Here is a 72,089-nt window from a genome sequence, read left to right as displayed (position 1 = left end):
GTTGTCCATTCTTATCAAAAGCTGACCTGGTTGTAGAAAGTTCTTGAAAGCTATAATAGCATTTATTACTGCTAGCATTTCTTTTTGATTGATGTGAAGGTGCTTTTCTTTTTGGGACCATTTGCCCTGAATGCACCGTTCTGTCATGTGCGCCTCCGAGGCGTCTGTTGTGATGACTTGATTTGCTTGAGGCTTGCTGAAAGGAAGGCCTGTGTTTGTTTGGCATGCTTGAGCCCACCACAGAAATTCCTTTTGCAGACATGGAATTAGTGGTATTATTGTTTCCAAACTGTGGCTGTGTTGAGACCATATGTTTTTCAGGTACCATTGTAGTTTCCTCATATGCAGCTTTGCACATGGGATTAGTAAGATGCAAGATGCCATGAATCCTAGAGCCTGCAAGATTTTCCTTGCAGTAAGCCTGGTGCAATTTGCTAGTGTTCTGAAGTATTGGATTAGTTGCCCCTGCTTTTCTGGCGTGAGGTAGGCCATCTGGGTGTTTGTGTCCAAGTTGGCACCCAGGAAAATTATCTTCAGAGAGGGTATTAGTCTTGATTTCTTTTTGTTGACTGTGTATCCCAGAGAGTTCAATAACATTATTACATAAGCCAGATGTTTCTGAAAGATGTGTTTGCTGTCCGCTTGGATCAGGCAGTTGTCCAAATAGGGATATATTTGTATCCCTTGAAGTCTGCAGTACGCAATTACTGATGCCAGGCATTTCGTGAATACTCTGGGCGCAGTGGATAAGCCAAAGGGCAATGCAGAGAATTGATAATGAGTTGAACCTGCAAGAAATCTGAGGTATCTTCTGCAATTTTTTCTGATTGGGACATGCAGGTATGCCTCCTTGAGGTCCAATGTTACCAGCCAAGACTCCTTGCCCAGCATGGGAAGAAGCTGCTGTAGAGTGAGCATCTTGAATTTTGGTATGAGTAGGAATGTGTTTAGGATGGATAGATCCAGTATAGGTCTCCAATCTTTTCCCTTCCTTGGCACCAGAAATAGCCTGGAATAAAAACCTTGATCTTGTTCGTGCATAGGTACCTCTTGAATAGCTTTCATGTTTTTGAGATCTGTAATTAGCCTTTGTGCCTCTGCCCTTTGATTGTGTGGCAGGTTTGGCATGCCTCTCATTTTTGGAAGGTTGTGAAAATGGAATTTGTAGCCTCTGTTTATAATGTCCAGGATCCATTTGTCCTTTGTGACAGTATGCCAATTTTTTGAAAATAATGCCAGCTTTCCTCCCAAGGGGGCTGCCATTTGAGATCTGGTTGGCATGCAAAGTGGAAAGTCATTGGGTTTGCTTTCTGATTAATTGCGAGTTGTCCTCACCACCTCTTTGTGTAGGAGCTTGCCATTGTCTGCCTCTGTACGATCCTAGGGATTGTCCTCTGCCCCTCGGGCGCCTGTATCCGCCTCTTTGGGGTCTGTCTGTGGCAGGAAAGGACCAGTTTTTGGAAGGCCAATTTCTACTAAAACGTGGGGGTTGTACCTGTAGAAATTCTTTCACAGTTTGCATTGATTTAGCCTTTTCCTCCATTTTCCTTAATACCTCCTCCACATTAGCACCAAATAGTACATCCTTTTGAAGAGGAGCATCTAGTAATTTAGCTTTGACATGATCAGGTAAGGCTTGTTCCTTAAGCCAGGCATGCCTACGTATGACTGATCCTGTAACAGCAGCTCTGCATGAGGCCTCTAGAGCATCAAAACCACATTGTAAGGTATGCTCACCCACTTGTTCTGCACTATGCATCAAATCCTGCAACTCCTTCAAGTCTGGTTGTTCAGGTTGTGACATTTTACTTTTCAATTGCGATAACAAAAACTGTTGGTATTTTAGCATATGGAACTGACAGTTTAAGGCCCTCATGGTTAAGGTAGCTGAGGTATATACCTTTTTTCCCCACCTTTCTAAGGATCTGGAATCTCTCTCGGAAGGCAAAGGATTTTTAGCAATGGAGGCCTTAACTCCCTTGGGGCCCTGTGAGATGGTTTCTGGGTCAGCAGCATGGCTCTTGTATAGAAATTGGTGTGAGTCAGGGATCCTGTAGTACCTGTCAGGCTTAACTGGAGCTGGAAGTAGAGAGTCCGGGTTAAGGCAGGCCTCCAAGTAAACATCATCTAGAATGTCCAAGACAGGAGGTATAGCCAAAGGCCTGTGCTGAGGAAGCAAGAGAAATTCCCTGAGCCTTTTCTTGGAATCAGAATAATCCTGGCCTTCCCAGTGGAAGCGTTCCCTTAAGGTATGCAAAGTTTCCCCAAATGAGTAATCCTCAGGGGGGGATACAGAAGGGATGGACTCCTCCGCATCAGAGTCTTCAAAAGGGGAGTAAGAATGTTCCTGATCATCACAGTGCTCTGAAATAATGGAGCCCTGATCAGAGGAGGGGGAATCTTCCTCCACTCTAGGCCTTTTGTCCGGAGGGGGCTGAGAACCTCTGATAAGAGTAATTAAATCCTCAGCCATTTTAAGCATCTGTTTCTTAGACATGGGCCCTTGAGATGGGCCCTGTGCAGCTGGTCTCTTAGAGTGCATGGTTGCTTTAGACTTAGTGAAAGCCTTGATAGAAAAAGAAGAGGAAGGTCTGAAGACACCTTGAGTGGAGGTGGACCTGTCCACATTCTGAGTTTCAACTCCGACAGTGGCTTCGGTATCTGTAGTCGGGGTGTGAGCCGAGGAGCCTGTGACCTCGGGTACAGGAGGCACCGTCAAAGTCAGGTCGTCGGTAGGCAGGGGCTGCGTAGGCGCCTCACTGAGAACCGGACCACGTGTAGCTGGCTTTGGCGTGGTGTCCGTAGAGGCCGCGGACTTCGCGTGTCGGTCCTTATCTTTTCGTTTTTTAGACAAAACCGGAGTCGAAGTATCCGATGACATAGTATAGTTAAATGCTTTTCCAAAATAATGCTGGGCAAACTCCGCCTGACGCTTAATAGTGCGTTTGTTGAATGTAGCACAAAAGTGGCAGGCCGAGACCTCGTGGTCTGGGCCTAAACAAGGTATACAGAGGGAATGGAAATCTTTATGCGGTATTTGCTTCCCACAAGAAATACAATTATTAACTTTGTCTGACATCGGTCTGAGGCAAGAAAAGGTTCCCCAACGGGGTACTTTGCTTTTAAGAAGACTTCGGTTTCCAAATTTTCGTAATCTCAGGAGATGGCCGGCCAGCACTTGCGAACTGCTTCTGCTTCGGGCACCACGCGGCAAGAAAGACTGAAGAAAATGGCGTTGGCTGGTTCCTTTATACCCCTGTCGCACTGACATCAGGGAAGAAGCGACGACAACCGATGCCGGACCTAGACTTTGGAATTCGGCTGACCGAGGACCCGCCTGACGGCAGGATAACCCATCTGTGAGGAGTGCAGCTGTATGCACGATGAACATCATCTTGTAACCTTGGTTTACTATATCTAACACCCATTTGTCATCTGTAATGGTAGACCATACCTCTGCGAACCTGGCCAACCTTCCCCCCAAATGAAACCCAGGGTCCGCAGAGGCAGGCAGGGGAAGGCGGGAGTCAATGAGAATGCTTGCCTTGGGAACCTGGCTTAGAACTCCCCGATTTAGCAGAAGAAAAATGCCACTGTTTAGCCCTTTGAGGGGCAGAAGCATGCCCTCTGGAAGATCTGAAACCCCTAGGCCTAGAGCGACCCTGCTTGCCAGGACCAGGGAAAGACCAATTTTTTTGAAGGATAATGCCTACTGAACCGAGGTAGCCGAACATTAAGGAAATCTTTTACAGCTTGCATAGATTTCGCCTTATCCTCCAACTTCTTCAGTACCTCCTCAGCCTTATTACCGAAAAGATTCTCTTTATGCAAAGGAACATCCAGCAATTTTGATTTAACAGGATCAGAAAGAGGCTGCTCCCTGAGCCAAGCATGCCTTCTAATAATGGAACCAGTGGCTGATGTTCTGCAGGAAGCCGCCAAAGTGTCAGAACCATAATGAAGTGAATTCTTATTAACTAAAATGGCAGAATTCAGCAAGTCTTGTAAATCTTTGTTCTCAGACATGGAAGGAATATCCCCAAGTTTAGTCATAATAGCCTCCAAAGTATGCTGCTGATACTTAAGCATGTGAAAAAAGCAATTTACAGATCTAATGGCAAGAGTTGCAGAGGTATAGACTTTTTTTTACCCCACCTATCCAAGGCCCTAGACTCCTTATCAGAAGGCACAGGGTTTTTAGCAATAGTAGCTTTAATTTCAGGATCAGCAGTAGGGTTTCTAAAAAGGAACTGATGAGAATCAGGAACCCTATAATACCCATCAGGTTTTCTGGAGGCAGGAGGTACAGAATTAGGAGTTAAAGAATTTTCCAAGAAAACATCATCCACAACTTCCAATACTGGAGGTATAGCCAGAGGCTTATGCTGTGGCAAATCCAAAAATTCCCTGATTCTTTTCTTAGACTGAGGAAAATCCTGAAATTCCCATTTAAAGTGCTCCCTAAGAGTATTTAAAGTATCCCCGAAGGAAAAAAATCTTCTGGAGGGGAGGCAGAAGAGATAGAGTCCTCAGCATCAGAATCCTCAAAGCTAGAGAAAAGTTGAGACTTTCCCTCTTCACCCGCAAAAATACTGGAAACCTCAGAATCTGAGACAGACAAAATGTCAGGAGACAATTCCCTAACCCTCTTGGAAGGGGGTGGATGACAGCCCCTAATCAGGGAAAGAAGATCCCCAGCCATCTTATCCAACTGGGACTGAGGCACAGGAGGGGAGGCTGATGCCTGTCTGTGAGTAGATTTGTGGCTGGAAGGTTTGCTAGCAATCTGGAGGGACTCAGAAGGCCTAGCAACTGCAGAAGTCTAAACTAAGGTAGTCGGGCCTGGTTCTGGTCTCGTGTCGAAAAGAAGAGGTGACAGAAGCCGGTGCCTGCATAGCAGCGCTGGATCCATCTGAGGCGGCTACAGGCGGAGGGTCTGAATACAAAATAGCAGCCTGCGGCATGGGGGACTCCAAAAAGGTCTCGGTAGAGGCCTGTGGCTGAAAATCTGTGGACTGCAGGGGCTGCGAAAGCACCTCACTGACTACTGCTATGCCAACGACCAATTTCACTGGTGCATCATCAGCAGATTTAACCCTAGGCCTGTCACGGTCCTTGTCTTTGCGTTTCTTTGGTATATTCAAAGTTGGGAGACCAGAAGACGCAATACTGACGAATTTAGGCCAGACTCCGAAATGCTTATATAAAATCTTAGCTCTACGGCATATGGTACGCGGGTTGAAGGAAGCACAGAGATTGCAGCTAGGGACGTCGTGCTCAAGGCCCAAACAAGTTATACAATAGGAATGAAAATCATGGTGCGGAATCTGTTTTCCACAGGCAAGACAGTTATTAACTTTATCTGACATTCGTTAAAGCAAGAAAAGAGGATCTCCAATGGGGTACTTATCTGAAGAAGTCTTCAACTTGGTAGTGGGAAAGCAAAAAGAAGGTAAACGGCTGACCGGCACTAGTGCGAATTGCATCTGCTTCGGGCTCTGTGGCAAGAAAGACTGAGGAAATGGCATTGGCTGCCTCCCTTTATACCCGACGTTCTGACGTCAGTTTTACAACTGGCGCCAGCTGTCATATACCGAGGACTCTGGTATTCAGGCTGACTGACGGCTACCGGGAGCTGGATAACCCATATGTTGGGATTGCAACAGTGAAACACGAAGACTGCTCTGCACTGTTTAGGGAGTTTCTTCTTTTTGCAATTTTGTGTAGCTGTATAGTTGGCTTGTATACATTTGAGTGTATGAGAGGAATGCAGGGGCAAACCTATTTTTAGTCTGTACCACTGGAATATGTGGGACAAACAAGTTTTGATAAGTTATGACAGGGTATGTCATCCCATTCCAGTCTTATAAAATGGAAGCCATATAGCCATGCAATACAATAACGTATCACCAAAGGTATAAGGGTATGTATTCCCACCCACATCATACATACCATAAGTTATCATCTTATATTTGTCTAAGAGGAGTTTTATTTTTTCTTACATTTTTCCTTTTAATTTGTTCAGGAACTGAATGCCATAATCCAAGCACTTATACCAATGTAGTTTTCTCACTTCTGGTATTAGACTTTAATATCCTACTACATATAAAAAGCTTTCATAAAAGACTACATACAAGTTTAAAAAGTCTATCACGGAGGCATTACAGTATTTGGGCTAAATTCTCTTAATTACACAGTGCTGTAATAATTGCATCTGTAATACATGAAACACTGACTACAATCCCAAATGAGATAAAAATAACCATATTAAAGTGAGATTCATACATAATATCTTTGTCGTAATAAACTTGTTATACCAAGCTTCTAATGTATGAGCCCTGAAGATATAACTAGCTGAACCTCATGCTACAACATACTCCGAGTCGTTAGAGAACTACATCGGAAATTAACTTGTTGTAGCTTTAGAGCTGTAACACACCTCGTGCTGTCATACATACAGCAGTTAGAACTCAAGTGCACGTGGAATCAACCAACAACTTAAAAAAAGTGTTAAATACTACAGTCTACCTGTTTTTTTTTTTTTTTTAACTGACAGTACATCAAGGCACAAAATCTTCCTATGAATTACAAAAAATTATGCCTAGGTCTCCATAAAGTACAGTTGTGTACACTTAACCATAAATGTAGAGGTTCTTGTGTATTCACTGTTGCAGTCATTACATTTGGGTTATCCTGCTGGCAGATTGCCCTCAGTCAACCTGAATTCCAAAGTCTTGGGTCCTGCGTCAGTTGCTGTCACCTCTTCCCTGACATCAGGTCGTCAGGGGTACAAAAGATGCAGCAGACGCCATTTTATTCAGTTTTTCTTGCCCCAGATGTCAGGTGCCCCCAAAAGGGTAGGCTAAAATTATGTAAATAAAACATACATGCACCAAAATAAGCCATACCTTCATCTATAAGCAAATACACCACCTAGGTTGTATAGATTAGAGAAGTGAAGATAAGTTCCAGCAAAAATAAAGGGGATGGCGGGTGGGTAACATGGACTGCAACAGTGAATACACTCGAACATCTACATTTATGGTAAGTGTACACAACTGTACTATGTTCTTCGTGTTTCACTGTTGCAGTCATTACATTTGGGTTGAGTCCCAAAGCTATGGTTGGGGGGCTGGAGCTAAAATGCATTAGGAGCAGCTATGAGGCCCTGCAGAACTGCAGTGGCAAAGCCTGCCCTGGATTTAGAGTAAAGAGGTAGCTTGTAATGTTTTGTAAAGGTGTGCACTGAACTTCAAGTAGCAGCCTCTAAAATGTCTTTGGTTGATACTCCCCTGAGAAAGGCTGCAGAAGTGGCTGCAGCTCTGGTTGAATGTGGCCTAATGCCCTTAGGCACTGGTTTGCCATGCTGTGAGTAGCAGAAACGAATGCAGTGATCTATCCACTTTGAAATAGTCTGCTTGGAGATGGCCTTTCCTTGTGATGCTTTGGCATATGCCACTAGTAATTGCTCTGTCTTTCTGAAAACTTTTGTTTTGTCCAAATAGAATCTAAGTTGTCTGTGTACGTCCAAAGAATGCAGAATTTTCTCCCCCTTGTTCTGTGGATTTGGATAAAAAGTTGGCAAATGAATTGTTTGGTTAAGGGCTATACTGGGTACCACCTTAGGCATAAAGGAAGGGTTTGTTCTCAGAGAGACCCTGTCTGGATAAAAAATTATAAAAGGTTCCACAGCCATGAGAGCCTGTAGCTCTGAAACTCATCTTGCAGAAGTTATTGCTAGGAACAGAGCTGTTTTCCAAGATAAGAACTTTATATCTGCCACATCAGCTGGCTCAAAAGGAGGTAAGGTGAGTTTTTCCAAGACATAATTGAGGTCCCATGCAGGTATTGGAGTTCTCACGTTTTTGGCTCCTCTAAAGTACTGCCTTAATAAAGGATGAGAAAAAAGTGGTGGCTCTGTATTGTAATGAGCCGAAATGGCAGAGGCATGGATTTTAATTGATGAAAAGATAGGCCTTTGTCCAGCATCTCAGTTAAGTACTGTAAAACCTGAGGAATACTTGGGACAGCTGTATCAGTTCCTTGAGCTTGGTTCCAAGTGCAAAATCTCTTCCATTTCCCAGCATAGGATTTTCTAGTAATAGGCCTTCTGGCTTCTAAAATGACATCCATCACAGCTTTACTGAGAGGTGTGGTTTGTATGGCTACATTATCCGCCATGCTGCCAGGTTTAGGGTCCTGAGTTGGCTGTGTAGAACCTGAATGTTTTGCTGGGACAGTAGATGAGGCATTTGAGGTAAGGTCCAGGCTGGGCATTGGGACACGTTCCTTAAGATCGGATACCAGTACTGGTGTGGCCAGTCTGGGGCAATCAGAATCATTTTTGGCTTCTCCTGCCTGACCTTTAGGAGTACCTTGGGGAGGAGAGGCAGTGGAGGAAAGGCATATACTGATAGGTTTGTCCAGTTGAAAGATAAGGCGTCCACTTTCCAAGCTTGTCTGTGATAAGTCCATGTGCAGAATCTTTTACTTGATCGTTTTGAGGGGAGGCAAATAGATCTATGTCCAGGCGTCCCCATTTCTTTGTAATCATCCTGAAGACTTGTGGATCCAGGTGCCACTTGTGGGGATCCATGAGGTTTCTGCTGAGTTCGTCTGCCAGAGTATTTTCCTTTCCTGGCAGGAATTGTGCCTGCAGATGAACTTGGTAAGTCAATGCTGTGTCCCATAAAGCCATGGCTTGTCTGCACAGGGGATAGGAATGAATACCCCCCCCCCTTGCTGGTTTATGTACCACATGACCGTGGTGTTGTCTGTCTTTATCAGTAGTTGTCCTGGATGAAGTAGGTCCTTGAAGGCTGTCAGGGCATTTTGAACAGCTAGCATCTTTTTGATTGATATGTAAATGGTTTTGGTTTGTGGACCAGGTGCCCTGAATGCCTCTTCCTGCCATGTGTGCTCCCCAGTAATAATCTGAAGCATCCGTCATTAGGCTCTGCCTGGCTGGGGGTAGCGAGAATGGCTGTCCCTTGTTTTGATGACAAGCCTTTGTCCACCAGCGAAACTCCTGTTGTAGGCAGGGAATTAGAGTAATCATTGCTTCCAGACTGTGGCAATGCTGTGTCCAGACACTTTTTAGGTACCACTGAATTTTCCTCATATGCAGTCTTGCATATGGAATTAGTAAGATGCAGGATGCCATGAAGCCCAAAGCCTGCAGATTTTTTCTTGCAGATAACAGGGCCTTTGTTGCCATTTCCTTGAAATAGGTAGTCAGTTGCCTTTGTTTGTCTAGAGTGAGATAAGCCATCTGGGCAGCTGTATTTAAGCTTGCACCCAGGAATATTATCTCTTGAGAGGGTACTAGTTTTGATTTCTTTTTGTTGACTGCGTACCCTAGGCATGTTAAAAGTCCTATCACAAACTTCAGATGCAGTAGTAGAATGTCCTTGTTCTCTGCTTGTATGAGGCAGTCGTCCAAGCAAAGGATATATTTGTATTCCTCTTTGTCTGCAGTAAGCAATTACTGGTGCCAGGCACTTTGTGAAGACCATGGGCTCAGTAGATAAGCCAAAGGGCAGTGCAGAGAATTGGTAATGCTTTGAGCCAGCCTTGAATCTGAGGTATCTTCTGCATGACTGTCTGATTGGGACATGCAGGTATGCCTCTTTTAGGTCTAAAGTCACCAGCCAAGCTTTGCTGCCCAGCATAGGCAGAAGCTGCTGTAAGGTCAACATCTTGAATTTTGGTATATCCAGGAAAGTGTTTAGGACAGATAGGTCCAGTATTTGTCTCCATGCTTTGTCCTTTCTGGGTACCAAGAACAGTCTTGAGTAAAATCCTTGTCCCTGTTCTTGCTGTGGAACTTGTTGAATAGCCCTCATGTCCATGAGAGCTGTGACTTGTTTTTGAGCCTCTGCCCATTGATTTTTTGGCAGGTCTGGCCAACCGTTTGCCCTTGGCAGGGTATGGAAATGAAACTTGCAGCCTTGTGACACTATGTGTAGAACCCATTTGTCCTAGGTTATAATGTGCCAATTTTGAGAAAAAAGTGCTAGTTTTCCCCCTAAGGGTGCTGCCAGAAGATAAGTGCTTGGTGCAGGCAGGGGGGAAGTCACTGGGACCGTTTCCTGTATGATTGTGCTTTGTCTTCACCTTTGAAGGTAGATGCACTCCACTGTTTAGACCTAAAGGATCCTTGCAGCTGTGATCTGCCTGTAGGGCATCTGGATCTGCCCCTTTGAGGTCTGTCTGAGACTGGAAAGGACCAGTTCTTTGTAGGCCAGTGTCTGTTAAATCTAGGTGACTGTACCTGTAAGAAATCCTTGACCATTTGCATAGATTTAGCTTTGTCCTCCATTTTCTTTAACATCTCTTCCGCCTTAACACCAAACAAGGTATCATATTGTAAGGGAGCATCTAATAATTTTGCTTTAACATGGTCAGGCAGATTTTGTTCCTTTAACCAAGCATGCCTCCTAATGACAGATCCCGTAACAGCGGTCCTGCAGGAGGCCTCCAGAGAATCAAACCCACATTGCAAAGTATGCTTTCCAGCTTGTTCAGCTGCATGCAATAAATCCTGCATTTCTTTGTTTTCTGCACATTCAGAATTTGCCATCATTTTCTGTTTAAGCAGTGTCATGATATATTGCTGATATCTAAGCATATGAATCTGGCAATTTAAGGCCCTTATAGCCAAAGTAGCAGATGTGTAAATCTTTTTTCCCCATCTATCCAGTGCCCTGGAATCCCTGTCAGTGGGGGTAGGGATTTTTGCAGTAGAAGCCTTGACCCCTTTTGGACCCTGAGAAATAGTTTCTGGGTCTGCAGTAGGGTTTTTGAAAAGGAATTTATGAGAGTCAGGGACCCTGTAGTATCTGTCTGGCTTAACAGGAGCTGGAGGTAAACAGTCAAGGGTCAGACTAGACTCCGAGAACACATCATCTACAATGTCCAACACAGGTGGGATAGCTAGAGGCCTGTGTTGAGGTAGTAAAAGGAAGTCTCTGAGCCTTTTCTTAGATTCTGAAAAGTCTTGGCTCTCCCAGTGGAAGTGCTCCCTCATGGCATGCAAGGTTTCCCCAAAAGAGTAGTCCTCAGGAGGAGAAGCTGAAGGAATTGATTCTTCAGCATCAGAATCCTCATAGGGGGGAACAGAATATTCCTGATCAGAAGAGGAATCAGAAGAAATGGAAACCTGATCTGAAGATTCATTGTCTGTCTCTTGCCTAGACCTCTTATCAGGAGGGGGATGGGATCCCCTGATGAAGGTAATTAAGTTTTCGGCCATTTTGAGCATTTGTTTCTTGGGCATGGAGGCCTGTCCTTGTGGCTGTTGAACTTGTTTCTTTGCCTTTAAAGGTGTTTTAGTCTTTGTCTTTGAAGTCGGTTTAATATATAATTGTTTAGGTCTGAAAACACCCTCAGAAGCCGATGCCTGCTCAGCGGCTCCGGACCCATCTGAGAGAATAATCTCTGAGGCTACAATACCTTGAGTTTCCAGTGATCTGGCCAACTCCACGTGGGAGTCAGTAGCAGCCTGCGACTCTAAAGTAGCGGGCATCAGGGGCTGCGAAAGCGCCTCACTGAGAACCGGCGAACCGGCAACTTGCTTAGGAGAAGCTTTGTCGTCGGGTTTGGACCTCGGTTGCCTGTCTTTTTCTTTTTCTTTGCGTTTTTTGTGAACTCCAGTAGTCGGATGGCTGTCCGACAACATTGTATAATTAAATCTTCACCCAAAATAGCTTAATGCAAAATCGTACCGACGCTTAATAGTGCGTTGGTTAAATCTAGCACAAAACCGACAACTAGCAATGTCGTGGTCAGGGCCTAGGCAAGGAATACAGCAAGAATGAAAGTCCTTAAGAGGTATTTGCTTCCCACAAGAAATACAATTATTAACTTTTTCTGACATCAGTCTGGAGCAAGAAAAATGTTTCCCCAACGGGGTACTTAGCCTTTAATGAAGACTTCGGATCTGAAACTCGAATATGAAAATCTCAGGAGTTGGACGACCGGCACTTGCGAACTGCTTCTGCTTCGGGCACCTTGTGGCAAGAAAGACTGAATAAAATGGCGTCGGCTGCATCTTTTGTACCCCTGACGACCTGACGTCAGGGAAGAGGCGACAGCAACTGACGCAGGACCCAAGACTTTGGAATTCAGGCCGACTGAGGGCAACCTGCCAGCAGGATAACCCAAATGTAATGACTGCAACAGTGAAACACGAAGAACATCCATTTGTTACATGCCTCAGAATGGATTCATAAAATTTAATTCTGAAGCTTCACTCTCAAGTTGAATTTCTTAAATCCATTACACAAACAATCTGTTATGTTTGCAGACCCAATCAATCATAACCCTTACTATTATGGTTATATTGACTCATATGTTTACCCACCCACACTGATATTTATTTATTTTATCAGTTTCTTTTGCAAAGCAGGTAAGTGAACTGATCATCTTGAGATCATTTTTAACTAATAACCCAGGTGACAAGAGTAAGAATAAATACCATACTCGTAGACAAATTCAAATTCAGAGTATGCAGTCAGTCAGCGGGTTTAGGGCAATGGCAGAACATTGATGTACTTAGGGGAAATTCACTAAGGTATGAACAAATGTGTAAATTACACACAAACAATAATTAAAGGTTAGGAATGGACCTCACATTACAGAGCTGTGAGACAAAAAATCAGATAGGTCTCAAATTTACTCCATAGTTAAACAACCAAAAGGATGACCACAGAAAACAGGCATAAACACTGTTTCTGGACAAGTCACAAGATCATAAACAAAGCATGAAAAACGGCTCTATTCTGACAGCTTCACTTGTGCCCACAGCAACATTTTCTTCATAATTATTAAAATGCAACTATATGGATATTATGCCCCCCCAATTTTTTTTTTGTTAGAAAAACACAGCAAAGTAAAACAACACATCATTCACAACTGAAAAAAAAAAAACAACTTACTTCGTCTATCCCTTCCCAAACCCACTAACACTAACTCTCCCCTAGCTTAAGCTGAAAAACCTTCCACCCATAGACAAACTGGTTACTATTTCTTCTTTTTCTTTCATCTTTTATCTTCATCACATCTTCAACATTATCCCTACTAAACAAACTGAATGAGCATATTATCATATGTTACTACCAGCTATACTTTTTAATTTCATGTCAGACTCACTAGGCTTATGTGATTATCTAACGTATGATCATGCAATCATTTGTTACTATCTATTATATCTTGTAATTGCATGTCTAAACCACAATGCACATGTAAATATTTTATGTATAGTATTTTTAACAATTGTTCTGGAGATTTTCTCCCCAGGCCTCCACTGAAAAAGGACAGCTATGTCCAGTCGAACCTCCCCATTAAACAAATGTTAAATAAATAAATAAATAATTGCTAAAGTTACATCATGAACTGTTGACATCACTGATGCAGAAAGTGGAGGAAAATAAAATCATTCTGAAAAATATAACTGGAGAAAGGGGACAGTGAGAACAGAAATGGAAAACTCTATTCTGAAAGCTATTATAGCTTGCGAGGAGGGCAGAGATGAAGAGAAGGCACAGAAGGGAGATTGGCAGATGCTGACAGACAGACAAGTGAAGTGCACATTCTCTGAATGCTGCAGACAACTGAATATATCCTGAAAATAAATATCACCTACTCAGAGGTGCGATGGCACCTGAGTTGTTACACTTTACAGGTCTGTATAGGTGTGTGTGATACCTATCATCAGTTTACCTTGTTTCATATGATTTATGACACTCCCTTCATATTGTTGTAGCATGTCAAATTGGTGAAGGTCTTCCATTTAACAGTTGTGTAAATACAATGTGACAGTATATATTTTTTGAACTTTGCAGCATTCTCTGTTTTGCCTCTTACCAGGGGCCATGTATGAAAGTGGTCATCTACGGATGAGTATCCCAGCCTGGTCAGCAAATAAACCAGTAGGATGCACCTCTAGCAGGTACACTTTTCCAGTATTTATTTATTTTTTTGTAATAAAGAAATGGTTTCTTTAAAGTATGTTGAATGAATGCAGGAAAAACTTAAGAGTAAGACTGTGAGAAAACTGTGAGGAAAAAGGAAGAGAAAAGCCATCTAGATGGTATACGTAGACCAGGATGGGGGCACCAGATGGAGTGGGGGGGGGGGGCTGTGGAGCCCTTTTGCCTAGGGCACCAATTGACCAAAGACCACTCCTGCTCCGTACTGTCCTTGCTGAAAGTCCCTTCTAAATAAGACCCAATGTTCCTGCCTTTTTTGAAAACAATAGAAGGGCCAGGATCCAGAATCTTGCTCACCAGTCTATTACTAGATAAAAGACCAGTTATCTCAAATTATCCTTTTAATCATGAGTATCTTTACTGAAAGTTAAAGTCACCCTTCTTTTCAGTTTCTCTTTCCTTTGGCAAGTATAGGGACTTCTGAAATCACGTAAAAAACTTCTCTGTGGTTCATATATGCAAGAGTCCTCCCTTACTTTTGGGCAATTAATAGGATCAAAAATACATCTGATAGTCCCACTTTGATATCCACTCTCAAGAAAATCTCTATGGAGATCCAGCAGTTTCTTTAGAAAATGAGCTGTTTCTCTGGACACACAAGCAATCCACATACTTTGTGGCTTTATTACATTATGCTTAGTGATTTTTGTGTGTATGCCGCTGGCATGAAACAGCAAGTTTATATGTAAATGTCTTGTGACTGTGTGTGCTTATAAACAGCGAGATCCAGAAAACTAACCTTATGGTAATCGTGTTGAATAGTAAATTTCAAAAAGTCAGTTATTTGGGCTATGTGTACAAAGAAATTTTTAAGAGCTTCCACTGACACTTCCAATACAATAAAAATACAGTTAACAAATCTCAGGTAACATTTGATGAAGCACCAGAACTTTGAGTTATAGACTGTTTCTTTCTCTCACTTAGCTAACACTATATTAGCTAGGCTACCATAGCTTCTCCCATTCCAATTCCACATTTCCGTTTGTAAATACTGACATTAAATGAAAAAAAGTTGTTGCTTAGTGCAAGGGTAATTGCACCTGGGAGAGCTAAGGTTTCCTTCACCACGGAATCTCTCACAGCCTCTATATATTACGAGTGTATGGATCATGCTATCCCTAATAGAACCAAGATGTTATCCTCTAAAAAAAGGAAGCCAATCTGGTGGACCTCTGCCATAAACAAACTCTACAATAGAAGAAAGAAACTGTTGCAAAAAAGAGTAAAATCCCATGACTGGAGGAACTCCCTGGTCAACCTCAGTAAGAAGCTGAGATCCCTCATAAAATCCTCCAAAGCTAGTTACGAAAACAAAATTGCCACTGACTCTAAAGACAATCACAAAGCATTCTATAGCTATGTCAAGAATCTAAATGGGAACACTCAGATCTGCTCTGAGTTACAGCATAATGGCACTAAATATACAGAACCAACTGATATTGCCAACATCCTAGCAGATAGGTTCAGTGCTAACTTTACCCCCCTCTCACCCCCTAGAGGGCCCATCTTTATACCTGAAGAATGCAAAATTCCTATAATCATGGCTGCACAGGTAAAAGACACACTCTCCAAAGCCAAGAACACAGCATCCATGGGACCTGACAATATCCCAGGCTGCGTTCTACACGAACTACAGAATGAAATGGCACCCTACCTAAGTACCATGTTCAATCATAGCCTCACCTCAGGCTTTGTACCCACTGAATGGCGCACCGCGACAATTATCCCACTCCACAAAGGGGGAGCCATGACGGACCCCGGGAACTACCGCCCCATTAGCCTGACAAGCCTGGTCTGCAAGGCCATGGAACGTATCATCATGGAACTCATAAACAAAGACATTGGTAATCTCCAAACTCTGGACCCTACACAGTTTGGATTTGTAAAAGGCAAATCATGTCTCCTAAACCTGATTGACTTCTTTGAAGCAGTCACCAAAGCCATAGATCAGGGTAAAATGGTTCACACAGCTTATCTAGATCTCGCCAAGGCTTTCAACACCATCCCCCACTCTGGAATTATAGATAAGCTTACTAAACTAGGTATAAATCCCTATGTCACAAGATGGGTTGCCAACTGGCTCACGGACAGAACCCACACTGTGAAAGTAGCAGATTCCAAATCTGACATCAGACCAGTGACAAGTGGAGTACCACAGGGTTCAGTCCTGGGTCCTCTCCTGTTTGGTATCTACTTCTCTGAAGTGCAGGCCAACACAGATGGTCTTTGGCTAACAAAGTTTGCAGATGACTGCAAACTACGAGCCATAATCGAAACTCCTAACGATGTGGACAAACTACAAAAGGGCCTCAGTGAGACAGATACCTGGTGTCAAAGCCATGGCCTGAAGCTCAATGCCAAAAAGTGTATTGTCATCCCCTTTGGTAAAAACTCTGTACCCATGAACTATCACATAGCTGGTAGTCTACTTAATGCCGAAAATGTGATGAGACCTTGGGACACAGGTGGACAGTAGTCTCTCCTTTGATAATCACATCGCCACAGTGGTCAGGAAATCCTTCTACGTGGCTCATCTCATCACAAAAGGATTCTCATCCAGAAAAAGAGAGGTCATTGTTCCCCTCTACTCATCACTCATTAGACCCATTATAGAGTACAATGCCCCTTTTGGTATGTACCTCACAAGACATCTACAACAACTGGAAAGACCACAGAAATACCTCACAAAGAGGATTACTGGCCTCAAACATATGCCCTATGCAGACCGTCTCAAATAACTACAGCTTTACTCCATCGCATATCACCTACCCAGGGGCGATCTCTGCCTAACATACAAAGCTATGTCAAACCCAGAGCTGTTGGACATGCTCCACTTAAAGAAATCCCAATCCCTCCGAGCTACACACTCTAGGGACCTTAACCTTGTCACCACAATAAACAGAACATGCTGGAGGGATAGATTCCTGTCCCAGAGACTTCCCATACTCTGGAACAAACATCTATGTCAAACAGAGCTCCTCATTAGCACTCTTTAAGAAAAATCTTGATGATTGGATGGGAAATGGGAAATTCACCCTGGGGATCACTTCTGTGGCTCTGCTCGACAGGGGCACAGGAAAATAATTTTCTTGGGTGGCGAAAGCCAGGGTACATTTTTTGGCTAGGCTTGTATGGGCCCTAGCGCTGGAAGCCTAGTACCTACCTATGAACCTATGTGGGGCAGCAGAGTGTACAGTGCCTCTACAACAGTTGTCACAGAAATCAAATCCCCATTGCCAGGAACTGACTTAATTTTCTTCAGAAAATCAAGTGTGTCCAACACAAAGGAGTTAGCCTTGCTAGTCAAACGTTTAAGATATTAGAGAAAAATTGCTGCTGGTTCAGTAGTGCCACCTTCCCCTGCTACAACTGGCCTGTATGGGGGGTCCTGAAGATTCTTGTGAGGCTTGGGAATCCCAAAAAATCTAGTAGCTTTGGGTAGCCTACTGCTAGCCAATCATGGAATCTTCCATTGATAAGGTCGGCCTTATAAAGCTGTTGCAGGATATCATGTGTGTTCTTACATGTGGAACTAACAGACTCCATTTTGACTTGAGTCAGTGTTAGTAAGCATCACTTTGATCTTTTGAATGTATTTAAAAGTGTCAGTAACAAATATGCCCCCTTCCCTTGTCAGCTTTCATGAACCAACATAATTTATCCAAGCACATGACTCTGAGGGCTTTAATTTCACCTTTGCTCATACTGTAAAGCTTCTTGCAGCAAGGTCTGTTGGGGGGCCTTCTGATATCTGCCTCACAGTTACTCCCAAAAGCACTCAGCTTCTGATTAATGAAAGGGCAAAAATCACTTTTTTTTTCCCATTTTACATTGTTCTGGTTATTGATAGTGTCTTTCACTTCATCACCTGCACATACAGCTTTAAGTCAGTGATGGTGTTTACCACCTTAATCCGGTCATGGGGAATAAAGGTCATGCCTTTTTTCAGGACATTTCTTTCTATAACAGTGAGGGGTTTAGACGAGTGGTTCCAGACCTTAGTATGAGATCTCCTTGGTAGGCACAGTCTCTGTGAGGGTAAAGAGATTCTTGGTGTCCTTGCTGAGCAAACCATGTCTCTGATTCCTTGGAGTGGAATTTAGATGAGCATCCATTTGCAGCTCTCTCCTGTGAAGAATGTCTGGCTCCGAAGGAACAAAACTCCCCCCTAGAAAAACCTGTGAGGTATCCTGCATGAAGTTAACACTAGTGTTAGGTTCCCTAGTAGGAAAATCTTGGTTATGTCCCAGATAACTTTTGGCTGACCTAAGAGAAGAATCAAATTAGCGGCCCTAGGTCAACTGGTGCCCTAGGCAAAAGGGTTCCACAGCGCCCCACAACACATTACCTGGTGCCCCCATCCCGGTCTACCTACACCAAATAAATACTGGAAAAGTGCCCCTGCTAGACTGGCGCCCTAGGCGGCTGCCTAGTTGGCCTATGCCTAAGGCCGGCCATGTGTGGAAGCGTGTGGTGGTATGTATCCAAATATTTCTGGAGGAATGGGATGCTGTTTTGTAGGTTTCCTCTCAAAATGAAGTCACCATCTATGCATTCTTTTGGTAGTCCCTGTAATCCCTGATGTCATGTTCAAGTTTTCGCAGTTTAATTTCTTTGAATTTCATTTCATGGGGAACCAAACTATCTCAAATCTCATTGAATTTGCTAATAGGTGCACTAGACTCTATGGCTTTTTCTTCAGAAGTAATGCTATCTTTAGCAACCAGATCATGCATTTTCTATTGTGTTTAATAAGTATGCCCACCAGTTTCAGACTTGTTCCATTCAGTCCTTTTCAATATTATTCTACATAGGAGTTTTGCTAAGTCTCAGTCCTCTGGGTATTTTCTTATTCTCAAAGCTTATATTATGGAAACTTTCCCTTCATTGTAAGCTTTTCAGTTTTTTTCAGACTTTGTCAGTTGAAACATGGTAGTTTCCAGATTCTGGTGTTGCCATTTGTATCCATGGGTAAATTCCAGTTACTAATTTTCCTGTTCAGCAGTTGTATTTTGTGCCAGCTTGGAGCCTTCAGAAGACTTGAAAACTCATTATTTGTCAGAGGATGCCTTAGTCCTCTTGTAGTGTCGTTATTGGTCATTCTGTAAATAAACAGAAATTCATAGAAAATGGGTATGAGGATAACTTGTGTAGCCAGAGAAACAGCTAATTTTCTAAAGAACCTGCAGGACCTTCACAGAGATTTGCTTGAGAAGGGGTATATAGTGAGACTATAAGACATATTTTTGATCCTGTTAAGGAACTAAAAGCAAGGGAGGACTCTATCTTATATGAACTATGACCTTAACTTTCAGTAAAGATGACAGTTATACAGAATCCTTGAACCTCTCGATGCACAGTAGAAAATCCCACTAAACTCCACCCACCACCACTTGACAGATGATGTATATGAATACTTAATGAATATTAATGTGGAACTCTTTCTAAACTCATCATTACTCATTAAGTATTTGTTAACATTCACTACAGGGCAAGTCAAACCAAAGTATTAACTGAGATTTGTAAAAGTAATATTGTGCCTATACAATACCCTGAAGGAAAGCATCTTAAAAGGTGACAATGGAACTATCGACCTACCATTACGCATAAGGCTGAGCTACATAACAACAGCTTTACTCCCTACCAAAAAACAAAACAAAATGTATCCCCGTTCACATAATTGAAAAGTTACAAACAAATTTTATGGGAGCATGCACTGATTGTTGTACAGTCCTGAGCGATGTAAATCAGCATGCTGACTCTTGTTACTTGACTGGCTTAATGAGGAAGGCATTTTCATAAGTAAAAACAAATATGAAATATTTTATCATCTCACAAACTTTTAGGACCAGAAATCTAGACAAAGGTCCACAAATAGGAATTGATTTTAAATATTGCTCTTAGAAATTTAGTAAGATGCTAGAACAGGATTTATGTTAGCATGCATATTCTGAAGGATTTGACGTCTGAAACTCAAATATATGTCATTATTTACCGAGTGCAAACCTCAGTGAATGGCCAAAAAAAAAAACACTCATTTTATATGGAACAGACCAAAACTATTACGCAAAAATCTGTATATTCTGCAAAACTCTGGACAGTTGAGAGGTATGGAAACATTATTTTCTTTAAATCTGGGCCTTAAAACATGTCATTATGTTGTACTGTATTAGTGATGGCAAAAAGTACATCATGCCAACAGGTTTCATAATGGTCATGGCTGAGTAGCAGGTAATCAGGAATTATGGAGTTATATAATACTTCCAAAAGTCGGAATTGTAAGTAAACTATGTTTTGCACATTTTAGGTGACATTCTGATGTTTTGGTGAATTTCTTTATAATGTGTGCTGTCAAGTTCCAGATTGCTGCAGTGTTTTTGTGTCATTTGCTGAGCTTTGTTGAACCAGGTTATATTGTAAAAGTGGGTGCCTCAAGCTGTAAGGGAAGACCACTTGTGGAAAGTACTGAATCTGGGTATGTTTTGTGTGTGCATCTAAGCAGGCATTCACAGATCATGTTAGGGGGGTCATTTGCATAAGTGTCAATCAACACAATGTATGTGTAATATCATCTACAAATCTGCATGACTGTCAATCCTGCCATATTTGTGTGTGACATCACAGCCATTTCATGCGTCAATCATGCTAGTCATGCCAACATCTGCATAGTCTCACTCTGGGGAGTGTGTGTGTGTGTGTGTGTGTGTAAAGATTCACTATAACCAAGATGTCCGTGAGATTAAAAGGTAATTTGTGACAACTGGTCCATTTTTTCTAGTAATAGACTGATGAGCGAGGTTCTGGATCCTGGGCTTTCTTTTGTTTTCAAAAATTGATAGGAACATTAATTGTTATTTAGAAGGGACGTTCACCAAGGACATTATGGACAGCATTGGTACCTTTAATGAGGACCCCCTTAATGTACTTTTTGTGAGTTCAAGAGCTGCACAGAGTTTTTCATCTGCCCCAGTACAGGTTTTAAAAAAAAAATGACAGTAAGGCTCAGAACTTTAACAGTGAAAAGACTGTTTACAGAGCTTGGTGCTCCAAGTATCAAGTTTTTTTTATTTAGGGAAGACCATTTCTAAGTTTAAACGGAGGATAACCCAGCACACATCTTAAATTAGAAATACACTAAGCAAAAATCCTTTTGCAAAGCACAGCACTGAATTACCAGGTCATTCTTTTTTCCTTTTCACATTTTAGACATGATCAGGATGGGTCTACTGTAATGCCATTCTTGAAAACAAGAAGTTATACTGACAAATTTGCCTTCATGCCTAAACCCCCCCGGACTTAACTTGCTCAGTTAAGTGCTTTCTTCAGCTTAGGAAACTGGACCACAACTGATTTCATTAACGGCTTTGGCACAACATGCTTGCTCCTTTCTTCACTTTTCTTGGACACTTTTTATGGTTTCTGTTTGTTTACTTCTGCTACAACATGTACATAAGCACAGTCATTTACATTTTTTTGTACACATTTTATTCATTGTTTTTTTTCCTTTATTTTTTAGTATACGACTGATTTTATGGATGCTCAGTTTTAACCGTGATGTGATAAAATACAAAGGGTGAAAGCACATTTCTTTTTGTTAGTTTTTAATACTCTTATGTTTGCAGTTTTTATTTTGATTTTATTTTTATCTGTGATATTTTTTATATCACATCTTTTTCCTAGGTTATTATTGTGGGTGCTATTTTCTTGATTCCTATGCCTGTTGTCACACATACACACTTCTTCACTTTGGCGCTCTGATTTTTGTTTTGTTTCTTTTTAGTTTTTCAGTGTATTCATAGCTCTCAACCTCTTAGAGCCAGAAATCTGGATAAAGGCCCAAAAAATAGGTACAGATTTTAATATTGCTCTTATAAACTTACAAAGTTGACAGAATAATAGGTTTTATATTAGCATGAAGTTTGAAACTCAGATGTCATCCTTATATTCTGACTTCAATCTGCAATGACATGCCAATGATTTGACAGAAAACCAAACTTTTATCAGGAAAAGATGAAAAAATATAAGATAACAGTTGAGAGGTATGTATATCACTCCTTTTGGAAGGATGTTGTCAATTTGGTGCTAAAAAAAACTTTAGTGAAGGGAGTTTTCTGACGCCTTCTTCCTGTCTGGGGGACAGACTACGATGCTAGTTCTGCACTTCAGTTTATTTAGATTGTTTTATTAGTACTCTTTCGGTTTCTTGTTTTAGTTTGATCCGCTGTGGTGACCCCTAACTGGGAAAACCCGAAAGAAGAAGTTACATAAGGCTAGCTTTTAGTTGTTGGCTAGGCTCATTACTATGTATGAGGTTGTCAATCACGATTTATGATCCTTTGTGCTTTTTATGTATGCATTAGGCATTAGTTTTGCATGGGTTAAAGCTATTATTGACAGGATGATCTAATGAAGTCCAGTTTGTGGATGAAAGTGATCATCATAGATTAAAGCTGGGTTATTCTGGTGACTAAGCCTGTTTGAGTTTGTTTCTTTAGTGCCTTCATAGAAAAGGAATTAACATTTTAACTTTTGGACTGTTTAGTACTGTTGCGTAATATTGTAATGTTTAAGTGTTTTTATTTTTCATTTTTCACAAATAACAAGGAAATTAAGTCAGTCTTCCACCTTAATGCTGAGCCAGTTAAGAAATAAAATAAAAAAATAAATAAATCCCTAGCTCTAGCAGATACTAAAACACACACGCACATGTACTGAGAACTTCAAAAGGCAACTTTAGGTCAAGGAAGAAAAACTTACCTCCTATAACACTCTTAATATATTAACTTTTGTAAATCTTCTTAAAGCCCAAAGGATTAACTTACAACTGGCTCTGAACTAAATAACCAAAGTTCTTCTCCTACGTAGAATCCTTACACAAGCAGCTGAATTTATTATGGGTGAATGCCTTAGAAGGAGTCAAAAAGGATGATGACATCCTTTGGCAATTTCACTTTTCTGGAATTAGGCAATTTTCATGTAATGAAATTAATTCTGGTATGCTTGTCTCTTTAATGCAGTGTCCTATCATATTCCCACAGGTTTTAAGTAAAGTGAAAGCTGAAGCAGTAGCACAAGCTGGTATCACTTTTGCAGCTTACATCATGCACTTCAGTCGTTACAAAATAAGGAATTAAACCGTTTTGCTTTTTAGAAACAAAAAGCATGTTCTTTCTGGCCAAATGATCTTTTAAATGTTTTTGGCAACAGCACAGAAAAACTATCATGTGTATGAAGAGTGCAAACTACCAGTGTTACATAAGTCTTGCACACAGCAATGCACAAGAGTGAGACATGGATAAAAGCAGTCAAATTGCTAGCAGCCATAAGCCAGAGCAATTTTATTTTGGAAGTGTGCAATCCTTTCCATTGCAAATGCAACACATTATTACAATTCCAGTTACATAACTGACACCCCTGACAGTAGGTATAACACATTACTGTAACTTTCCATTGGCCAGGCTTCACTCAAAGAAAGCCCAAAGACTCATACTTTTAGGCCAAAAGGAAGTACAAACTGCACAAGTCTCACACCTGGCAAATTTAACGGTTATTGTACCATGCCAAATCATTAATGTTTCAAAGATTTGGCAGGTATTAATCTGTATTGTTTAATTATTTTTCCCAGCTGCATGGCTAAGAAACAGCAAATGATGTGGCTACCCCGTAAAGAAGCTGTTAGGGGGGCACGATCACTACTGTACACTAGGTGGTGACCATCTCCTGAAAGAAGTAGTTACTAATAATTACTTCAGAAGCTGTGATTCTGCTACTGCTTAAATGGCAGTCAGTGTAGGGAACTATACGAAAGAACTATTGTAGCCTTTTGCTACAGTAAGCTAAAAGTCAAATTATAGCAAACCGCTATAATGCATACATAGTAGCTATAATGGATACATAATACTAGGCTGGCAGGCTAAGAAAGAATCGTTTTATACATAGCCAGATAGCAGCTCATGCTCTTCAGCTCTGGTATGAAGGGCAATAAACTAAATGGGTGGAGGGGTAGTACAGCACAGGTTTCCAGACAACCTTAGTACAGCTTCAGCTGAACATTTGCAGTATCAAATTTTGTCATACTTGAATATCATACAAATTTAAGTGAGGGTTGTGCACATTGGAGCTGAACACTTCTTGTCAGAATGTTCATGAAGCAAGAAATGGAGTTTAGCAATGAATATCCAGTGATTCAACAATAAAAATAAAATTGAGGTAATGTTTACTTCTTCTTTTTTTTTAGTACATTTATAGAGAAAATAATTTTTTACTGAAACAAACCATGCAGCCTATATTCATAAAATAACACAGACACAGAGTCAGTAATACCTGTAATAGATGATTGTTATAACAATTGTTAAATGGATTATGCATCTGAGCAAAAGTGACAAAGTAATGTGATTCTGTCACACACATGACTCAAGAGTTCTGCAGTAATAACTTTTGATGCAACTCATTGTTTCTGATTGGTAGAATGGGATCACTTAACTTCTAGTATGGTAAACTTTATGACTACTGCACGGAACAGCAAACTGACTGAAAGCATAGTAATGTGGCTTGGAATGCCAGACATGGGGCAGTTCATATGGTACGTCAGCCTTTAATGCACACTGAAGAAACTAAAGGGTATTACGAAATGTCTGCCAGTGGTGTGATAAGTGAAAAAAATGGAAGTGAAAATGGAGAAACTAGAACCATCTGACATTTGGTGTAAAGGAAATCAGGATGTAAATGAACAGACTGTACTTGAGGAAATGACAGAAATGTATATTCATCATATTATTTTCCACATATTAATGAGACAACAGCACAGTGGCGAATTGACTGAGGTTTGCGACACACAGCTCCAGGAGTTGGGGATCATTTCTGATATCATGCTGCTGTCTCTGTGGAGTTTGCAGGCATTCTTTCTTTGTTGGTTCTTTAGGTTGCCATGGCTTTCCCCACCTCACAAAAACATGCAAAATGGATGGTTTACTCTAAACCCCTAAACTCTGTGGATGCACATGTACACAACACATACAGTCACATACTCAACCATAAACACACAAGTGTATGCGTTTGTATACGTGCGTGTGTGTGTGTGTGTGTATACAAATATATGTTTGTGTGTAGACATATCGATATATGCACATACAAATGTGTGTGTGTGTGCGTGTGTTCGCGTGTGTGTACATATATGTGTGTATTCCATTTAGCATTAGTCTTGTGGTACATTTCATGGCTGAAAAGGAGCCACAAAGATCAGCTCTCTTCTATAAATAACAAACAGGTGGATCAAATTAAATCAAATAAGAAGTGAATATTTAGTTAATAGGTTTATAGTTTCATAGGAGGTTACCAGGCTAATGACTCTAGGGTCTTTATAAGCCTAGCCCTGTAAAAACTCATGTACCCTAACTGACCACAGTTAGATTGTCATTGTTAGCAGATTGATTCTATGATCAGCATTGACTTCTCTGTCTATGAGGGACATAGGTGCCACCCCCGGGGTCAACTTACAGTTACCGATCCAATTGTCAAAGTTGCGCTTAAATAGGGTCATTGAGGAGCTGTGCTTCACGTGATGCAGGAGTTTATTCCAGAGGAGTGGCAGTCTCTGGGAGATATATCTGCCTGTCCAACATATTCTGTTAATGTCACTAGACTAGGTTAAGATCCCTGGAGCGAGTGACTCTTGTCCCATTTGATTTATGGATGTGCAGAATTTCCATTAGGGCAGGGTCAGAGACTGCTGTGTAGACCAGGTACAGGCTGCTTCTGAGCAGCCTGTATGATAGAGTACAGTGACAGGGCTTTGTCTTTTCATGTAAGTCACGTTTTGGAGGCCCTCGATTCTCTTGGTTAGAAACCTCTGTGATGTCTCCAGCTGCTCCAGGTGTCTGGTGAGACACATACAGAAGGAAGCACTGTACTCAATTAGTGGTCTGATAAGGACCAAGTACAGCGGAGTTGTAACCTCTTTAGTTTTGGATGCAATGTTCTTAACTATGAGATGTGCAATGTAGAAGGCTTCCTTACCACTATGGACACATGGTGATTGAAGTTTAGATTGCTATCAACCTGTGTTCCCAAGTCTCGCACCACTGGGTTTGACCTTACAGGGGTGCTATCTATATCATAATTAGCAGGGGCTACTTCTTTGCCAAAGGGGATAATGAAGCATATTATTCTGTTGAGTTTTAGTCTGTGACTTTGGCACTAATCATTTGTCTGCATCAGCCCCTTATGTAATATGTTTACATGGTTGGGGGACTCAATGACTGCACCCAGTTTGCAGCCATATGCAAACCTACTAAGCCACAGTCCATCTACTTTCACCTGGACCTCAGAGAAATAGATTCCAAACAGTAGAGGGCCCAGCACAGACCCATGTGGTACCCCCACTGGTAAATGGTCTACTGGTGGAGGTGGCCTCCCCAACTTTTATAGTGTGTGTTCTGTCGGTAAGCCAGTTAGCTACCCATCTAGTGCTGTATGGGTTAATCCTCAGCTGGGAGAGTTTCTCAATGATCCTTAAGTGGAGGATTGTGTCAAAAGCCTTGGCTAAATCAAGATAGGTGGTATGTACTGCTTTGCCCTCATCCAGGGCTTTGCTGACGCTCTCAAAGAAGCCCACCAGATTTAATAAGCAAGATCTACCCTTGATGAAACCAAAGTGGGTTGGGTCAAGAGTTTGAAGGTCACCTGTGTCCTTGCTGATTAGGTCCACGATGATTCTTTCCATGGCCTTGCAGATTAGGCTGGTTAGTCTTATAGTTTCCTGGGTCAGCTGATGGACCCTTTTGTGCAAGAGAATTACTGTTGCTGTTCTCCACTCTGCTGGAACAAAACCAGTGCTAAGACTATGGTTAGAGAGAGTGCCAAGTGGTTCTTCTAGGTTTTGTTTTTTATTGTTTAGTAAAGTGCGATAGCCTTTTCTGATCATTTGTAGTCATTTAAAGCTGTTTTAAGTGTATTTTTTACTGTTTTTGCCTTATCTTTTCAAAAAAAAACAAAAAATATTCCTTGTTTCCCACCTTTCTAAGCTAGTATAGTCCAGTTTTCAGGCTAGTGCTGAATTCAGGGCTGTGTTACAAGTTTCTGAGTTGCCCATACCTTACTTGGATAGAAGGAAGTTTCTCTGCTCACCTGTGAGAGAGGGGAGCTTTGAGCAACCTATCTGTCCCTGGAGGAGTGATTCCAGCTCAGAAGTTAGTAGTTTATTTGCCATTTTGGGCTAATTTCTATCTCTTTCATTTCCCTGCTATAAAAACCACGTTTGCACAGTTTTGTGTGCCAGGCAGCTATGGGTAAATTATTCCTGGCTCCACTAAGTCTCCTCTTCAGTTTTTCCCTTGAAACTAGTCTAACTCTCAGCCTAAGCACTCAAAAAGCATCCTACAGCCCAGCACTTGCTCAGATCTAATAGCAAGCACTAATATACCCTGACACTTGGTTGGTGAGGGGTGAATAAAGAACCTTGCCCTGCTGGGCAATCAAGCGATTAAGCAGCTCACCTTACTATTCAAGCATGACCAAAGGGCAATTTCAGGTGTACTCTCTAGTCCAGCTGGTGAATCTGGGTATCCTAAGGTAATGTTACAACTGCCTCATGTACACAGACAACCCTCTCCTCCTACCACAAAACACTAACATATGCAAGAGATGCAATTATACAGCCAAACTGGTGGCTAAGCTGTCTCCACCCAAGACTGGAACAGACAGTCAAGAGGAGAAGGTTAACACTTGCACCACACCTCAAGCCACACAAAGATGTACTAAACCAGCACTGGCAAAAAAACACACATAAATACACAAAACCATACTCGGAGGCTCTAAATAAAAACCTGCAAAAGCATCAGAGATTTCCAAAGCAGACACCCAAACAACCTGCACCTCCTGTCACAAACCAGACAGCACATAAAACACAAAATCAGTGTGCAGCACAATCACAGCCCTTAAGGCGAAATAACATACCTAACACACTAGTAATAGGTGACTCTATAGTCGGGCACACTGATATCCCACTCACTAGGCTGGACAAGCAGAAGGTTACTGTTAGCTGCCTGTCAGGAGCCAGAATCCACCACATAACACAAGCATTCAGGTCACTCCAGAACAAGCACAAATATGACTCTGTCATTGTTCATGCTGGTGTGAATGACCTAAGATGTTCCTCCCTGGACTACATGAAAAGATACATGGAAGAGCTCTCTGATCATGTAGCCCAGGCTGGTATGATCCTGACCCTGATTAGCATCCTGCCCTCACCAAGAATGATACCTCAGTATAAAGGAAAAATTATCAATTTCAACAATTGGCTAAGCTTCTGGTGTCATTCAAAGGGGATCCCGTGTCTGTCAGCCTGGGACAATATGCTCGACAAGCCGCGTTGCTTCACACGAGATGGCTTGCACCTGTCACCCCTAGGCTTTTGAATACTGGCCAAGACTCTTGCTGTCCCCATACTGCCTTTTTTCGGCAAGGCTCAAAAGTCAAACCCACTTCCATAAACAACACAATTAACAAAAAACTGAGGGTTATGCTACTCAACGCCAGGAGTTTAAATCTCAAAATGCACACACTCGAAGCACTCCTCAGTATGGAGAACGTCAACATCTGTGCAGTAACTGAAACATGGTTCAAGGCTCCAGAGAGCACCCCAGCACTACCAGGCTAGAACTCATACCACACGTTTCGGCTACATAACAAGGACCGAAACACAAAAGGAGGGGATGTATCCATATTCATCAATGATACCTACCGCCTCCGGGTTAGTGGCACAACATGGTACCTCTGAGATCATCCATGTGCAACTAACATCGGGCAAATATGCAATGCAAATTGTGGCCTGCTACAGATCACCCTCCATGACCCAGGACCTCCACTCCCACCTTTCTGGTGACACTGGAAAACATGAAGGTCCTACCAAACACCCTGATATTGAGAAATTTCAATTACCCTACCATTAACTGGGAAAACTACTCTAGTACAAACTCCCAGGTCCAGCGCTTCCTGGAATTCATCAACTCAAAAGCCCTGGATCAGCTGGTAAACTCCCCTACCAGAGGAGAAAACATATTGGACCTGGTCATCACTAACATGGACGACCGGTGTTCCACACAGGAGGTCAACCCGTCACTGGTTAGATCGGACCATAAACTAATCACTCTGGATGTCCACACCCCACCACCACCCCCAACTAAGGAAACCACAGTAAAAAACTTTTCTAAAGCAAACTTCACCTTACTTAAGACAGAGGCGGTAAGTTTCACAGCCCCCAGGCTAAAGGATAACGCTGCCCAAGATGCAGAAACCTTTACAAATGCACTCTATGAGCACCTACAAGGATGCATGGATCGTGCCATCCCTAGCATAACCAAGACTCACTCCTCTAAGAGAAGAAAACCAGTCTGGTGGGCCCCTGCCATAAACAAGCTATACAATAGAAGGAGGAAACTAGTTCAGAAAAAAAAAAACAAATGACATCCCTGATCAGTGTCAGTAAGAAACTAAGGTCCCTCATAAAATCATCCAATGCTAACTTCGAAAGAAAAATAGCCAAGGATTTAAAAGATAACCACAAAGCCTTCTTTAGCTATGTTAATAATCTAAGTGGCAACTCACAGATATGCACTGAACTAGTGCAAAATAGCACAAAATATACTGACCCTACTGATATTGCCAACATCCTGGCAGATAGATTCAGTGCAAACTTGCCCGCCCTCTCACCCGCAAAAAGGCCCACAACAATACCGAAAAAGTGTAGTGTCCCAGAAATCACAGATGCACAGGTAAAAACAGCCCTTTCAAAAGCCAAAAACACAGCGTCAATGGGGCCAGATAGTGTCCCAGGCTGCTTCTTGCACGAACTACAGAACGAACTAACCCCCCCACCTAAACACACTGTTCAACCTCAGCCGCTCCACAGGCTACGTGCCCATAGAATGGCGCACAGCAATGGTTATTCCTCTCCACAAAGGAGGGGCCACAACTGACCCTGGTAACTATCGCCCCATAAGCCTGACTAGCCTGATCTGCAAGGCTATGGAGCGCATCATCATGGAACTCATTAACAAAGACATTGGAAACCTCCAACACTTGACCTGACCCAGTTCGGCTTTGTCAAGGGCAGATCATGCCTACTAAACCTGGTTGACTTCTTCAAGACAGTCACCAAGGCCATAGACAAGGGAAAGGTGGTTCACACAGCCTACCTTGACCTCGCCAAGGCTTTTGACACCATTCCCCACTCGGGTATTACAGAACAATTCACCAGCCTGAACACAAACCCCTACATCACGAGATGGGTTGCCAACTGGCTTACAGACAAAACTCACATGGTGAGAATAGCAGGCTCCAGGTCCGACTCTAAACCAGTCACAAGTGGTGTCCCACAAGGCTTGGTCCTGGGACCCCTACTGTTTGGCATATACTTCTCAAAAGTACAGGCAAACACAGGAGGACTATGGCTAACCAAGTTTGCCGATGACTGCAAACCGAGAGCCATAATTGACACTCCGGCTGACACGGACATCCTCCAAAAGGGCCTTACTGAGACAGACACCTGGTGTCAAAGTCATGGCCTCAAGCTAAATGCCAAAAAATGCATAGTCATCCCATTTGGGAAAAACAAAACACCCATGAATTACCACATAGGTGGCAGCCCCCTTAATACAGAAGAGGTAATAAGAGATCTGGGGACCCAGGTAGATAGTAATCTCTCCTTTGATAATCATATTGCCAAGGTAGTTAGGACATCGTTCTATGTGGCCCATCTAATTACTAAAGGGTTCACATCTAGAAATAAAGAGGTTATAGTGCCCCTCTACTCATCACTCATCAGACCCATCATAGAGTACAATACCCCATTTGGGATGTAACTCACAAGACACTTCCGACAGCGACCACAAAAGTACCTCACCAAGAGGATTACTGGCCTCAAACATATGTCCTATGCAGCCCGACTGAAAAAAACTCCAGCTATACTCAATGGCATACCGCTTACTCAGAGGTGATCTCTGCCTGACTTACAAAGCCAACAAAGCCATGTCCAACTCAGAACTGATTGACATGCTCCACCTAATGAAATCCAACTCACTGCGAGCCACGCGCTCTAGTGAGCTAAACCTTGCCACAACAATAAATAGAACATGCTGGAGGGATAGATTCCTGTCACAGTGACCCCCCCCCCCTCCCCAAGCTTTGGAACAAAATTCCAAACTACATTAGGCAGAGCCCCTCACTAACACTCTTCAAGAGAAACCTTGACGAGTGGTTGGGTAACAGAAAATACACCCCTGGGATCACTTCATTGGCTCTGCTTGACAAAGGATCAGTTAATTAATCAATGGGGTGGCGAAAGCCGACACAACTCTGGCTAGGCTTATAAATCCCCTTGGGCAGACAGCCTAGTACCTACCTATGAACCTAAGTAACCTGGAATGTTATCTGGTCCCATAGAGGATGTGGTTATGGCCTTGGAGAGTGCTTGTATGACCTGTTCTTTGTAGATACTTGGTAGAGGACTGGTGTCAGGAATGCTTTAGGGTATGGCTGGTGAGGATGGGGGGGGGGGTGGAGTTACTGCCAAATCTGCCATCTAGCAAGTTGACAATTTCCTCAGGTTCAAGGTCAGTGGTACCATCAACTATAAGTTCGGCACAAAGCTGGGCATTCCCTTTTAGGTTTCAGACATAGCCTTATCATTGTTTTTAGCTAGGGATGCTACTTCAGTCTCATAACTAGCCTTAGAAGAAGACTTTACAAGATATATGATTTGCTTGTTCAAGCTGTGGAGGATATTTTCATAACTGGCCTTAGGCATAGGCCAACTAGGCAGCTGCCTAGGGTGCCACTCTAGCAGGGGCATTTGTTTCAGTGTTTATTTTGTGTAGGTAGACCAGGACGGGGCACCAGGTGCTGTGGTCGGGGGTGCCGTGGAGCCCTTATGCCTAGGGTGCCAGCTGACCTAAGGCCACTCCTGTATTTTTCCTCTGTTGAGTAAGTTCCCTCTTTTTCTTAGATATCAGTTTCTTTCTGTTGTTAAACAACTTATTTATACTCACATTCCACCAGGGTGACTTATTTTTTTTCAGAAGGACCTTGTTTTAGTCCTGTTTGGTACAGCTGAGTCAATACATTTGTTTAAGTGGTTACTTAGGGCATTTGTGCACTCTTCTGCATATGAGTCATTGTTGGCTGCATTAGCAGGGGCTTTGAAACTTTTTATACCATCACTTAAGTAAGCTGTATGCAGATGTGATTTACATATTCTTTCAAGCATTTTTCAGTTGACTGGGAATTATTATTTTGTTAAATTTGAACATTATGCATTGGACTCAACTTATTTCTTCCCTGAATGAAGAATACTGTGGATTTTGTTCCTTCATGATGAATTTTACTCAAGCCAATCTTTCATTACAATGCCTTTTAGTAACCACAGTTCTAAGTTAGTGTCATCATATCTCTAAAATTCTTAGTTTTTCTTCTTTCACTGGTAACTGTGGCATTGATCAAATAATTCCAAACTGCTCTAACAAATTTCCATACTTCTCTAGTAAATAAATTCTACTCAGCATATCTAGATTGTATAGTTCATTCACAGTCATTGCAATGTCATTCAGTAAATGCATTTCTTAGTGTCATTACATTTCTGAAATTCTTTTACTTGGCAATCACTGGCAACTGAGGTATTACCCAAAGAACTTGTAGTTGTTCTAACAGTTCTTTATATTTCTCAAGTAATATATTTTGCTTAGCATATCTGGTTTGTACATTTGCTTGACTGGTCACTACTTCAGTTTCATACCATCCTTTGCAATTTAAGAGGTGCCTTGTTCAAAGATATACTGAAAAGGTACTTGCGTATTATCGCAACCAGATTTTTGCGGCAGTACCGGATGGTTCCCGCTCACGAAAAATATTTGTTAATGTTGTCAAACTGTAAAGTAGTGTGTTTTATTTAACAGGTTGATTTCTGGACTGCTATCAATACAAAGTGCAAAACACACTGTTGTGGTTTCTTCATGGTGTTTACTGGCACCATGTCGCTTCCTGCAAGTCTGGCTGCTGGATGTTCCTTCTTTGGGCCAGCGAATGCTGTGAAGTGTCGGTCATTACCTTCATGTGGGAATCACAGCACTGTAACTTTTGTTCTGTGACTTGCATAACACGGTACGGCAGTAATGACATCAGAAATCAGTTCAGTATACCCCCCCGGCCATGCTACTATCGCAAGAGCAAACCAAATGAGTACTACCGACTTCTTCCTTGACAAAGAAACCCATAACCTACTGTCACTATAATCCATCCTCACTTTTTCAAACTATTAGTTAGGGCAATCTCACAATGCACTGCTTGCTTTCAAGAATGTATACACATTTGTGAGAAACTATGACTTTACCAAAAAGTTATGTCCTGTGTCTGTGTTCTCCTTCTGTGAAGGAGTCTTACCTGACAACTCCAAACCTTCCATTCATCAGAAAGGCAGCATCCATGACAATTGAAGCATGATTCACGCCAAACACCCCTAGGATTTTTGACATTTATTCTGCTCCTGCAGGTAATCCAAAAGGGGGCATCACTCGCACCTTACAGTGTTTCATGCAGTCATTCCTTTTCAAGTAGGAGCATTTCGCAACCACAAAAATCTGGTTGCGATAATACGCAAGTACCACTGAAAATACTTTTCAGGGATCAGTGGTCTGTTTCTACGTGAACTTTTTGCTACAGACATATATATAGAATTTAGAACATCCATGCACTACTGATAACAGTTTGTTTTCCATCTCAGCATACCTCCTTTGTCCAACTATCATATTCCATATAGGATTACAGCTCCTTCAGTAGTCTGACAGGCATATGCTGGAAGCATGGTGTATTTGTGTCATAATATTGTAACACTGAAGTGAAAGGGAAAAAAGTTCACACACACAAACCATTCATCCAGATTTGTGTGTCCTGTGGGCCTCCATTTCAGGAGTTTTAAGGTACTGCACCCATGAAACCACTAGCTTGGATGGGTTTTTCTTACAGTTTACAATATTATAACATTGGTGCATCTATAACTTGTTTATTATGCCAAATTTGAAATTCTTTCACCCAACTATTTAACCTAGAAATGTTCATTACTAACCTATCATATATTAACTGGAATTTCCTAAAAGTCTCCCCTTAGATGACGCTATAAAGGAATTCAATACAACTTTCCTGAATAGCTTTGCACCTCCTTGAAGGAAGAGACTGAACACAAACAATGCAATTTGGCAATTCAAAAAGATTAGAATGCTAATGCTAGACACAGAAAAAGAATGGCAAAAATTAAAACACTACAATATCTTGAAAACTTCAGAATGCTTTGCAATAATACTAAAAAGGAAATTAATTAAGGCAAAAACCTACATTATAGTAACTTTCAGAACAATAGTAAACACAACCGTAAAAAATTCTGGACAACAATTACAGAAATCTTGAATCCTGGTTATGAATTCAACCCTAACCATTCTCCCGGGAACTCATAACTTGAAACCATAATACAATTCAACTGTTATTTCATAGACAGTACAAAGATTCTCCAACATCTAATCCTAACTCTGCACAGCAGCCACGTACACCACATCCACTTTCACCTCCAAACCTGTGCCCACATCCTATATAAAACTACTATTAAATAAACTCGTACCTTGTTCTACTTCAGCTGATGGCCTTCCAAGTAAATACCTTAATACAGCAGCCAATAGCATTGCCTACCCTGTCTCAATCCTTACAAATAGGCAAATCCAGGAATCCCACATTCCCACACTCTCTCTCTCTCTCTCTCTCTCTGGAAAAAGTCACAAGTTATCCCTCTGTGCAGGAAATTCAACAGACATTACTAACTTTAGACCTATTGCAATCTTAATTCCCCCCTTCCAAAACCCTTGAAAATGTATTAACAATTGTTAAACCATCTCCTGCAGGAAGAAATCCTATCCCCCACAGAACATGGCTTCCATCCTTCCCACAGTACTAACACTGCCCTTCCAACCTATATAGACACGGACAATAAAGCTAGGGATAGTGGCAAAGTAGTCTCCTCCTTACTTCTAGACTTGTCTAAAGCAGTTGACACAGTTTGTCACAGCAAACTTCTACTTCAAATGTCCTCACTAGGTCTCCCTCACCCCACCCTTCTATGGTTCAAAAGCTACCTATCAAATAGGTATCAGTCAATAAAATGGCACTCCATCCCCTCTCCATACCTCCCAGTCACCACCGGTGTACCACAAGGCTCTATCCTGGGTCCTTTCCTCTTTAACACTGTCACCAACACCCTCTACACATCCACATAACAGGCCTCCCTACACAGACAATACAGATGATGCCATGCTCATTTGCATAAATTCAATTTAACTTCATAAGATTTTCAAATTCCACACTAGAAAAACAAGATCCATTAAGTGACATTAGTACTTTAGGTACACTGTGTATGAAAAATCTTTTCTCTCAGGTTTTCATTGCTATTTCATTTTTTGCTATTTAAAATACTCAAGAAGCTATGCAGTAGCACCTTGAAACACTTTTAAAAACAGTGAACAGCATGAAAATACATGTGTTTTTTTTGCATTTTTTTTTGTTACATCACTGTTAAGTCCCTTGCTTCCAGCTTCAAAGAAAACAGAAGGCAGACGAAATAGGTTGCGATGAAGGATTGGCACTTGGCACATACTGCTCACAGTATAATCACTTTCCCCAGCCTGCGCTGTTTGAGTAAACTGTACTATAGTTTAACAGTACAACAGTAAGTTCTTACTCTTTCTACATATAAATTATTAGCTGGTAGAATTCACTTAGTGATTCAGTTCTTGTAGGACAGGTTTCTTCAGCTAAGAGGTCATTTGGTCATCATAGCTTATGCTTCCAATATACTACATAATTTATGACTCGTACATAAATTTATTTTTTGAACTTTTAAATTAATTGTTTATAAGCATACTCTACTCTTCCTCAATGCTGGATAGCATATGTGTAACTGATTGAATATGTTTACAGTAAGGCAACAAATGTTGGTTTTGAACTGGTAAAAATACTCTAACTAGTACTCAGAACAAGTACAAATAACTGATCTGGTTTGAATTATGTTTTTCTTTGATTTCTTTTTAAACATAACAGTTTGCGTAGAAGCCCAGAATTTAACATACACACACACATTACTTGACGCGAGGCATGCCCATCGAAGGAATGCACTTTATCCTCCTGATTTAAGATATTACACATCACAGTGAGGGTAAAATTACTGTGGACAAGGAGTAATTATTCTTAGAGTTTTGCACACGTCATCTGGGATTAGGATGGTACCTCCTTGTTTGACAGCACGACTAGTTTAAGTAGCAGCTTTAAAGATGGTTAATGAAGATGTATTTTAAATTCTCTAGTGAACACTTATGGAAAGGAAATGGGATCCCACATTTTGTTCTTATTTATTTTTATTGATTTGAATTTGTTAACTGGGACAGAGCACTGATCACATATAAACAATTTCATGTTCAACCCAGAGTGATAAAGAAACACAGCACTTGTTACATCACAAGTCATGCAGAGTAAGTATTTAAGGAAAACAAAAAGAAAAAAGTAAAACAGAAATGTATCCTGTAGAGTAAGTAAGCAATATAAAGAAAATAAAAAAACTGACGCATATATGTACACTATGTAAAAAATGAAGTATGTTCAGACTTCTTTGAGGTGTACAAGTTTAAAGAGCGTAGCATTATAAAATATGGTATTAACTTAGAGTTAAACAAGTTATGTGTCCTGATGGATGGCAGCTGAATTTTCGCTCATCTTTGAATGTGATTTTTTAGCTCAGACTAGAATTTTGCATGGAAGGAAGCCTCTAAGAAAGGACGGGAGAGATTTATTCATTTATTTACTATATTTTGGTAACTGGTTAAGAAGACTGGCTGACTGACCTTTTTCAGCCACATCTAGGGTTCATTTTGGCAGTCATTACAGTGTCAAAAAAATTCATCTTGAGTATCACATCAAATACATACAAAGAATCCCAGAGCTGAGGGCCTAGAATGAAGATGCAAAGATCTGCATAATGAAGACTGGATTTATGTTTATGGAGAATGTGTCCCAAGTGGCTATGATTCTTACAGGAAAGAATCTATCTTATGAGGTTAGTGGCTAAGAAAGAGAGTGCTTGATCACTTAGAACTTTAAGCAAGAGAGAACCATGAAAGTGGTCAGCTTTTTGCTTGACTGGAAACCATTTCGGTTTTAAACAGTTTTACAGTGGTGTTCATATCTCTGGGAGAGGGTGGTGAACTGACACATGATATATACGATAGGTTTAATGGAGGTGGTATTTGTTCTGGGTTGTGTGCTTTGACCAGATAATAGTTAAGCTGGTTAGTTGTGATATAATCAGTCAGTTCATCACCCAACCCCCCCCCCCCGTATCAGATCCAGTGGCATTTGTATCAAATTTGACATGGGAAACAAAAGAAGACTTGGCTCACTGGAACTTGCTTCTAATTATCTTTACAGGAAAGCAAGCAGTTCACCTCTTTTCACTGAGGTGGGTAGAGTGGATATTTCTTTAATGTATAAATCACAGTGCTTCATGGTGCACTTACTGAGGAATTATGGCCTACCCCAGTGTAGCCAGCATAACTCAGATAAAGTCAATGGTTCAAGGCAAAAAAAAGCATGGCATATGTGGTAGTGGTCCACTAAGGGGGAGGAGCTGGAAGTGATTGGATAGTTCTTATCTGAAAAATGAACTTTGTCAGCAGGAAGGAAGCCTTGATGCCACATCTGAGTGATGAATATTACTAGGAATGAACACTGCAGGTGGCATCTCATCAAGTTTTTCCTTGCTTTGCTTGCTTGGGGCTGAATGCAGGTTATTAGATGAAGATGGCAGCTTTTCTGCCTAAAAATGTTACATTTCCTTTTGTGTCACATTCTGATGAGATTTGGGGAACTATAGGTGTCTGCTTGTATGTCTGAAATAAAGCATCACACATTACTGCCCTCCATTTCCATTTAAAGTGAACACTTAGAAATATTACAAAGACTGCAATCACTAACATGTCACTTTATTTACAGAACTGCTGTCAACTTTTAACTTTAAGCAGCTGATTGCATTCAAAATCACTTTGATGGTCTTCCTTGAAGTTTAACATTGATGTCTATGTGATTAGAACTTAGCAATCAACACCTTCACCAGAAATGGTGCCCATCAAAGTTCTAGAAACTTGGACTTACTAACTAGGCACGAGGTTCTCCATCTTACTGAAATTTCCAGGTTGCTATGATTGGATGGTGGCTTACAATTACTGCACTCTTATTTTATTTCTTTTTGTGAACCCCATGCCTGCCTGCTGCAGAACTATCACCACTGTACATTCATTTGCATCACAGAGTGACTGCAGTCTGTTGCACAGACAGCCACGAGAGGAGTTTTGCAGTTTGGCTTAAACCCCGCCCGCTTTGTGGCTAATGTGGGAATCTATGCGACTGTGGAGGCATCCTACCCTGTCTCTATCATGTGTGCATACTCCAACACACATACCCCATGAGCGTTACTGTCACTGACTTTGAATCACCAAGCCAATGTCCCCAAATCTTGCAGCCACTGAGATAAGGTAATCCTCCACTTGTAATAGGAGAATTTTTTTTAACTGGAACCAACACCCCTCCCCCAACTGGGGATGTGTGAGCTGGTGATTGCTATTGACTTCCCTTCTCCCCTGCTCAGATCTTCCCATTTTCCTTACCTGTTAATTGAATTGGCTTTGTTGAAGTGTATTAACCCCCTGGATGCGCAGTAGCAAGACCCGCCCAAACCCCGCATAACACCCAGGATCACGACAACGTCAACAAACACTCATGAATAAATATGTTTACAGTTTGTGGTTCGCATGAATATTTACTGTGTTGAGACCATGAAACGTCAACAACTTTAATTAAGTAACGAAGTAATCAAAGAGTAAATCCATGAAGTTAACGGATTTAAGCAGTTACAGAACCCTAGTCATCATCATCTTTCAGTTGTTCCCGTTAGGGGTCGCCACAGCAGATCATCTGTTTCCATTACTTCCTGTCCTCTGCATCTTGCTCTGTCACACCAACCACCTGCATGTCATCTCTCACCACATCCATAAACCTTATCTTAGGCCTTCCTCTTTTCCTGTTACCTGGCAGCTCCATCCTTAGCATCTTTTTCCCAATATAGTCTGCATCCTTCCTCAGTACATGTCCAAACCAACATAATCTTGCCTCTCTGGCTTTGTCTCCAAACCTTCCAACCTGGGCTGACCCTCTAATATACTTATTCCTAATCCTGTCCACCCTCGTCACACCCAGTGCAAATCTTAACATGTTTAACTCTACCACATCCAGCTCTAACTCCTGCCTTTTTATCAATGCTACTGTCTCCAACCCATATAAAGTACAGTTTTGTACCTACCATAAATGTAGATGTCCGAACTGGATAGCATCTGCAGTCATAACAAATGGGTTGTCCTGTCGTCAGGCAGCCCTTCGGTCGGCCGGATTCCAAAGTCTGGGTCCGGCTTTGGCTGATGTCGCACTTCACCCGACGTCATCTCTGCTGGTCTTCGGGTATAAAGGCATCAGCCAACGCCATTTTCCTCAGTGTTTCTTGCCCCAGATGCCAGTTGCCCTCTTGGAAGGCTAAATTTTGGATAAATGCCAATGTTTCCAAACAAGGTAGAAGGCAAACACAAAAAGTAAGCATGTATGTACATATATACAAACAAATACACCATAAGAGACTCCCCCCAGCTAGCTATTAGGAGGGTAAATACCCTAGGAGTACCACAGAGGGAAGGAGGGTGGGTAATCCTGACTGCAGATGCTATCCAGTTCGGACATCTACATTTATGGTAGGTACAAAACTGTACTATGTCCTTCATGGATGCATCTGCAGTCATAACAAATGGGTAGAATACCATAGCCAAACTAGGGGTGGAGGAAGAAAAATTATGGTGTAGTTAGGATCCCTTGCAGTACAGCAGTGGCAAACCCTGCTCGGGATCTAGAGTATAGAGGTAAATTATAATGCTTGGCAAATGTATGCACGGAGGTCCAAGTAGCCGCCTCAATAATGTCCTTGGTTGCCACTCCTTGTAAGAAAGCTGTGGTAGTGGCTGTAGCCCTTGTAGAATGAGGTCTTATGTTCTGTGGAATAGGTTTTCCATGGTAGGAGTAACAGAATCTTATGCAATTTCCTATCCATTTGGAGATTGTCTGTTTGGAAATTGCTTTTCCTTCCCTTCCTGTTGCATAGGCTACTAAAAGCTGGTCAGTTTTTCTGTTACTTTTGGTTCTGTCCAGGTAGTAGCGTAACTGCCTATGTACATCCAAGGTATGCAGCAGTCTTTCCCCCCTGTTCTGTGGATTGGGAAAGAAGGTAGGTAGGTGGATTGCCTGGTTTAAAGACACTCTGGATACCACCTTAGGCATAAATGTAGGATTAGTTCTCATGGACACCCTATGTTGATGGAAGATTAGGAAGGGTTGCACTGCCATTAAGGCCTGTAGTTCCGAAACCCTCCTTGCTGAGGTAATTGCCAGTAGGAAAGCAGTTTTCCATGACAGGTGTTGCAGATCTGCTGTTGCTGCTGGTTCAAACGGAGGGAGTATCAACTTTACTAGCACAAAGTTCAAGTCCCATGCTGGTAATGGTAGTTTCCTAGGAGGTTTTACATTCTTGATCCCTCTGAGGAACTGCCTGAGTAGAGGATGCGAAAAGACAGGTGGATCGAAGCTGTATTCTGCTGAAATCGCTGATGCATGTATCTTGATGGAGGACTAGGACAGGCCTGTATGTAGAAGCTCTGCCAAGTACTCCAGAATGTTAGCAATATCTATGTTCGACACATCTTTTCCTCTTTCAGTACTCCAAATGACAAACCTTTTCCATTTTCCTGCATAGTTCCTTCTTGTTGAAGGTCTGCGGGCTTCAAGGATAATGTCTTTAACCCTTTGGGAAAGGTCTGGGTTAGTTGCTGCTATGTGATGTTCCAGGCAGTCAGTTGCAAGGTTTTTAGGTTTGGATGCAAGATGTTGTAGTTGTTCTGAGTTAACATCAAAGGCATCAGGGGTATTGACCACATTCTCTGCCGAGACATGCTCCTCAGCAATGGGTACCAGTGTTGTCTTGGCCAATTTGGAGCTATCAGGATTATCCTTGGACGTTCCTCTTTGATTTTCAGGAGTACCTTGTGCATCAAGGGAAGAAGTGGAAATGCATATGCTGTCAGGCCTTTCCAGCTGAAGGATAGAGAGTCCACCTTCCATGCAAGTGGGTGGAATGTCCTTGTGCGGAATTTTTTGAGCTGGTGATTGAGTGGGGATGCGAATAGATCTATTTGTGGCATTCCCCATTTCTTTGTGATGGCCTTGAAGATGTCCGGGTGTAGCATCCATTCGTGAGCATCCGAGGTGGTTCTGCTTAACATGTCTGCTAGGGTGTTCTCTTTTCCCGGCACAAATATTGCCTGTAGCTGGATGTTGTAGCTGAGAGCCAGATTCCAAAGATCCAATGTCATTCTGCATAGGGGGAATGAATGAGTGCCTCCCTGTTTGTTGATGTACCACATGACTGTGGTGTTGTCTGTCCTTATCATCAAATGGCCTTCTTTGAGGAATGGTCTGAATTTTTGGATTGCCAGTTTTACTGCCAGCATTTCTTTTTGGTTTATGTGCAGGTGCAGCTGGTCTTGAGTCCACAATCCTTGTATGCATTTGTCCAGCATGTGCGCCCCCCATCCTAGGTCTGAGGCGTCCGTTGTGATGGTTTGGCTTGCTCGAAAGTTGTGGAAGGGTAAGCCTGGGTTTGACTGGCATGCTTGAGCCCACCATAGGAACTCCTGTTTTAGGCATGGGATTAGTGGGATTTCTGTTTCTAAGCTGTGCCTGTGCTGAGACCATAAATTCTTTAGGTACCACTGTAGCTTTCTCATATGCAGTCTGGCATGTGGGACCAAGATTATGCATGATGCCATGAAGCCCAAGGCCTGCAGAACTTTTCTTGCTGTTAGTGTGTTCTGCTTTGTTAATGCCAAGAAGTAAAGAGGGAGTTCTTTTTGTTTTTCTGCAGTTAGGAATGCCATTTGTTTTACTGTGTCCAATTCCACGCCCAAGAATGTTCTTGTTTGGGATGGTATCAGCCTTGACTTTTGTGAATTGACTGTGTATCCCAGGGCTTGTAGCAAGTAAATGACCCTTTGTAAATCTGTTGTCAGCTTGCTTTTGTTGTCCGCTTGTAACAGGCAGTCGTCCAGGTATGGATAAATTTGGATTCCCTGTAGTCTGCAGTGAGCGATTACTGATGCCAGGCATTTTGTGAATACTCTGGGTGCAGTAGATAAGCCAAAGGGCAATGCTGAGAATTGATAATGCTCTGATCCTGCAAGAAATCTGAGGTATCTTCTGCAATTTGGTCGAATGGGGACGTGCAGGTATGCCTCCTTGTGATCTAGAGTTACCAGCCAACACTCCTTGCCCAGCATGGGAAGAAGTTGCTGTAGGGTCAGCATTTTGAATTTTGGGACAATGATGTATGTGTTTAAGACGGACAGGTCAAGAATAGGTCTCCAACTTTTCTTTTCTTGGTACTAGGAAGAGTCTGGAGTAGAATCCTTTGCCCTGTTCTGTTATTGGTACTCTTTCCACAGTTCTCATCCTTGTTAATTTCGCTATCTGCTGTAGAGCTTCTATTTTTTGATTTGGAGGTAGGTTTGGCATTCCTCTTTTTACTGGTAAGGTGTGGAAGTGGAACCGGTAGCCTTGGTCTATGGTTTGCAAAATCCACTTGTCTTTTGTGATGTAGTGCCAATTTTTCGAAAATAAGGCTAACTTTCCGCCTAAAGGTGCTGCTATTTGCTCCCTGGTAGGCGGTGTCAGAGCCAAGTCACTGTGATTGTCCTGTTGCAGTGGCAGTGGTTGTGTCTGTGCCTCGGTTATTGCCTTGCCACTGTCGTCCTCTGTAGGCACCTCCTCTGGATTGATTTCTGCCTCTAGAGCGTCTATTCCTGCCCCTTTGGGATTTTGTGGAGTCTGGAAAGGACCAATTTTTGGCAGGCCAGTTCCTGCTAAACCTTGGGGGCTGAACCTGTAAGAAATCTTTAACTGTTTGTACAGATTTTGCCTTTTCTTCCATTTTCTTCATTACTTGCTGGGCAGGTGTACCAAATAGACTGGCCTTATCCATAGGAGCATCTAACAGCTTTGCTTTAACATGATCCGGTAAGACCTGTTCTTTCAACCATGCATGCCTTCTTATCACTGTGCCAGTCATGGCTGATCTAAATGAAGCCTCCAGTGCATCATAGCCACATTTTAAGGAATGGTTACTAATCTGTTGGATGTTATTCACCATTTCTAATACATATTTCTTATCTAAGGATTCATCAGAGGACAGTTTTTTAGTTAACTGATCAAGCATAAACTATTGGTATTGGATCATATGAAACTGACAGTTTAAAGCTCTAGCTGAGAGAGTAGCAGAGGTGTAAACTTTTTTCCCCCATCTCTAAGGACCTGGATTCCCTTTCAGAAGGAATAGGGTTTTTTGCTGTGGTCGAGGCTACTGCCTTAGGCCCCTGGGATATAGTTTTGGGATCTGCAAGTGGGGCCTTGTATAGGTGGGAGTGTCTGGCACCCTGTAAAATCTATCTGGTTTGGCAGGGGCTGGAGGTAAAGAATCAGGAGCAGTGCAAACATCATTAAATGCATCGTCCACAACAGGCAGTACAGGAGGTATAGCTAAGGGCCTATGTTGTGGTAAGTGCAGAAAAGTCCTAAGCCTTTTTCTTGAATCTGAGAAATCTTGTCCCTGCCATTGGAATTGTTCTCTCATGGCATGTAAGGTTTCCCCAAAGGAAAATTCCTCTGGTGGAGAGGCAGCTGGAATGGATTCTTCAGCATCGGAATCTTCATAAGTAGAAAAAGGAGCCTCTGGCTGGTCTGTAATGTCTGAGTCATCCGCAGAATCATCAGAGGACACTGGCTCGGGGGGCTCTGCTCTAGGTCTCTTTTCTGGGGGCTGAGAGGCCCTGTCTGGGTGAGATTGGGATCCCCTAATTAAGGATATTAAATATTCCGCCAGAGTAAGCATTTGTGAACTTGAAGTGGACCTGTGTGAGGGGGGCTTAACAGGCACTGATTTAACAGATTTGGCTGCTTTAGCCCTGGCAAAGGCCTTAATAGACATGGCTGCAGGAGGCCTAGCAGCACCACGTGCTGGGGTAGAGACATCCAAAGGGATGGTGTCTGATAAATCATTAGGAACCACAGTTGTAGGTAAAATTTCTGAGGCCGATTCAACTAAGGTAGTAGGAGCCTCAGTAGTAGTCATGGATTCGGCTGGAGATTGACCGGTTTTCTCGGTTTCGGCCGAAACCGAGACACTTGCGGCTTGCTTAACCGTGGTTTCGGCCGAAACCGCGGACCGTGAGTGTCGGTCTTTTTCTTTGCGTTTTTTAACAATTTGGGTAGTTGGAGGATCCGACGGCATAATGTACGCAAAATCTGAGCCGAAAAACTGTTCAGCAAACTCCGACCGACGCCTAAGCGTTCGTCGGTTGAAGGAAGCACAGGCCGAATAGGCTGCTACATCGTGGTCTGGGCCTAAGCAAGGCAGACAGTAAGAGTGGAAATCTTTATGAGGTATTTGTTTCCCACAAGTTAAACAGTTATTGACTTTTTCTGACATCGGCTGAGGCAAGAAAGAGTCCCCAACGGGGTACTTAGCTTTTTAGAAGTCTTCGAAGTAGTATTTGGTAGTAGTAATCTCTGGATCTGACCGACCGGCACTTGCGAACAGCTTCTGCTTCGGGCGCCACGCGGCAAGAAAGACTGAGGAAAATGGCGTCGGCTGATGCCTTTATACCCGAAGACCAGCAGAGATGACGTCGGGTGAAGTGCGACATCAGCCGAAGCCGGACCCAGACTTTGGAATCCGGCCGACCGAAGGGCTGCCTGACGACAGGACAACCCATTTGTTATGACTGCAGATGCATCCATGAAGGACATCATAGCTGGTCTTGCTACCCAGTTAATTTTTTAGTTATCAGATGCATAAACTGCTTTTTAACTTTGGAAATTGTATAGCTGTTAAATGTTATACTATATGCTGGATCTAACCCATACAGCCGCAGTTAGTTGCAGCAGAAATCATTTGAACATTTACCTTTATGGCAAGTTTGCACAAAATGTACACAAAGCCTGAATATACAGTAGAGAACATGTTACAAGAAAATCCAAACAATAGAACAATCATTCGATGGAACAGAAATACAGTTAACAGAATCGTGGCTCATATACAATGCCATTAAAATAAAACCAATTCTCCTCAGCTGTGACACATCGTAAAAGAAGTATTTAAAAGGTAGCTTCTTATAATAATGCTTCAGTTGAAAATATATGTAGCACAAAACTGACTGTAGTTACCACTGATCATAACCTGCAGTATTCACAGCCCAGACTATCCTACTACACATCTCATCACTCATAAGTTAAAAAAAACAACAAATTACTTATAACTGTTCATTCTTTGTTGACTGGGTTACTATCATGAGGCTACTAATGTAAACACTTTTTTTAACTTCAAACTTATTTCTTCTTTTTTTCACCTCATTTAAAATAAAATGTGGAGATTTTGTCGCCAACACAGGCCTCTTAAGAAAATGAAGCTGAGTATCTTGTTAAAACAAATGGAAATAAACAAGACAATTACAAACAATTAAGAGAAATTGTTCACAAAACAGTGTAAAGTTCTGAATATAACACCTCCATAAAGATGCAACTAGACTTCCGATTATTCACAGAAAAATTGCAAATGTTTCAAAACCCACATTAAAATCAAAACATGACTTATCAAAGGCTGTAGTGCTATTGCCTTTTCATTTACCCAGAAATACACTAATCACAAAGCAATGTATGCATTATGTCACCAACAAATCTGTATGCCATGTCAATCATGCTCCATTAGCATATTACATCACTGCTTCTAGCTTGTCAGTCACATAGGTCACACCCATCCCTGCATGAAATAGCTGGGGGGTTAATACACTTCAACAAAGCCACTGAATTTGGGTCACATGGGGTGTAGTCTTTACCCCTCCATGCCACAGAGCAAAGCTTTGTACTAACTGCATGTTTAATCAATTAGGGATTTCGGTACTTATGTATTATCACAACCACATTTTGACTGTCTCGCAGCCAGGTTAGAAATCTGTCATAAAGCTTGACATTATGGACAAACAAGTTACTGTCCTTAATGTCATGATTTCTGACAGATTAGTAACCTGGATGCGATATTTTACTGTTCTGGAAATTGGAGTTGAGACGAGCACAGTGGTATGTGAAGAAAATGTACTGGCTACTTCTGGAACTTGGTTGAGAAAACCAAGAAATTCACTCCATCAGCTTTCCCTTTCCATCCTGTACATACCATGCTGGCCCCCTGGGAGTGTCATCCCGTGTTTTGTGTGCTTACTGCTAAATGCTTCATGTCTGCAGACGTTACCTTTTACCTCTTTTTTTTGGCTGGTGTCAGGACCCTCAACCTTTAAAACATTTCTGGGGAAGGGAATGTGCTGCAAAGGCAGGTCATTGCCTCTGTTCAGAAAATGTCCTCTCTTTAAAGGAGTACATGTATGTATTTTCTGGATGGACTTTTGAGTATACAGCCGACAGAAACACAGTTGTAGTCATTCCCGAAGTACATATTTTCAACTGTGCTTACATATGCAGTGGTGTTTCTGTAACTGTGATTTGGAGTAAATACTGCGTTTACATGGTTTTGCTGTGTTCTGTTTGCATGGTTGTGTTGAGGGTTTCACTTAAAAAAAAAAAAATGTCGCCGACGGACGTCCTGCTGGAAGATGAATTTGGGTCTTAGTAATGCTCTCTGGTGATACTCAGTGTCACAGATAGCTGGTCAGTGCATTATCCACCCCTGCCAAAACACAAACTACTCGTTTGTCCATAATGCCAAGAATTACGACACATTCATAATGTGGTTGCGATAATACGCAAGTACAGGGATTTCTTACTTAATCTTCCAAGCAGCAACAGCAATCCCTTCCTGAAAATTAGGTTTAGTCAGGGCTCACTGGCATCTAGACTGTCCTTCAGAAAATACACAGATCTTCACTATTGTATGAATATTAATACCAACAAATGCATTGTAGAACTGCAAGGACCGACTTACACACCTTAGTGATTGCAGGTGTATACGTAAATTAAATAATTGTGGGGGCCACAAAACATATGCTGTTCAAGTAACAAGCTTATTTACAGTACACTATTTAGGGAGACTCAGGCAAGGTTGGTTAAGTGCTGCATCAATGAATAAGGGTGATTTCTGACATTTTCCACTGTTAACTAGCATTCAGATACAGGAGCTTTCTAGACGGTGAGCCTTTCTGCTCACAGTTTGCTATCCTTTTGATGCCATCTTTTCCCTTTTTGCATTTAGTGAAGTGCACACAGGAATAGTTTCCCCTCTTTCTCCGAGGTGCATGCCGTTTGTTTAGAATCAAAACAGGGCAGTTATTCACAAAGCTGTTGCATATTCTTAGAATGTTCTTATCATTCCATGCTGTCATTTGGTTGAATTTCAAGAATGAGAACTTCTACAAAATATTTGTTGTATGTTATTTGATTGTTGAATCCTTTCAGTGTACTTGGTTAGGTTTCTTTTCATGAGTGGGCATGTTAGTTTAAGACACTGTCTCATGGAACAATGTGTATAACAGGCCATTCACACATACTTACTTGAGCCAGCCGAACAGTAGTGCAATCCTTCTTCTAGAAAGGAAGCATTGCAAGCCAGGGAAGAATAGTTTCTGCTGGTAGCTTTTGCTTCTTATCCACCTGACATATTACAGATGACTCTTTCCAACACCCTGGAGGTACTGAGTCATGGATGTTGTGCTTGGATGACCTATCAAAGATGACTTTTTTCACCAGTACCTTTTATACCTTTCTCTAGTTTCTTCCCTCACTGCACTCATGAATATTATTCTCACATTACCAATGCAGTGAGAGGGAATCTCTTTTGGTGGTGGTTGTTAGTCTCAGTAATGAGTTCTAACCAAGTAGTACTTGGAATAGTGATAGTTGTACAGACAGGCACATAGTCACACTTAAAATTAAAAAGTCAGCTGGGGTATGACTGAGAACCTATTGGCCAGGGTACCTTATTTTACACAGTACTGCTGCTCCCATTAGTCACACACAATCCCTGGGGATACAAGAGGAAGAGATTAGGAAGACTGCAGGATTAGCACTCTTTCTAGCCTCCTTTTCACTCACATTCCCATAGAAATGGCTGTAAACTGGACAAAATTCCAGGTAAATAAATCCTAGAAGTTGCCAGTTTCTGCAATTAATATCCCCATATCCAATCAAGAAGCTTTTATTAAAATAATAGAAACTGTCGGATTTAAGAATAAGGACTAAACCAACCAAGTTTCTGCTCTGAGACTCAGTAAAAAAAGGCTTTAGGAAGGTACCTGAAAAGATATGCTGTAGCATACTTTAGGGAGCTTGACAAGAGACGGTTAATCTGCCTCCACAAGTTCCAGATCATGTGTCAAAAATGATTTCCTCCTACTCTGAAGGGATAAGCAAAACATTTAAGTCATTACAGATGTGAAGATATACAGTGGACCTATTACAGGCTACAGAAAACAACTTTTGAAAGAGGGTCAAAGAAGTTGGTACAGAAGCTTCATCAGCACGTCATTTAAAATTATAACCCCAGTTAGATACTCAGTGACAGGAGCTCAAATGCTGAACAAGGCTAACATTTTATTTCAGGCATTTAAGGTGTATTATGCTTCCATTCACACAGCAGCACATGTAGCTACTCCTGACAAAATTAATAACCGTTATACCAGTTTGGCCCTGGGCTAGCAGCAGACTCAGCTATAACAAATCTCCAGTTATGTTTCTGGAAGTGTATATAGCAATGAACAAATTTAAAAAGTAAAAACTTTGGGCCTGGGGATGTACTTGCTACAGTATATAATCTCCAGTGTAAGAAATTAGGTCCCAGTATTGTACTGACATAATTATGAGTTCAGCAAATATTTTCCCACCTTCTTACAGGAATGCTGAAATTTTCTTTTAGACTAAATGATCCATTGGAACGGTTCCTGTACATGTACAGTGGATATAAAAAGTGTACACACCTCTGTTAAAATGACAAGTTTTTGTGATATAAAAAAATGAGACCACAATAAATCATTTCAAAACTTTTCTCACCTTTAATGTGACTTATAACCTGTACAATTCAATTGAAAAACAAGCAAATCTGCTGGGGAAAAATATAAAAAAAAAAAAAAAAACATACAAAACGCTGGTTGCATAACTGTGCACACCCTTAAACTAATACTTTGTTGTGTGTGTACACCCTTAAACTAATACTTTTTTGAAGCACCTTTTGATTTAATTACAGCATTCAGTCTTCTTGGGTAGGAGTCTATCAGCATGCCACATCTTGACTTGACAATATTTGTCCACTCTTCCTTGCAAAAGCACTCCAAATCTGTCAGATTGCGAGGGCATCTCTTGTGCACAGCCCTCTTCAGGTCATCCCACAGACATTCTATTGGATTTAGGTTTGGACTCTGGCTAGGCCATTCCAAAACTTTAATTTTCTTCTGGTGAAGCCATTCTTTCATTGATTTAGATGTATGCTTGGGGTCATTGTCATGTTGAAAGGTGAAATTCTTCTTCATCTTCAGCTTTCTAGCAGATGCCTGAAGATTTCGGGCCAAAAGTGGCTGGTATTTGGAAATGTTCATAACTCCCTCTACCTTGACTAAAGCCCCAGGTCCAGCTGAAGAAAAGCAACCCCAAAGCATGATACTGCCACCACCATGCTTCACTGTGGGGATGGCGTTCTTTTGGTGATGCGAACGGTTGCTTTTGAGCCAAACGTACCTTTTGGAATTGTGCCTAAAAAGTTTAACTTTGGTCTCACCAGACCATAACACATTTTCCCACATGCTTTTGGGAGACTTTATGTATTGTTTTGCAAAATTTAGCCAGGCCTGGATGTTTTGCTGTGTAAGAAAAGGCTTCCGTCTTGTAACCCTACCCCATAGCCCACATATATGGAGAATACGGGAGATTGTTGTCACATGTAGTACACCAATGTTCCAACTCCTATGCTCAGCGATTCATAGAATTTATAAATTCAAATGCCCTTGAACAACTAGTATGTTCCCCCACTAGAGGGGACAACATATTGGATTTAATCATCACAAATATGGGCGCCCATTGTACCACACCAGTTATCACCCCCTCCTTGGTCAGATCAGACCACAAACTGATAACCCTGGACATCCTCACTCCTCCACCTTCCCCAATCAAAGAAACCATAGTCAAAAACCTTTCCAAAGCAAACTTCAAACTACTTGCATCTGAAGTGGAAAGCTTCACTATTCCCTTGCAGAAGGATAATGATATCCAGGATGCGGAAACCTACACCAAGGCACTCTGTATGCATCTTCAGGATTGCATGGACCGTGCTATCCCAAATAAAACCAAGACTTCTTCCTCAAGCAAGAAGAAATCAGTCTGGTGGACCCCGGCCATAAGCAAACTTTACAATAAAAGGAGGAGACTTATACAAAAAAAGGCCAAATCTCAAGTAGGAAAATCATCCCTGATCAGCATTAGTAAGAAATTAAGGGCCCTCATCAAGTCAACTAAAGCTAATTTTGAAAAGAAAGTTGCCAAGGATGCCAAGGATAAACATAAGGCCTTCTATGGTTACGTCAAAAACCTAAATGGCAATGCTCAGGTCTTTTCTGAGCTAGTACAAAATGGAACAAAATACACTGACCCTTCTGACATTGCCAACATCTTGGCTGACAGGTTCAGTGCAAAATCCCCCCCCCACCACCATTCTAGGGGATTGTGTAAGTCCAATTATTACCGATACGTTGGTTAACAAGGCTCTATCTAAAGCTAAAAACACTGCCTCCATGGGACCAGATGGTGTCCCAGGCTGTGTCATACTCGTGCTCCAAAAGGAATTAACCCTGCATCTTAATAACCTGTTCAGTCTCAGCCTCTCCACAGGATATGTGCCCATAGAATGGCGCACGGCAATGGTGGTCCCGCTACACAAGGGTGGGGCCACAACTGACCCTGGGAACTACCGACCAATAAGCCTGACCAGTCTGATCTGTAAGGCTATGGAGCGAGTCATTATGGAACTCATAAATGGAGAGATTGGGAACCTCTAGTCGCTGGACCCCACACAGTTCGGCTTCGTCAAGGGCAGATCATGCCTCCTGAACCTGGTGGATTTCTTTAAGACAGTTACTCAGGCTATAGATAAGGGAAAGGAGGTACACACAGCTTACCTTGACCTTGCTAAAGCATTTGACACCATTCACCATTCAGGTATTATTGATAAGCTGACCAGTCACAAGATGGATCGCAAATCCCATAAAGTAAAAGTAGCGGGATCTATGTCAGAATCCAGACCAGTAACGAGTGGTGTGCCTCAGGGCTCTGTCCTGGGGCCCCTCCTGTTTGGCATATACTTCTTAGAAGTACAGGCAAGCATGGAAGGGCTGTGGCTGACTAAGTTTGAGAACGACTGTAAACTGGGTGCTATAATAGAGTCTCCGGCCGACATGGAGATGCTCCAGAAGGGCCTAAATGAGACTGATGCATGGTGTCAAAGCCATGGTCTCAAGCTAAATGCAAAAAAAATGCGTAGTAATCCCCTTTGGAAAAAACAGAGTACCTGCAAACTACAACATAGGAGGTAATCCCCTGAAATCTGAAGAAGAAATAAGGGATCTAGGGACCCAAGTAGATAGCTTTCCTTTCATAACCACGTTGCCAAAGTGGTTAGAAAATCCTTCTAAATGACCCATCTGATTACGAAAGGGTTCGCATCAAGATCTAAGGATGTAATGGTACCCCTCTACTCTTCCCTCATCAGACCCATTATGGAGTACAATGCACCAATTGGAATGTACCTGGCTAGACATCTCCAGCAGCTGGAGAGACCACAAAGGTACCTAACCAAGAGGATTACTGGCTTCAAACAATTGCCCTATGCAGCACAACTGAAAAAGCTAAGACTGTTCTCTGTTGCATACTGCTTTCTCAGAGGTGATCTCTGTCTAGCGTACAGAGCCATGTCCAACCCAAAATTGTTGAACATGCTCCATCTTAGCAAAACCAAATCTACTTGAGCTACACGCTCTAGGGATATAAACCTCAACACAACAATGAACAGAACATGCTGGAGGGATTGAGTCGCTTCGCAGAGACTTCCCTTACTATGGAACAGGGTCCCGATCTACATAAGACAGAGCCCCTCACTATCACTCTTCAAGAGGAACCTTGATGAGTGGATGGGTAACAGAAAGTTCACACCGGGGATCACACCAACAGCACTACTAGATAGGGACCAAGGGTACTAGCTGCTAGTACAAGGGTCTAGGGAACTACTAAAGGGGCGGTGAATATCACACAACGTGGCTGCGCTAATATATGCCTTCAGGCAGATAGCCCAGTACCAACCTATGAACAACCAGTACTTGCCAAAAATTCCTGCAGCTCCTTCAGTGTTGCTGTAGGTCTCTGGGCAGCCTCCCTTGACCAGTTTTCGGCTCGTCTTTTCATCAATTTTGGAGGGACGTCCAGTTCTTTGCAACATCACTGTTGTCCCATATTTTCTCTGCTTTTTGATGACTGTCTTCACTGTGTTCCATGGTATATCCAATGCTATGGAACGTTTTCTGTGCCCTTCTCCTAACTGATACCTTTCAACAATGAGACCCCTTTGATGCTTTGTAAGCTCTCTGCAAACCATGGCTTTTGCTGTAGCAGGCAATTGAGTAAATGTCAGGAAAATCCTACTAGGAGAGCTGAGCTTTATTTGGGGTCAATCGGAAGCAGGTGTGCACCCAAGAAGACTGAATGCTGTAATTAAATCAAAGGTGCTTCAACAAAGTATTAGTTTAAGGGTGTGCAAGTTATGAGTTTTTTTTATATTTTTCCTGTAACAGATTTGTTTGTTTTTCAATTTAATTGTACAGGTTATAGATCACCTTAAATGTGGGAAAAGTTTTGAAATGATGTATTGTGTTCTCATTTTTTTATATCACAAAAGCCTGGCAGTTTAACAGGGGTGTGCACACTTTTTATATCCACTATATATATATATATATATATATATATACCTCCATCCTAAACTCTAAAAGCATTATGTTTGCTACCAAACTCCATAAAAGGGTGTCAAGAATATTATACGATTTGATGGCAGTTGTTCATTACAGCTTTATAATTGTTCCCACGGATAACTTCCACGATAGTTACCAATAAAATGAATAATAGAAGCCAAGGATTTTATCTTTGAAGTCTATTACTGGACGAAAACGCAGAGATTTTTTTAAATAAAGCGTTCATATTGGAATATTTTGTTCACTTCTCCTTGGCTTCCATTACAGCTTTATGCCAGACATCAGACAGGAATAATACTAAAAAGGCCATTTGCCATACCTCACCATGTCAAATGTTCCTAAATTCCCTACTTACAGAGAGCCTTGTTTTGAGGAACAAAGGTGGCAGACAAGATGACTGGAAAACTGTCAGATTACCATAACAAGTCTTCTCTTTCATCCTGATATATTTTTTTGCATTACAATGAACCAATTGCATAGTAATAAGAGCTTCCATAACATTTATCAGAAGAAGAAGATATTCAGGTCTGGAAACAATACCAGAAACACATGCTGCTACCTAGGAACCATACAGTAACAGATGTTTCACAGAGTATACTGGAATCCAGTCACAATTTCTTCCTTCTCCCTGACATTAGAGAAATGTGGGTACGGTAGTGGACAGAAGGGTACATGGATACATGCTTGCTGGGGATATAAGGAAATATTTTCACAGTAGATCCAAACTTGTTCCTTATACCTCTACATAACATCAGTTAGTTTACTTTCACCCTATGATGTTCAGCTGTTAGGAATAAATCTGTCCAATTTGTATCACAAAAAGATCACCATACTGGGTATCCATGGTAACCAACAGTCTTATTTCGGAAATCCGGAATCAAACTGTTTCAACATCATCTTCTCTTGGTAACTGGTGGTCTTTGAAATGTGAGTACAACTGAAATGAATTAATATTTACATTTATTTCTTATATTTTCATTACTTAATTATGTTAGTTAACATGGGAATAGGAAGAAAGATGGTTTGGAAAGGGAAAACATACGGATTTGTTAAATCTGATTTTAGAAAATTATTGTTTATTCATTGTGCTTTTAATATTTAAAGCAACAAACTGCTTGCCTAGTTCATTAGGAATGATTCAAAGATTTAGGGGCTTCCTATTACAGGGAATTAATACAAGGGTCCCTTTTTAAATCTGACCCTTGGCTGTATCTTTCTACTCTCTGTTCTCAGCATCGCATTATGAAAGCCTTTACACTTTTTGCTTTCCTTCACCTTCATGTGACTAGTTGTTCAAGAAACACCTCCTCCAAAGCCATGAACATGTATCTCCATATTAACAGCACCTGCTGGTATAATAAGTTCTTAACCCAATAAATTTGGTTTTTCTGGAACTGACAGAATAATTCCCTAGTAATTTTCAAATCTAGACTCGCTGAACGAACGGGAGACCATAAATTCATACCTGTAGCATGAGGGAGTAGTCTGCTCACTATGTGAAATTAACAAGCTCATAATGCTTTTAGTTTTAAGCTTGTACATGGTCACATGGTATATGCCTTGCATTAACCTATAAATGTATTACACCTGTTTGGGAGAATAGTGGGATATACAGGCAGTCACATTAAAATGCAGCTGAGATGACAATACTCTAATACCCACTTGTATTTATCCCCTTTATTTGCTCTCTGGGGAGATTAACTAGAACAATAAACTCTTCAGTTTTGGTAATTAAGTGGGACAAGTGAATCACAGTGTCAAAGGAAAAACTTCAAAGACCAATACACGTAAGGTTCAGGTTAAGGCACTTTAATTCTTGCAGCAAGGAGACAAAAACATGCATGCAAAAATACAGAGTTTGTCTATCAGGAAGTGAAGCCATTCTTATACTATTCTTACAAGACATTGCCGACTGAAGCTGACGTAGTAAATCACAAGTTTACAATATTGTTTTTCACAGCAGATGTTGCTCATGATTTTCTGCTGACATGACATAACATTTCTAGATTCATGAGAAAACTTTGGAAAAATAACACGGCCTTGGAGACCGGAAGCTAGTTGCAATTATTTCTACAGTGCTGTGTTACATTTCAAGGTACTCTACTCATTCGAGCACAAAGCAATCACAGATTATAATTCATATTCTTCAAGCGGTCTTTGTTCCACTTTATCTATCCTTCCTGCAGCTGTGTATGTTCTCATAACACAGACAGAGCTAATTGTCTAAGTTTAATAACATTATAGAAAGCAGTATTGTTGTATTCATTATTTTTCTAACCAAGCAGAAAACCATCTGCTTCTCAGTACATTTCCTAAGACATAAACAAGATTTTAGCTGCACTGACAAAATACAAGGTCAGAAAGCATTTGCCATTAATATGGATTTGTTCAGCATAAAGCAGAATAAATGTATTAACCCTTTTGGGCTTCTAAAAAGGCATTAATGCACACATATTAATACATATTTTTCTAACACACAGTAACATCCCAAAGGTCAAATGGCAAATGCATAAATGAATGGTATACCTACTCCATTTTAATATATTGAATATCAGCAGTGAATTGCAGGTTTTAGACATTACAGTCAAACTAGTATATGGTTCCACTGTGGATTTATTGTTGTAGTAATGACGGTCTAAGGATACAATTGGGAAAACAAGCCAGGTGAAGACTTGACCAGATAAAACAATAAAAATCAAGCTTGTTAAGTGCAACCCCCTTTGCTTAAATACATTAACTCCACTGTTGCGCATCCACAGAGAAACTGAAAACTCAAAAACTTTTGAGTCGCTGTCAAAACACTAAAATAAACCTCACTGGTAATGCCTTTCAGTGGGAGACAGCAATTAATAAGTTGCAAACCCATGAAACTGTACTCAATGAACTGCAATCTCATCTATGTCATACATGACTAAATATCCAGATTAATTAACACCACATTTACTTGGGGTGCCTTAATGGTGGTTTTACAATACTGGATTTTATAATGCACAGTCTGGTTATCCATATATGCAGAGTAGCTTAGCTATTTAGTTCCGAGAATTAAAGCTGTTGAAAGACCATTTGACTTGATTTAAAGGCAAAATATCAGCAAGTCATTTGCTAATAATCTCAAAATAATTTATTAAGTAGCTTAATGCCCTACTTGGCAAACAGATCAGGATTCAGCATCTGGCTCATAATCGTGTCATGCTCCTTTAGATGTTTTTTTCCAGACTTTGTTGATACCCTCAATTTCCAACCACATGGTGGTGACTGTAACTATTGAAGAAAAGAAATTTGGATAGGACTATGGAGAATACTTTTGCTTCCAAAAGGCCTTACTTACATTAGCAGACTTTCCAATGGAAACCGCTTTGAGTGAAGCTGGCTCTGTTAGCTATGGTCTGATGTCTTCATTTTTAAAGAGATCTAACAAATGCATCCATGATTTTCCACTTTAGTCATTTATTTTCTAAAATCTTTATTAAAAAAAAAAAACAATCCCAGAAAAAAATGCATTTCTCATGCTTATTCTGTTCTGACTAAGGAAGATTATGGTGACAGTGACCCATTTATAATACTGATAAAAGTGCTGGAAAACTCAATTTCTGTGGAGGAATGAATGTTCATCATAAACACTATAAAATATAGACCATCTTCTATCTGGCACCAGTTTACATATAAGCTTTTTCTTCACTCCAGATAAATTACATAAATAACAAAATGCAACTGGAGTGTTTGTAAATGTAATTTACAAAAAAAAAGGTACATGGGTATGGATTATTTTTTTTTCCCTCAAAAAATGTTTATTTTTCAAATACATTTGAATGAATTCCAAAGTATTTATACATAACATTTTAAATAACTATGTACACTATTTACATTAACCTGACACTATAACAGATCTTAATGTATATTGTTACTTTATAAGTATGTCCAATCCATTATCAGAGTGTCTGATCAATTATTGTAGAGTGTCAATCAATGATACGACTTTTCCCCAAGGATTGTTGATAAATGGCTTTGGATAAATTCTTAGTTCTTTAATTTTAATTTCCAATAATGCTGTGGTCTTCAGTAGGCTGTAGAAGTCTTCCAAAGTTGGTATTGTGTTTGTTTTCCATCTTCTTGTTATACACTTCCTTGAAATTGTAAGTATAGTCCATTCTAGATACATGTTTGACCTATTCAAACGAGGACCTTCGTTCACATATAATAATATAAGAGCTTTAGTTAAATAAAATAATTTATTAAATAAAGTTGTTTCTACCATTCCAAAATGGCTTAATTTTAACACAATCAAAGAAAATGTGGTTCCAATCTGCATTGTGTACTTGCTCACATCTCCAACATATTCATTTTATGGAAGAACTAATTTTACTGATTCTGTCTGGGGTTAAGAATGCTCTGTTCAAGCATTTCCAATTAAAAACTTCCCAGTATTGTGTAAAGGATGTATATTTTATTGTTAAGATATTTGTTTTAATATCTTCAATTAACTATATTGAGTGTCCTTTTATTATATATTTCCAATTGTTAATTATTCTACTTAAATCTTGTGAATATGACGGAATACTCTGTAAAGTTAGCCAGTCCTGTTGTATATGTTGTTTTTATTACTTGCATATCTAAAACCTTTAGTTCTTTGATACATTGGAGCCCACAAACAAATCATTTCTGCTCCCAGGAATTAATAATTTCTCTGTATATTTTATGTGGAAAGTTCTTTGTGACTATAAATGGTTTTAAAAGATCAAATCAGATTTTTAAATCTATATTTGCATCAATAATTTTCCTAAATGAGTCAATGTAATAAAGTGGATTTAGTTATGTTATAGTGCATACGAATACATACCTTTTATCTATTTGAATTTTTTTTGTAAATCACATTCATTTATTGATATTACAGTTAGCAATTATTTCCAATTTGTAGAGTAATTTGGACTTATCCAATCTGAGATTGTTTTAGATATTGATGCTTTTATATATGTTTCTGTATCAGGAAAGTTTAATCCTCCCCGTTTCCATGGTCTGATATGATGTATTAAAGCTATCCTGTTTCTTTTGGGAAACCATAAAAATTTTAGTAGGCATGAATTTATTTCTTTAAGTATATTCTTTTCTGTTAACAGTTGTATTGCCAAGGCTATATATAGGATCTTGAGCAGCAAAACCATTTTTGTTAACTGTAGTCTATCTTCAAATGTTAATATTATTTTGTTCTATTTGTCCACAGAGATTTTAATTGTATTGATGATATTATTGCAGTTTTTTTAGACTAATTCATTATTATCCTTGCATAACTCAATTCCTAGATATTTTAAGGTAGATTCTTGTTTCCCTATGATGTGATCTCCCTTAGTCTGCAGGTCTTTTTTTATTTAAAAATAAAAATTTTGATTTTGATTTATTGAAATGGAGTCCTGAAGTTGCACGACATTTGTCAATTAATATATCTAATTCTTCTGTCTTTTTTGTATTAGATAATGTTGGTAATATGTCATCACCAAATAGCATTACTTTAGAATTGTATTGTTCATAATCCTTAGGTTCTATTTGTAACAATATAAAAAAATCAATCAATATTTCAATAGCCAGAGCAAATAGAATCGGTGACATGGGACATCCTTGTTTAGTGCCTTTTGTTATATGTACAGATTCAGAGGTAAAATGACTTAACTTGACATATGCTAAATTATTTGTATAAATATTATTTAGGAGATGAACAGAGGATGCAGGAAATTAAAATAGCATTAGGATTTTGAATAAACAGTCCCAATTTAGGGAATCAAAGGCTTTCTCTATATCCAAGGCAATTATGAGTGTTTATTTATTTTCTTTATTAACATAATCTACAAGAGAAATTATCCTTTTAATATTGTCATGTGTGTGTCTATGGGATTCACTTTAGAAGCTTGAAATACTGAAATACTGAATTTCAGTATTTTGAGCCCATAAAATGGAAACCTGAAAAGAACGAAAACTCAGAAGCACGAAATTCAAAATCTCGCATACCAGAGATTTTGAATTAGCGCTTCTGGTGTACACAAACACATACCTTCCTCCCCACAAACACAAGCTCTATCCTACGTAAAAGGAGGGGGTCAAGCCCCCCTGCGCCCCCCCCTACTTAAATATTCCAACTCCAAGGTCGCATTATATACAAAAACACACAAAACACCACCACACAAGTAACATTCTCCTCGCACACACACATCACAGTAACAAAACACACCACAGCCCCTACCCAAACCCCTTAACACAAACACTTACCTGAATACATAACCACAGCAAAACACCAGAAGCACTAATGTATGCGAGATTTTGAATTTTGCACTTCTGAGTTTTCGTTCTTTTCAGGTTTCCACTTTATGGGCTCAAAATACTGAAATTCGATATTTCAGTATTTCGAGCTTCTAAAGTGAATCTGTGTCTATGATATATAAATCCAGTTTGATCATTATTTATTGTTTTGGATAGTGGTATTTTCATTCTGTTAACATTGTCATAAATATGTTATAGTCATTATTTAATGATATAGGTCTATATAAGGTACAGAGGTTTGGGTATTTGTTTTCCTTTAGGATTGGTGTGATTAAGGAATATCTCCAAGAGGGTGGTATTGAAGATTGTGACTGAATTTCTAATAGAGTTTTATCAAAGAGGGATAGTATCTTTCAAGGGAAAAGTTTATATATTTCCATAATTATGCCATCTATACCTGGAGCTTTATTATTTTTACCCTATTTTATTGTATCTAATTTCTTTGTAGGATATGGGTGCTTGCAGATCTAGTTTTAATTTTTCTGGTATTTTTTTTATATTAGAACATTTTCCATCTAAGATTTAATTGATCAATATGTATATTTTCTTTTTGAAAATGTTCCATATAGTGATTTCTATAGGCATCAAGAATGTCACCTATATCTGAGACATTTTTCCCTTTCTTTTCATGGAAGATACTTTTAATGTTATTAGCTTCTGATTGTATTTTGAGTCTTGTGGATAAATTATGTAGATATTTTTTTCTAAAGCTAAATTAGTTTTATGTGTTAGAATTTCATTGCAGTTATTGTTTAATATTTCTACTTTCTTTTTAATCTCCAAATGATTTTGATTTTTTTCAGCTTTTACTGACAAAAGTTTGGATTGTAGATTTAATAATTCAGAATCCCATTCTCTGATTTTTTTTTTATACCAAGTTAGGGTTTTACCATACAGGTAAGCTTTTAATGAGTCCCATATCATTATTTTATTTATCTCTGTGGTGCAATTAATATCTAAGAAGAACTATAACTCATATAATAACCAGGGTTTGAACTCTTAATTTTAGTTATATATGCTGGAATTCTGGAGTTGAAGATTAATGGTTTGTACCCATTTTTAAGTTTTAGTATCAATGCATTGTGGTCTGAAAAGGGGCAAGGAGTGATTAAGAAATGAATGACTTTAAAGTGCAAGTCATAGGCAGCAAATATTTTATCTATTCTCGTTTGGGTACCAAATCTGTGATTTTGGTGGAAAAACAACAAAGATTTATCTTCTTTAAATTTGAAAGTATCTACAAGATGAAATGATTCTACCCACTTGTTTAGAGCTTTTGATACAGCAGATGTATGCAGCAGTCTTTTATTTGTAGTTTCAGAAATATTAAGTATACAGTTAAAATATCCTCCTAATATTAATTTGCCTTTATAATTACTGGAAATGAAATGGAGTTTTTTTTTTTTTTTGTTTTTTTTTTTAACAATTCCTGTTCCAATGCCTGAGAACCAGTACAGATTGGCTAGGGTCCATATTCTATTATATTTAACTATTACTAATGCCATAAGGCCTTCTTCATCTTCATACTTATAATGATTTCTGGGTTAATCACATTTCCATAAAATTGTTGCCTCTTTTATTTTTGTCTTATAAGTGGATTGTGCCAATATCATATATTCCTTAGGATTCCATTTGTAATTGTCATTTGTTTCAAAATTAGTTTCTTGAAGGAAGACAATTTGTGCTTTGTTCAATTTTAAATGTTACAGTAGATTTGATCTCTTGCTAGGATTGTTTAAGCCACTGGTATTTAAAGATAATAAAGTTAAATCCATCTTAGATCATTTAGACTATGTATTTTTTGTTTTATTGTGACTAAACATTTTCCTCTGATAACTATAAAGTAAAGTATAGGTTTGAGCTTTTAAAGGAAATTATCAGTTTTATACTTTGAGTGTTTACCAATAAAGTAATGATTTGGTCTGGCATACTAAAAATGTTTTTGTGAAACAACAAATTTAAATTAATAAATAAATGTTAACAAAACTAAGATCCGCAGTAGCCATGGAATGAAAATCATTCTTAATCTGATGGATAAACCCAAGTCCATCAGATTATCACTCATAGCTTGACAATCCAGAACATCTGAGCTCCATAAATTGAATTATCATATGGAGAATATTTGTAGCAGGAATAAGCAATATTTATATTATTTTGAATAGATATAGTACTACTGTAGATGTGGACAGAATACAATATAAATGTCTGCTTATTGTATAAGCAAATATTTGCATGAAAGATATATGACAAGCAATTCAATCATAGTAAAGTAGGATGTATCATATATAAAACTCAGTAAAAGATTATAGCACACTGTTATTTAACATATTCACCCTTATTGATGAAGTCTTTCAAAACTTATTACTTAATATAAATAGATGGTAATAACATTTATACCTAATGTTTATAATGCAGTGTATTTTACTGGATATATCAGAAGTTATATTTCATTGTTTGCCAGCATTTAAGCAATCACTTTGTTGCCAACTTACTTAAAGCACCAAGTTTGTTTTATGCGAACACTGATGAAAGTGAGTGCATTTTAATTATCAGTGCATCCCTCTTGCCCCGATTTCCTACACATAAGAAATGACAGATATGAAAATCCTTATTATAAAATGAGTGAAATTATAGGTTAAAAACAACAAATTCACTTATTGTGATTAATGATTACAAGTTCTGTTTCCATATTCATAAATTGCCATTTTATGGCATATACTGAAAGTTTTTAGATTTAAATGGCAACATTCTATTATGATCAGCAAAGGTTAAACTGAGTGATTGTCAATTTAATACTATTTGTTCAGAATGTGATGTGGCATTTCAAGTATGTGGTCAAGATGGGTTACAAAAACTACAATTCAGATTAAAGGAATTACATGACTTGTTATACATATTTACTTATATAAGAAAATCATCATGCTTCCCCTTGATGTTCAATGTAGCGTATGGCATTTTTGACAAGTTAAAGCAGTAGTGTTATTATACACAAGCCCATGTTATTAAATACTGTCTTTAATATCTAAATTCAGCAGACTGCTTAATCATTTATTTTATGTCTAGATTTTAAGTGTTGGTAAACTACAACCAACTCTTTCTTTACAGAAATGAATAGATGGTGGAGTCCATGGGAACAGTTGAGAAAGCCACATCCTACTTTTACTATTAGAAATTAATTACTAAGTAGAATAAATCTGGGATACAGGACAACTGAAATGGAATTTTATGTAGATTAAGAAATGATAAAGATGCTCTCATGCCAAATATGAACAGTTAATATTTCTTCTCATAGAAATTCCATTTTTGCCTGGTAAGTGTAGTGAAACAGATCAGTCAGGGAAAATAGAACACTAAATGTTTTATGAGGATTTGCAGGGAATATAAGAGTATTATTTATGTTATTCATTTTTTTTCTTTTTTTCTGTGATGTTTATTACAGATTTCCATAGAAGATTCCAAATAGCTCTTAAAACAGCAACAGAAACCTACTGTGTGTGACTTGTAACAGAAATCTACTTGCTATATGATTGGACAACCAAGGATCGCATATGAGGTGGGAGATTATCCAATCACACATGCCATTCTGTTAGGTAAAGGACAGTTCTCCCAAAGTGTCATCTGGGGTGGAAGATGCTAGGGACAGATGCATCTCCATGCCCTAATATGTCACTATGGAGCTGTGTTAATTAAGTGCCAATGTAACCTTAAAAACTACAGACAGATAGATAGCATGCTGCTCCTCTGATTAAATGTGGGTAAATAAAATCTTGTATTAAACATCAGTTTAAACTGTTGTGCATACATAAAGAAAAAAAATGCTGTAAAGAACCTTACTTTTGGTATAATGCCTAAAAACAAGACACAGTTGCAGCTAACAGACATAGTATGCGGAGATAATTTAAAAGGTTTTCTTGCCCAAACAACATCATTATCAGTACTGTGTTGCTTTGAAAATATTAAATCAAACATTTGCAGTTAATTCAAAATTGCCCTCAGTGGTGGCTTGTGTAACATACCGGGTAAACAAATGTTTGAAACACTTTCTTAAATGCAGTACTGAAACCAAAGCCACAAGGGGTTATATTGTCACATTTCAGAATAATTGCACATTTTAAGGCTTGCCTCTCTGAGACATAATATGTTGAGTGGAAAAGTACATGTACTTCAGAATACTTTTTTTACAAGACAAGATGGTTGGTGGGCACCTGACTTAATTATGCATTAACTTACCATTTGAGGTTGGTTGGTTGGAATCTGACAAGCTTGCATTAATTTATGATTTGTGGACTGTGTAATACTTTGCACTGCAAAATGTGTAATGTACTGTAGTACAAAAAGCTGTTGTGTCTTTCAGCTTTTCCCGGTTAGGGGTCGCCACAGCTGAACTCCGGTCCACTAATGATTGGCAGTTGATTTTTACGTGCTGAGTTGCCAGCCCTAACGCACAACCTTCAATGAAGGTACGCCCATTCACACATGTCTCCACGCAGAAAACGCTCTAGCTGAGAGTCGAACCGGTCAGTTTCTTACTGTGAGGCGACAACGCACTACTAAATGGCCAAAATGTAAAATGGATTATGTACAAGTTCAAACATTCTGCAGTGTGTCACTTAGAAGTGAGCAACTGCAGTATAATCCCACACTCAAGATGCTCTATTTTCCATGGACTAAATGAAAAAGCATGACACAGCTGCAGCTAAGAGACACAGTGTGCTGAGGCAATACTTTGTGGTTAACCCTAGGCCTAAAGTATCAGTACAAAGAATGGCTAATGCAGAAATAGCTAACAGTGTGCAACCACAAGATAAAAATGCCAGCAGGTAATTGTCCAGCTTAACAGAAGAGTTAGAACTACAACATTTTAATCAACCTGTTTCTTTGAACATCCAATAAAATTAAAATGACACAATTAAGTGCAGGTAGGAGTTTCCACATTATACAGTATAAATATAGTACTGGTACATAATGCATTTGTCGAGCACCTCTTTATACTTGTACTATATATTTATACATTTTTGTTCTGTCAAACATGTATATCTGATAAGAGTATTTTAACAGTTAAAAGCTAAGTTAAGAATATTTGGACTGAAGGGTTAACAATCTGGTTATGCTGCCAAACTACTTTTGCAATTAACCCAATGTTAGCACTTAAAGTCAACAATTCATTGTTACTATTATGGTTGTAAAATGTTTACTACTGCTGTCAGTGTTTTGTCATTTACCTGAATGCACTTAACTTTTTTCATATCACTTAAATACTTCATAAAGTTAATAAGTCAATTGGTAAGACTGAGCATTTACCATCTATTACACAATATCTTTGTCATACTTTTTCATCACAATTACCTGTCAAACTGTTTACAGCTTGAGCTATCAGCAGTTTAACTAATGTGCTAGTACTCACTAAACCTGCCATTTAGTAAAATGTTAATATGGCCATTAATAACCAATAAATTGTTGTTTCCTGACGCAGCTCGTGTTTACTTCACAGACACTTCTGGCAAGCTCTTAACTGCATCATTTAATTCTGCTTATATTAGTTTTCTATTCAAAAAGAATTTTAAAGTTAAAGGCAATTAACATATGGTAAGCTGTTTAACTAGTCTATTTGATTTAACCAACGGGTCTACTTCACATCGAAGCTGATATTGTCGGCATCAGATTAGCAAAAGCAAAAAACATCAAACGTTTAAACGGAAATCTCCGTAAGGGGGGATTGCCATTTAGTTCTATGTAGTGTGGTCTCGGAGTTGGTATATTTAAGTAGAGGGGCGCAGCCCCCCACATGGGGGGGGTACAGGGGGGATTGCCTCCCCGCTTGCAAAGGTAAGTTTTTATTTATCTTTTTAGGCATTTTTTTTATCTTTCAATGTTTCAGAATTCGATGCTATGGTGTCGACCATATCAGATTCGATATTCTGAAACTTCGATAAGATAATACAGATGCAAACCAAAGTACAGCTGTGTACACTTACCATAAATGTAGATGTTTAAGTGTATTCACTGTTGCAGACATCACTTTTGGATTATCTGCTTGCAGTAGCCCTCACTTGGCCTGATTAACAAAGTCTTGGGTCCTGCATCGGTTGCTGTCCCTTCTTCCATGACGTCAGGTAGTCAGGGGTATAAAACATGCAGCCAACGCCATTACATCAGTTTTTCTTGCCCCAGATGTCAGGTGCCCCCTTAATGGGAAGCAATTAAATCTATAAATATACAAGGTAATACCTCCAACAAAAAAGCAAATACACCAAAAAGATTTTGAAGATAGCAAAAGGAAAGTAAAGGTATATCCAAAAAAAGATGGGGGTTGGAGGGAGGGTAACCAGGACTGCAACAGGGAATACACTCGAACATCTACATTTATGGTAAGTGTACACAACTGTACTATGTTCTTCATGTTTCACTGTTGCAGTCAATACTTTTGGGTAGATTCCCAAAGCTAAGGATGGGAGGAGGAATTTAAATAGAATTAGGACCAGCTAAAAGGCCCTGCAAGACTGCAGTGGCGAAGCCAGCTCTGGATTTAGAGAAAATTGGCAGATGGTAATGCTTGGTGAAAGTATGTACAGAACTCCAGCTTCTAGGATGTCTCTGGTAGTGATGCCTCTGAGAAAGGCTGTAGAGGTAGATGCAGCCCTGGTACAGTCGGGTCTGATCCCCTGTGGGACAGGATTTCCATGGTGTTTGTAGCAAAAATGAATGCAATGGCCTATCCATTTGGAAATGGTTTGCTTTGAAATAGCCTTCCCCCTCTGCCCCTGTAGCAAATGCCACCAGCAGTTGATCAGATTTCCTTTGAGGTTTAGTTCTGTCCAAGTAGAATCTAAGCTGTCTGTGCACGTCTACGGAGTGCAGTATCCGTTCCCCTTTGTTCTGTGGATTAGAAAAGAAGGTTGGCAATGTATAGACTGATTAAGGGCCACACTTGATACCACCTTGGGCATGAAGGAGGGATTCATTCTGAAGGACACCCTCTCCGCATGAAAGATGATGAAAGGCTCCACTGCCATGAGGGCCTGTAATTCAGATACCCTCCTTGGTGAAGTGATTGCTAAAAGGAAAGCTGTTTTCCAAGAAATGAATTTTAAGTCCGCAGTGGCAGCTGGCTCGAATGGAGGAATGGTGAGCTTTTCCAATACAAAGTTGAGGTCCCAGGTTGGAGTTGGAGCTCTCCTGGGTGCTCGTAGATTTTTGGCCCCTCTGAGGAACTACTTAAGTAGTCGATGAGAGAAGAGAGGTGGTTCTGTGTTATAATGAGCTGAGATGGCTATGGAGTGAATTTTGATGGTGGAGAGAGAAAAGCCCTTATGAAGCATCTCAGTTAGGTATTGTAAAATCTGAGGTAAATTGGGCACTGTTGTGCTTATCCCTCAAGCTTGGTTCCAGGCACAGAATCTTTTCCATTTTTCAGCATAAGATGTTCTGGTACTAGGCCTCCTTGCCTCTAAAATGATATCTATCTCTGGTTTACTGAGGGATTGTAAAAGAGAAATGATGTAATTAGCCATGCTGCTAGTTTCAGTGTTTGAAGTTGAGGGTACAGAATTTGGTTCTCCTGCTGAGACAATAGAGTAGGAGTCTGAGGCAGGTGCCATGGGGCCCACAGTGACACACTGCGCAAGAGGGGGTACCAGTGTTGGCATGGCCAGTCAGATGCAATCAAAATCGTCCTTGGTTTGTCTTGTTTGATCTTTAGTAGTACTTTGGAGAGCAGAGGCAGTGGGGGAAAAGCTGAAGGACATAGCATCCACTTTCCAGGCTTGTTTGTGGGGAGTCCTTGTGCAGAATTTGTCCAACTGATAGTTTTGGGGGGAGGCAAACAGGTCTATATCTGGGCTCCAAATCCTTTGTTCTAGTTTCCACTCATGTGGTTCCATGAGGTTTCTGCTTAGTTCGGCTGCCAGTGTATTTAGATTTCCTGGCAGGAACTGATCTCATAAATGTACTTGATAGCTCAGGGCCATGTTCCACAATGCCATGGCTAGTCTGCAGAGGGGGTAAGAATGTGTACCCCCCTGCTTGTTTATGTACCACATAACAGTGGTGCTCTCCATCTTTATCAGTAATTGTCCTGGAAGAATGTGGTCCTTGAAGGCTGTCAGAGCATTCTGCACAGCTAACATTTCTTTTTGATTAATATGCAGGTGTATTTGACTTGGGTTCCATTTTCCCTGAATGCACTTCCCTGCCAGGTGGGCCCCCCCATGCATAGTCTGATGCATCTGTTAAGGTTTGGGTGGCGGGGGGTAGTGTGAATGGTAGTCCCCTGTTTTGGTGGCAGGCCTTTGCCCACCAAAGGAACTCCAGGCGTAGGCAAGGTATGCTAGGAATCATTGCGTCTAGATCCTGTGAATGTTGACACCATAGGCTTTTGAGATACCGTTGCAGTTTCCTCATATGCAGCCTTGCATATGGAATTAGAAGAATGCAGGAGGCCATGAACTCCAAGGCTTGCAGTATTTGTCTTGCAGATAGCTGGGTTTTTGTGGCCACTTGTTTGAAGTAGGCTGTCAAATGAACCCGTTTCTCTGGCGTGAGGAAAGCCATCTGGAAAGTTGTATTCAAGCTTGCTCCCAGGAATAAAATTTGTTGACAGGGTACCAGGTGTGACTTCTTTTCATTCATGATATACCCCAGACAAGTCAGTACCCTTTGAACAAAGGCCAGACGATTCAAAAGTATGTCATGGCTTTCTGCCTGAATTAGACAATCGTCCAGATATGGGTAAATTTGAATATTTCTTTGCCTGCAGAATGCAATGACTGGAGCTAGGCACTTTGTGAATACCCTGGGTGCAGTAGATAAGCCAAAGGGCAGTGCAGAGAACTGATAGTACGTGTAGCCTGCTTTGAAGCGTAGGTATCTTCTGCAAGACTCCCTGATAGGGATGTGCAGGTATGCTTCTTTTAAATCTAGTGTTGCCAACCATGCATCTTTGCCTAGCATAGGAAGCAGCTGGTGAAGAGTCAGCATCTTGAATTTTGGAATCACCAGAAAGGTATTTAGAGTAGAAAGGTCCAGGATAGGACACCATGTACTGCCTTTTCTGGGTACCAGGAAAAATCTCGAATAGAACCCTTGTCCCTTTTCCTCTTCTGGTACCAACTGAATAGCCCCCATGCTTAAGAGAGAAAGTACTTGTTTTTGGGCCTCTGCCCACTGATTTGGGGGTAGATCTGGCCATCTGCTTGGTGTTGGTAAGGTGTGGAAGTGAAATCTGTATCCTTGGGATACTATTTAAAACCCATTTGTCCTGGGTAATGAGTTCCAGTTTTTGGCTTGCAGACCCATCTTTCCGTCTAAAGGAGCATTCAGTTGGGAAGTGCTTGCAAGATTTAGAAGCATGTCACTGAGCCCGTTTTCAATAGGGGGGAGTCTTACTACTCCCTGACTTGGGTGCAGAAACCCCCCACTGCTTGGTCTTGTGTGTCCCCCTGGGACTGAAACCTGGGGTTTCTGCTATGTCTGGGTTTGGCTTGAGAAGACCTTGAAGAGGCTGGAAAGGACACATTTTTAGAGGGCCAGTGCCTACTAAATCTAGGAGGCTGCACTTGTAAGAAATCTTTAACAGTTTGCATAGATTTAGCTTTATCTTCCATTTTTTAAGAACTTCATCAGCCTTGTTGCCAAACAGGCAGTTCTGATTTAAGGGAGCATCCAGCAATTTAGCCTTAACATGATCAGGTAAAGATTGCTCATTAAGCCAAGCATGCCTACTGAGCACAGAACCAGTTACATCAGCCCTGCAAGAGGCCTCTAAATAATCAAATCCACATTGCAAAGTATGTTTTCCAACCTGTTCAGCAGAATGCATTAAATCCTGTAATTCTTTATTTTCCGCACATTCAGGAATCATCATCATTTTCTGTTTAAGCAATCCAATAGCATGTTGTTGATACTTTAACATATAAAACTGGCAGTATAAAGCCCTAATGGCCATGGCTGCAGAAGTGTAAACCTTCTTACCCCATCTATCCAGCTCCCTGGAGTCTCTATCAGAAGGGGTAGGATTTTTAGCAGTAGAAGCCTTAATGCCCTTGGGTCCCTGTGAAATAGTCTCTGGATCCGCAATAGGATTTTTAAAAAGAAACTTGTGTGAATCAGAAACCCTGTAATATTGGTCAGGTTTTCTGGGAGCAGGAGGCAAAGAATCAGGGGCCAAACTAGATTCTGAAAAGGCATCAACAATGTCTAGTACAGGAGGTATAGCTAAAGGCCTGTGCTGAGGCAAGAGTAAGAAATCCCTAAGCCTCCTTTTTTTGAATCAGAATAATCCTGGCTTTCCCAGTGGAAATGTTCCCTTAGAGTATGTAAGGTTTCACCAAAAGAAAAAAAACTCTGGAGGGGAAACAGAGGGAATAGAGTCTTCTGCATTAGAATACTCATAAGGAATAAGGGCAAATCCAGATCATCAGAAGAATCAGAAAAATCAGTATCCAAATCAGAAGATTCATAAACACCTTCAGTCCTAGGTCTCTTAGAAGGGGGAGGCTGGCTTCCTCTGATTAAAGTTATAAGATCTTCAGCCATTCTTATCATTTGTTTTTCAGACAGAGGCCTGAGCATGCAGCTTGGGCATCTTTTTTTAGGCATGGTTCGAGATTTAGGCCTATAAGAAGAAGGAGGCACTGGTTTAATATGCAAGTCCATAGGCCTAAATACACCCTCAGAAGCCAGTGCTTGGCACAGCGGCTCCGGACCCATCCAAGGTAGAGACATCCGCAGGTCCCACAGTTGAAGCATCTCGCAGCATACCAGACTCCGAATAGGTCTCAGTGGAGGCCTGCGAATCAGAAGTAGCGGGTATCAGGGGCTACGAAAGCGCTTCACTGAGTACCGACGAACTGGCTTAGGAGAAGCATCGTCGGCAGTTTTGGACCTCGGCAGCCTGTCTCGGTCTTTATCCTTGCGTTTTTTTGGAATCCCAGTAGTCGGATGGCTAATAGACAACATTTCTGGATAATTAAACTGAGAACTGAAATATTTAGAGGCAAAAATATATTGACTACGGATAGTGTGATGATTAAATAAAGCACAAAACCGACAGCAAGGTACATTGTGGTCAGGGCCTAGGCAAGGAATACAGTACGAATGAAAATCTTTAGGAGGTATTTGCTTTCCACAAGTAATACAATTATTAACTTTTACTGACATCGGTAAGGAGCAAAAAAAAGTTTCCACAACGGGGTACTTAGCTTTAGTTGAAGACTTCGGTTCTGAAACTCGAAAATGAAAATTTCAGGAGTCGGCCGACTGGCATTTGCGAACTGCTTTTGCTTCGGGCACTGCATGGCAAGAAAGACACATGAAATGATGTCGGCTGCATGTTTTATACCCATGACGACCTGATGTCATGGAAGAAGGGACAGCAACCGACGCAGGACCCAAGACTTTGTTAATCAGGCTGACTGAGGGCTACTGCAAGCAGATAACCCAAACGTGATGACTGCAACAGTGAAACACGAAGAACATCTGCTAGTTTGTTTATAGCCATGCCTGTTTACATTCAAGTAAATTCCAACCAGCATCTTCCTAACTAGGTCTTCATACTTTTAACTAGATTGCTGATAGTAAAACCTCCTAATCAGTGCATTAGTCTGCTAGCTGGTGAAGCAGTACTGTCTCCGGTATTACATGTCTCAGCCAAGGAGCACAGATGGTACCAAATAATAATATTAATAACAGTAATAATAATGACAACTTTACTGTCACACACTCAACTATGCCACAAGCTGTTTTAGCTTCATACCTGTAGCAGAAGTGTGTAATGCAATTTATCTGATTCATTTGTTGCTGATAGTTTATCCATCAGAAGGCAGTGGGTTCTACATCCACCCGAAGTGACTGGATTCATTTTTCATTACTGACACTGCAGTGCAGTAGGAGGTTGCTTCACTCCAGAATGCAATCTCCTTCAGATGAGATATTAAATCTGGGTCTCTTCTGAATCTAGTCGGTGGTAGTGCAGATGGATTTAAAAGCTTTCACGGATCTTATCAAAAGGAGTAGAAGTTGTTCTTCAGTGCCCCCCCCCCCCCAAATTTCTCTTAGTCAATAAGAAACCCCCTGTGATTTTCCATGAAAAGAGGCTGCTGGCCTAGTAGTTCTAACCTGCTTAACAATGGGTAAATAAATAAACTGACTTGCTGGCATAAAAACCTACCGCATTTAATTACATGTTTATTTCCTGTAACACATCTGGATTACAGGACAGGAATCTCAACATAATTTATGCAATTGCTGAATCTATTAATTAACTGAACTATTTATGCTCTGTGTGCAGATATATTTCTCTCTCTCTCCCTGTGCTCATATTAATCCCACTCTTCTTTTTCTGTAGTCTCTCCCTCTGTTATTAAACACTTCAAAATGTCTTGGTTGCCATTGGTGGTGGATTTTTTTTTTTAAGTTGTTACTTGTATCTGTTCAGGTAGACTGTGTTTCATTCAGACAGGAAATTACAGAGGCTGTGTAGCAGAAATGTCTACTTTCTTGAAGGACTCAAGCTTTAAACTCTCATGTCAGATCAGCAAATGCATCTGGTTTGGACTTCACATGCCTGTTC

The sequence above is a fragment of the Protopterus annectens genome, chromosome 2.part0, assembly GCF_019279795.1.
Source record: "Protopterus annectens isolate FY-2018-M chromosome 2.part0, PAN1.0, whole genome shotgun sequence".
NCBI lineage: Eukaryota > Metazoa > Chordata > Ceratodontiformes > Protopteridae > Protopterus > Protopterus annectens.
Note: the sequence above shows the minus strand (reverse complement) of the source record.